Raw genomic sequence first — 72,089 nt, 5'->3', positions numbered from 1 at the left:
GGTGGCAGAGTGGGCTAAAGAACGGTGATGGATTAAACCCAGATCTTTTCACTGGGTGTGAGTGTTTGACTGATTCAGATGCCCCGTCCATCACCTCCCCCTTTTGTACCGCTTTTGGCCGCCATAAGTATGGCAGGGTATGCTCAGACGAGATTCCCTTGCTCGCTTTGCCACTGGATTCAAGCAAGCCGGGCTGAAGACGGCTGGAATGCCAGAAACCGGTCCTCGGAAGCTTGTTTCGGGTCCAGGGAAGACATGGCTTGGCAGTTCGGGCTGGACTGTTCCCATGAGGCACAGGGTCAGACTGATTTGCAAATAGCCATGTCTGAACTGTGGTGGCAGAGTGGGCTAAAGAACGGGGATGGATTAAACCCAGATCTTTTGACTGGGTGTGATGATTGAAAAAACGTTACCTAGGTAGAGAGAAGGAATCTGTTAGAGTGAGATAAAGGTACAGAGAGTGTCCAAGAAGTTTCAATTCTATTAAGGACGCGGAGTCGAGGATTATGCTATCTCTTTCTTTTACTGTACAGACCCTCCAGGATATCGCGATTTCGCGATTTGCCGCGAAATCGGCACTTTAGTAAAAATGCCGCGATTTTTACAGAAGTGCCTGCAAAATCGGCACTTTTGTAGGAATTGCGGCATTTTTACAAAAGCCGCCTATATCCTGAGGGGGTCTGACTTACGTTGCTTATTGGGGCGGGTGAGAAGGACACAGAAGCACGAAAGAATAACTTTCAGGGCTTAATGGGGCATTAGCAGCTCACTGCGACGGGCTTTGAAGTGCCCATCCCGCGTCTGGCTCCCCGCTGGAGACCCTCCCGGTGACTGGGGTGAGGCCCCGCCCTCTCCCCTGGAGTCGAGGGTCGAAAGAAAGGGCGATTTCCAATTTAATGAATGTCCCTCTGCTCAGCACATCTCTTGAGATGGGTGTTATTTATACTCTGAAAGGGGGGTAGGAGTAACTCACAGACTCGGCCTTTCACCCGTGCAATGTTAGTAAACATTCCGTAATAGGGGTGGTTATTTTCAGTGCCTGGGAACAGCAGGAGTGCGAAATGAGCATCTTGGTACAAAAAAAGAAGATTAAGTATTGTGAACTCTTATTAATCCATTCCATAAAGGCTGGCCCCACGCTCTCCGCACATCTGGTCTGGGGCGTTGCTTTGCGCGGAGCCTGGCAGCATATCCTGGGCCGTGCGCTCCGGGTGTGAGAATGGGCAGAGTGTACCCACCCTGGAGGCGAGTCTTGGCCTCTGCCCTAGAGAGGCCAGAGCCCGCGTGATGCTCGGGTGCACTGCTCACGAGAAACTGCGAGGGCAAACGTGGCTCCATGTTTTTTCCAGGCAAGCCAAAACACGGAAAACTTCGAATTTCATTGGAAACGGACAGGAAGGAAAGTTATGACACCCGAGCCCATCCGTGCGCCTGTAAAGATGTGCGACGTGTCGCGGCCATAAAGTATTTTTGCTTTGTAGCACCTCGAGTACTGTACTCCAAGGCACCCGGTTTGACGAGCGCGGGCAAGTGAGGGTGGGTACCTATATATAAATATTGATGGCATGCCCATGTAGAAGGGGGCACTCGAGCCTTATGCGGGTCTCAAGCTGTAGGAAAAGGGAATTACTTAAACCCACAATCAAGAGTGTTTCTATGGAGGAATGCTTACATTAGTATACATACATAGCTTCATGTTGTTAAATAACTAAAAAAACTAAGATATCTGTGTTTGTTGTAGGAAAAATGGCCAAATAAAATGCCGCAAAATTGCCGCAAAATTTCCATATTTGTGCCACTAAATTTCCATTTTTGTGCCGCTAAATTTGCTAATCCATGCCGCTATATCCTGGGGGGTCTGACTGTAAATCACAGCAGCCAATAAAAACATTCAATCAGTTAACACAAACTACATTGTCCATGACACTTTGCATCAGTCACTCTCTCTTAGCCCCCAATACGAGCCATGAGCACAGTCCCATCATCCTCTTTCTTTGCTCAAACTGTAATAGTCCACTAAGTCAACAAAATGATTCAATAACATCCTCAATAACATCCTCCAACATGGAAGTTAACAGGAAACCAAGATCCATCCATAGACTTCAACTTGAAGAAACTTCTAATTCAGATTTATTATCAGCTCCTAGAAAGAAAAAAAATATGAACAACCCATAATTTCTGCTTATTGCGAAAATCATCAACATTACATCATCAACGGGTGGGTAAGCATGAACAATGATATTGTAACATAGCCGGGTGGGATAATCCTCGCCTCCGTGTCCTTAATAGAATTGAAAATTCTTGGTGCGAATGCTAGCAAATTTTTGATTCTATTACAAGACCGGAGGCTTCGGATTATGCTAGTTTAATGCTTTATCAAAAACCACAGATGTTATATCCCCCACTGGCTTATAATAAAATTGTTTGAAAGTTGATTCAGATGACCAATCAGCACAATGCATAATGTCTTGAATGTTAGAACCAAACATATATGATTTTGATGCCATGGCACCCCACACGGAATGTGCACCACACATTTGAATGTCAATACCAGCCTCTTTCATAACATAACGAAGCCATCTGGATATTGTCGCAGCCGACACATGCTTAAAGTGTTTCTGCAAAGCAATCAGAAGTTGAGTAAAACCCTCTGGTCTCAAAGAACGAGTACATTCCTCATATGTTTTTAAACATTGTACAACACATAACTTATCATGGCTAGGAAAAGCATTATACTCAATGTGTCTCGAGAGAGTCTTTGTATGACCTGTGATAGTAAAGGAAAATCCTTCCGGAGTAAATACTCTACATGTAATGTCTAAGGCCACATGTCCCACACGCAGCCACACGCTGGAACTCGCTTCCCCGCAGTGTGCGGCTGGAAACCTGCTACTTGCGTTTTCGCAAGCAGCTCAAAACTCTGCTTTTCCCTAAATAAGTTTTTTCTCCCCTCTTAGCCAATTTCAAGGTTTCACAGCGCGGGGATGCCTCTGGGTCACCAGGCGCTTTACAAATCCTTAAATAAATAAAATAAATAAATAAATAAATGTCCGATGAACACCTAAAAGCTGACAGGCATAAAAGCATTGCCAATTTGGCAAACAACTGACAGAAGATTATTTGCTGGCCAGTTATTAAAGAGAGAAATGACTAAGGACACATCCTATAGGCCTGAATACTTAGGTCTAGGAGGGTTAGCCATCCTTATGGCCTTAAGAAGTTTACATATCATTGGGTGCATACCAACCGGTTTCCCGTCTACTTGGCTATGGCCCGACGAAATGGCTGATCTAAAGTTATTCACTGAACGATAAGCCAAACCCTCGACTGCTTTGTCCGAAAGAAAATTTACAATATGGGATAGGCCTGCCCCCATGGGATCCAGGTGCTGTTCCAATCACCAATCCATCCAGCCTTTCCAGGCTGAAGAGTACCGTTTCCTAGTTGAAGGAGCCCAAGCTTGTTTGATGAAAGCTGTAGCTGTCTTCGAAAATCACGGCATTTCCCACTGTTGCCGGACAGCCGCCATGCCATCAGCGACAATCGCCCCGTTAGGATCAACGGATGCTGTTCCTTGTGAGGTCCCAGGAGTAGGGACTTCGACCATGGAAGCATCCTGGGAAGATCGCAGCTAATCTCCAGCAACACCGGGAACCAGGGCTGAGATCTCCATAGGGGCGTCACTAGAATCACCTCTGCTTGTTGTTTGAAAATGTGTGACGTCACTCAGGGAATTAGAAGGAAAGGTGGGAACGCATAATTCAATGTCCCCGACCAATCCTGAAGAAAGGCATCCGTCGCCTTCGCTGCTGGATCCGGCGTTCAACTGAAGAAGTTGGGAAGCTGCCAGTTCAGCCTGGAAGCAAACAGGTCCGTCTGACAAGGACCCCAAAGGTCCTGAAACCATTGGAATATGCTCGGAGGTAGTTGCCAATCGCTGTAATCTCTGCGGTGTCTGGAATTTCAGTCCGCTATCAGGTTGGACTGGCCCGAATGTATTCCGCTATTGCCGTGATCTGACAATTCAGGCAATAGTGCCCAAACTCCTTGGCAATCTCTACTAGTAGAGATGATCTTGTTTCTCCCAACTTGTCGATGTACCTCATCGCTGAAATGTTGTCCATCCGTAGAAGGATACAACATGAGGTCTGCTTGGGAGACAGAGTCTGAATTGCAAAAAAACCCACTAGGAGTTCAAGACAATTTATGTGTAGTGATAGTTCCTGGGTAGACCACCTTCCGCCTGTGGAGATATCTCTGTAGCGCGCTCCCAAGCCCCAACGGCTGGCGTCGGGTTTGATGATTACCTCGGGTTGCGAGACGAATATTGCTCTGCTATTCCACACTTCCACATGACCCAGCCACCACTGCATCTCCTCTCTCACTTCTTGTGACATCGGGACCAGGTACGTATAAGGCAGACCCTTCTGCAAATGCTGGATTTTTAACCTCTGCAATACAGCGGTCCTGGGAAAATCGCCTGAATGGATGACGCTAATAGTCCCACTACTCTGGCAATGACTCTGAGAGAAACCACTTGTTTGTTGAGGATTGCCGTAATCCCCTTCTTGAGATCCTTTAACTTCGTTTTGGGGAGACTCAATTGGGCCATCTGGGAGTCTATCACAAAACCCAGAAAATCTGTTGTCAACGCCGGGGTTAGCGTTGACTTGGTGTGGGTGATTACAAACCCCAGACTCTGCAAAACAGACATCGTCATTTGGAGATGTTGCAAAACTACTTCTGGACTCTGCGCCATTATAAGGATGTTGTCTAGGTAAATAATCATGCGCACCCCTTGCTCTTGTAGGTGAGCTACCACCGGTTTCACCACTTTGTTGAAGCACCAAGGAGCAGAAGAAAGCCAAAAGGAAGGGCTGAATACTCGAAACACTGACCTTTCCATTGAAATTGAAAGAAACAGCGATGTGGAGGAAAAATGGGAATGGACAGGTAGGCATCCTTGAGATCTAACCTGACCATCCAAGCCCCCTGTTTTAGTAGATCCGTCAAAAGATGGATTCCCTCCATCTTGAAATGTTTGTAAATGAAGTACTGATTGAACTTCCTCAAATTTAAAACCAGTCTGTGGCCACCACTCTTTTTCTAGACTAAAAAGACATTGCTGCAAAAGCCGTGAGGCCTGTTGTTGCATTGTGTTATTGCGTGCTTTTGCAGCAATTCGGCTATTTCGTTGTCTATAAAAATGCACTCTTGTCTGGAAAAATGGAGTGGGGCGGGGGAGTGGCTTGATAGGGTGTTCCGTAAAATTCTAGATGGAACCCCTGAACAGTTTGAAGTACCCACGCATCCTGTGTCAGTATTCGCCAATTGTGAACAAAGATTTGCGCTCAACCCCCGATTAGTAATGGAGACAAATCTGCTACGCTTACCTGAGGAATTTTGCGCCTGGAAGCCTGCTCTGTTACCACCTCCGTGGAATCGGCTTTTGTTGAATCGGCGATGAGTGGGGTAGAAGGTGCTCCCTCTAGTTAAATCCCACTCTCCTCTGCCGCGACCATTGTCGCCTCTGGGGGGGACCTTGGTTATAGAAACAGCCTGACGAGCATCCCCTGCCTTGTTCGGCCCGGCTGAAAAGGCCTTGTTGGAAGACACGCTTAATGCCCGACTGCGCCTTGTCAAGGGATGTAAATGTCCCCACATATTTTGACACATCCTTAACAAAAGAGTCTCCGAACAGGTTGCCCTTGGTTCCGCAGCCACTAGATCGGTGGGATTGGAATCCATACGCATGAGCAAGGATTTTTGCCTTTCTGTGGAAATGGCGCTATTAGCATTGCCAAACAGACATATTGCCCTTTGTGTCCATCCTGTCAGGATAGCCGGATCCACCTGAGTTGCCGTCTCTTTGGCCACCAGGGCCTTCTCCGGGATCTTCGCTAGAGGTCCAACGACGTCAAGGAGCTTGTCTTGACATCTGCACCAGGCACGATCTATCCCCTTCTTAGGGTCTTTTGCAAACTTTTTAGAAAGGTGAGTAAGCTAACATTCATTTCGAGAGTTTCAGCGACCTTGTATGACAAATTAGGCCGAGGACACTCTGACCTGAGCCGATTACGGACCTCCTTATCGAACCCTTTCCGAAGGTTCTCGTGTAGGTACTTGGTAACTTCCGGCGCCGGAGCCCAATCCGAAGTTCGGGGATGTATAATATCGCTAGGGTTGAAGGTAAAGGGAGTATTAGATGGTACTTCTGGAGTGGAAGAAGCCACTTTCTTAACTTTCTTCCTGGGAGGGTCTTCCTCATCTGTTGTGGGAGTGTCAGTATCGGTGTTGGTGGTATCAGTATCCACATAGACCTTCTGCTTACTCTTGCCTCCTGCTGAGTACTCATGATCCCCACTCGGAGCTGGGGGTAGCGAATTCAACGCACTAGAATGTGGCCATTGACTCTCTTTTACTGCGTCTGTAGCTGGCGGATTAACAGTTTTTGCCTTGTCCTTAGTACACCCATGACGCTTGGCAAAACTCTCAAGCTACTTAGTAATTAGTTCAAGTGCAGCTGCCAATGCTTGTTGCACAGTGTTTGGTACTGTGCTCTCAATAGCCCTGTTCACTGAGGACTGGACTGAGGCTTCCAGAGCCTCCACAATACTATCTTCAAGGACAGTCTCTTGCTGTCCCTCATAATATGTTACATACAACAGGGTTATACCCATAAAGTCAAAGGGACCTGTGTGAATGTTCGTTATGGACAGAGGGGTCCCAGACCTGAAATGAAATGAAATGAAATGAAAATGTGACTTGTAGAGCGCTACAGTTGCCCTGAGGCGTCCAGGCGCTAAAAACAGATGGAGCCCTCTTGAGGTTACTTTATTAAGCATTAAACAGCAAGGTTTTTAGCTGTTTTCGAAAAGTAGTCAGATTAGGGTTGCTTCTCAGCTGCAGAGGGAGAGAGTTCCAAAGTTTGGAAACATTATACGAGAAGGAACGTCCTCCCGCTCTGGCTCTGCGAATTCTGGGAATCTCAGCCAGGAATGCTGTAGAAGAGCGGAGGGATTTGTTAGGCCTGTAGGGAGAAATCAGGGGCTGGTTGATGTCTGGGCCTGTTTCCCAGAAGGTCTGGTGGGCAATGCAGAGCGACTTGAATTTTACTCTGTCCCTGACAGGTAACCAGTGTAGGGTCTTTAAACTGGCTCTCACTGAGGTCCTCCGGGGAATGCCCAGCAGCGCTCTAGCAGCACAGTTCTGGGTGCGTTGAAGCTTTTGTAGGGTATAATCCGGGGCTCCGAGGTATAGGGCGTTATTAAAGTCCAAACGGGATTGGATAAGGCCCTGTATAATTATCTGTTTAGCCTCAAAGCAGAGGAGGGGAAGGACTTTCTTGATCACTCTAAGGAGGCCAAAACAAGTGGCTGATATCTTAGTGGCCTGTGTGTTGAAGCTCAGAGACTTGTCAAGCCAGACCCCTAGGCTTTTGATGTTGTCTCTGGGGGGTGGTGCCACTCCCATACTTGATGGCCAAATCGGCTCTAAGGAAACAGGGGAGGCTGTGCCTAGGATCATCAGCTCGGTTTTGTCGTCATTCAGCTTTAAGCATGAGCTCATCATCCACTTCTTTACGTCCTCCAGACACGCCGCTAGGTCTGGTGGCGCCTGGAGGCCGCTCTTCTCTGCCAGGGAGACCACCAGCTGGGTGTCGTCCGCATAGGAGATGATCTTTACACCATGCGGACGAACAACCTCAGCCAGTGGCCTCATATAAGCGTTGAAGAGCGTAGGGCTTAAGGAGGAGCCCTGGGGGACTCCACATCCCAGGGGATGAGTGGATGAGCGTGATGCGCCGTCGAAGACCTGAAAGGTTCTGTCGGACAGGAAAGAGTTGAACCATGTCAGGGCATCTCCGGTCACTCCTAAGTCGGCAAGGCGGGTTAACAAGATTTTGTGGTGTACCGTATCGAATGCGGCACTTAGATCGAGGAGGATCACTGCCACTGATCCCCCTCGATCCAGAAGCCGTCTTGCCTCCTCAGTCACAGCCAGTAAAGCCGTCTCTGTACCGTGTTTGGTACGAAAACCTGTTTGAGAGGGGTCGAGGAGGTGGTTTTCCTCAAAAAACGTTGTCAGAGTGGTGTTAATATGTTTTTCCAGAATTTTCGATGCCCAGGGGAGTAATGAAATCGGACGATAATTACTGGGGTTGGCCGGGTCTAGGGAAGGTTTTTTCAGCAGGGCCCGCACCATAGCATGCTTCCATATTGAAGGGACCGTCCTGCTAGTTATGGAGGAGTTCATGAGCTCCAGGAGTGTGGGGAAAATAGTAGTGCTGACAAGGTTTAATGAGCCTGGGGGGGCAGGGTCGCACGGGGAACCGGATTTTATTTGTTGTGCCAGTGTCTGTACAATTTCCAGTGTTAGCAGGGGAAGAGACTCCAGGCGCTTGGTCAAGTTTGGGGTCAGGTACAGGTTCTGGCCGGGGGAGTCCGAGGGAGGGTTGGGAAAAGAGAGATAAATTTTATTAATTTTTTGGAAGAAGAATTCTGCCAGGTCATTGCATTTGGCCGGCGAGTTGCTGTTATCTGTAGCCGGAGGCGGGGGTTTGATCAGGGAGTTGACTATACAGTAGATTTCTTTAGATTTGGATTTTGCCGTGGTTATTTTAAGATTGTAAAAGGCAGCTTGTGAAGATTTAATGGCCAATTTATAATTCCTGATCATTTCCCTGTAGATGGTTTTTTCTTCAGGGTTGTAGAAGGTGCGCCACTTTCTCTCCTGCTTTTTACAGAGACGTTTATGGTTCCTGAGCTCTTCTGAGAACCAGGGAGCTGTTTTGCTATGTCTCTTAGATTTTGATTCGTGTTCTGGGAGAACCTGGTTCAGAGAGGTGGTTATCCATTCTTCATATTTTTTGTTGTTAACAGTTGGGTTTTGAGAAAGGGAGGGTCTCATAGTGCAAAGAGTTTGTGCCCAGTTATCAATAGGGAGTTTGGACCAGTTACGAGTTTTCCTAATAATAAATGAGGTCGAGGATGGTTTACTTGTGGTCCAATTAAAGGCTATTAAGAAGTGGTCTGACCAGGGAAGTCTGGTTATGTTTCCTACTTTAAGCTGGTCACAATTACTAAAAATAGGGTCCAACAGGTGTCCCTTTTCGTGTGTGGCAGATGGAACTCGTTGCTCGAGTTGATATGCAGCCAAGCTTGACTGGGTCTCTTGTGCCGAAGGGTCTAATGGGTTGTCAAAATGAATGTTAAAGTCTCCAAGTAGGGAGAAATTGGAAGGGGAGACAACCGACTGAGAGGTCACAGAGAGCAGGGAAGTATTGAATTGTCCTGTAGGACCGGGGGGGCGGTAGATGAGAATGCCGGAAAAACAGGCATTAGGAGAAAATTCGATGGCGAAAGAGAGATTTTCGCAGTCCTCAATATTTTCTGGTAAGTGACGACAAGTGTAGCTATCTTTATATATAATCGCGAGGCCTCCACCTCTGCCCAGTGGACGGTCTGCTCGAGCTATCTGATACCCTGGGATGATGGCTTGTGCTAGGTCTGGCTGAGAGTCTTGGTTCAGCCAGGTCTCCGTCAGGAACATTGCATCAGGAGAGTGTTCCTCTAATAGTAGGGAGATCTCAAGGCAGTGTTTCACGAGGGACCTACAGTTTAAAAGGAGCATGGAGTAATTCATTAACTCGTCTGTTGGTTTGGTAGTTGAAATACATAAGTCTAAGTTGCAGTACTTACAGCGTCGAGGAATCTCCAAAGGGTGTAGCGGACTGCCGCATTTAGGAGAGATAGGTGGCCGTAGCTGACGTAGTAGGTCTGGACTGTATACCAGTCTGTCGTCTCTGGAGGAGCCAGGGGACGTAGCCCTTGGGCCCGGCCGGGCGCGGACGAGCGCAGACGAGCTTGCCTTAAGCGCGCCTTCGGCGCGCAATCGGCGCGCCCGCTGCGCTCGTCCGCTGCGTGTCCTATGGTTGCACATGGCTATATGGGAGAGGAGGGGTAGAAGGGGGCGTGGCCTGTTGAGTGGGCGTGTCTCCCTCCGCGACAGCTTCCAATCAGCTGTGCGGGGAGCTGTCTGAAACGCGAGGCGAAGCGAGTGGAAGGGTTTTAAAATCACACACAAGTGAGCACAATAATACAATTTTTAAAATGGGTAGAGCGTCTCCCGGCTTTCCGCCTCAGGAGGGGTAGGTCTGTCAAAACGCCGCTTCCAGTCAGCGCGCGCTTTGTAGAGGTTGCAGGGGGCGTGGCCTGTTGAGTGGGCGTGTCTCCCTCCGCGACAGCTTCCAATCAGCTGTGCGGGGAGCTGTCTGAAACGCGAGGCGAAGCGAGTGGAAGGATTTTAAAATCACACACAAGTGAGCACAATAATACAATTTTTAAAATGGGTAGAGCGTCTCCCGGCTTTCCGCCTCAGGAGGGGTAGGTCTGTCAAAGCGCCGCTTCCAGTCAGCGCGCGCTTTGTAGAGGTTGCAGGGGGCGTGGCCTGTTGAGTGGGCGTGTCTCCCTCCGCGACAGCTTCCAATCAGCTGTGCGGGGAGCTGTCTGAAACGCGAGGCGAAGCGAGTGGAAGGGTTTTAAAATCACACACAAGTGAGCACAATAATACAATTTTTAAAATGGGTAGAGCGTCTCCCGGCTTTCCGCCTCAGGGAGCAATTAGAATATATTATACAATAAAATTACTTAATTACAAATGGAAAAGAAAGGAAAAAGAAGGACAAATCGCAAGTGCAATGTTTTTATTCACAACGCACTTATATCAACCTTTTTATGGTTAAGCGGTATATATCAAAAGGAACTTTTTGGTTATATCAAATAATTTTGTGCCCACATAGGAAGAAGGGGGGAAGGGGGTGCTGGGTGGGGATTTGAGTGAAACAGTTGTGACCCAGTATTCAATAATATGTGACATAAACAACATAAGTCAAAGTTCATGTATATATTGTTGGGATGGTCCCCATAAATCCGGCCACACGGAACATGCAAAAGTCAATACATTATGTACAATCAAGCTCCTAAACAGCTGTACATATCCTGCTGATGATAGGAGTTGATAGGGTAGGCAACAGTCTACGTTTCGACCCTAAAGGTATGTAGGGTGGATTGCCCTTACAACGGGGGTCTTCATCAGGACAAGCGGGGGAAGGGAGGATGGGGCCGATGGGCTGACCTCCTAGGGTAAAAGAAAGAAACTAATTAGGCTCAAGGGTCTACAGAGAGTCCCTGTTAGGCCGTAGCGGATGCACCACTCGGTGGTTTTGTTAAAATACACTGAGGGCTGTACAGGTAAGAAGGAGCCACATGGCTAAATGTGCTCCTAACAAATGGTTACATCAACAAACAATGGTTACCTTGCCAAAGTTGCAAGCCGGATGGCGTCGGATGAGTCAAATATCGCTCCGTAAACAATCTGAGGAAGTGAGAGGACTAGGTAAGGATAAGTTTCTATTACGTTACAGACGATGCGTAACATATTAGTCTGGCAGTGATTTACCTTATTATCAGGAAAACCGGCTGAGATGAATCATTCAGCTGCCTGTATCTAGAAGGAGAATAATTGGGAGGGCTAGTGAATAGCCCTCCCAATTATTCTCCTTCTAGATACGGGCAGCTGAATGATTCATCTCAGCCATTTTTCCTGATAATAAGGTAAATCACTGCCACACTAACATGTTACGCATCGTCTGTAACGTAATAGAAACTTATCCTTACCTAGTCCTCTCACTTCCTCAGATTGTTTACGGAGCGATATTTGACGCATCCGACGACCTCCGGCTTGCAACTTTGGCAAGGTAACCATTGTTTGTTGATGTAACCATTTGTTAGGAGCACATTTAGCCATGTGGCTCCTTCTTACCTGTACAGCCCTCAGTGTATTTTAACGAAACCGCCGAGTGGTGCATCCGCTACGGCCTAACAGGGACTCTCTATAGACCCTTGAGCCTAATTAGTTTCTTTCTTTTACCCTACGAGGTCAGCCCATCGGCCCCATCCTCCCTTCCCCCGCTTGTCCTGATGAAGACCCGCGTTGTAAGGGCAATCCACCCTACATACCTTTAGGGTCGAAACGTAGACTGTTGCCTACCCTATCAACTCCTATCATCAGCAGGATATGTACAGCCGTTTAGGAGCTTGATTGTACATAATGTATTGACTTTTGCATGTTCCGTGTGGCCCCGATTTATGGGGACCATCCCAAGAATATATACATGAACTTTGACTTATGTTGTTTATGTCACATATTATTGAATACTGAGTCACAACTGATTCACTCAAATTCCCACCCAGCACCCCCTTCCCCCCTTCTTCCTAATCCTATGTGGGCACAAAATTATTTGATATAACCAAAAAGTTCCTTTTGATATATACCGCTTAACCATAAAAAGGTTGATATAAGTGCGTTGTGAATAAAAACATTGCACTTGCGATTTGTTCTTCTTTTTCCTTTCTTTTCCATTTGTAATTAAGTACTTTTATGGTATTTTATTTATTTATTTAGTAGTTTGTAGAGTGCACAGCTACCTCCAACGGAGGTGTCCCGGCGCTGAAAACCGTAACTGCAAGGGTTCAGAGGGGTGCAGGAAGGGAGGGGGATTACATTATGGAAAAGAGCTAGGTCTTGAGTCTTTTTCGAAATAGAGGTTCTGATGTCAGGAATCTCAGTTCCATGGGGAAATGATTCCACAGTCTGGAGGTGGTTACTGCAAAGGCCCTTCCTCCCGTTCGTGTAAGGCGAAAGCGGGGGCAGATCATAAGGCGGAGATGGTTTGATCTAAGATTTCTCGATGCTTGTGAGAGCTTCATTCTACGTCTCAAGTAGATGGGGCCACGATCATTAAGTGCTCTAAAAGCAAGGATTAAAGATTTAAATTGGATGCGGAGTCTCACTGGGAGCCAGTGAAGTTTGATAAGGTGGGGTGAGATAGAATGACGGTAAGGAATGTTGCAAATCAATCTGGCCGCTGAGGTCTGAACCGTCTGTAATACTATATACTAATTGCTCCCTCAGGTCTGGGACCCCTCTGTCCCTCATAATAGACATCCTCCTCATCTTTATAGCTCACCCACTCATACATATATCTTTATGAAGTGGAGCAGAATCAATCTCAATATCAAACAGTATTGGAGGGGTAATGGGGGGCCAGCCCACGTGCACACAATTGAATTACTGTTAAAAGTACCAAACCCCCTCAGCAACACTGTACTACTGCAGCCTTTAATAGGGATAGGAGCCAAAATCCGAATGTATCAATCAGTCATTTGTAGAGCGCGCTACATACCCGTGAGGGTCTCAAGGCGCTAGGGGGGTATGGGGGGGCTGCTACTGATTGAAAAGCCAGGTCTTCAGAAGTCTTCTGAAGGCCAGCAGGTCTGGGGTCTGTCGTAGGCCGGTAGGGAGAGTGTTCCAGGTCTTGACAGTGAGGTAGAAGAAGGATCTGCCGCCGGCGGTGGTTATCCTGATGTGTGGAACTGTGGCGAGGGCGAGGTTGGCTGAGCGGAGGCTGCGGGTGGGGGTGTAGAAGCTGAGTCGACCGTTGAGGTATGCTGGTCCGACATTGTGTAGGGCTTTGTGTGCGTGGATGAGGAGTTTGAAGTTGATCCTCTTGTTTACAGGGAGCCAATGCAGGTCTCTCAGGTGGGGTGTGATGTGGCTGCGCTGGGGTACGTCGAGGACCAGTGGTGCCGAGGCGTTCTGGATGCGTTGCAGCCGTCTCAGGAGCTTGGTTTATGTTCCTGCGTAGAGGGCGTTCCCGTAGTCCAGTCTGCTGGTGACGAGGGCCTGAGTGACAGTTTTTCTTGTGTCGGAGGGGATCCACTTGAAGATTCTGCGGAGCATTCGGAGGGTGTTGAAGCAGGAAGCGGAGACGGCGTTGACCTGTTTGGTCATGGAGAGGGCGGAGTCGAGGATGACCCCCCCCCCGCTGTGTGCGTGGTCAGTGGATTCTGGGGCTGTTCCTAGTGATGTTGGCCACCAGGAGTCGTCCCAGGCTGAGGGGATGGGGCCGAGGATGAGGACCTCCGTCTTGTCTGAATTTAGCTTCAACCTGCTGTCCTTCATCCATTCGGCGAAGGTCTTCATTCCTCTGTGGAGTTTGGCTTTGGCGGTGCGAGGGTCTTTGGTGAGGAAGATGATCAGCTGGGTGTCATCGGCGTAGGAGATGATGTTGAGGCTATGCTGTCGGGCGACGTGGGCGAGTGGTGCCATGTAGATATTGAACAGCGTTGGGCTGAGGGATGATCCCTATTGAACGCCACAGTTGATCTTGGTGGTCTTGGAGTGGAAGGGTGGGAGGCTGACGCTCTGGGTTCTGCCGGAGAGGAAGGATGTGGTCCAGGCCAGGGCCTTCTCTTGGATTCCGGCGTCGTGAAGGCGTGCTGTTAGGGTGCGGTGGCAGACCGTGTCGAAAGCGGCTGATTGGTCCAGAAGGATGAGGGCGGCTGTTTCTCCTTTGTCCATAAGGATCCTGATGTCGTCGGTGGCGGTAATGAGGGCGGTCTCGGTGCTGTGGTTGCTGCGGAAGCGGACTTGGATGGGTACAGGATGTTGTTGTCTTCGGGGTAGTGGTTCAGCTGTCTGTTGACAATCTTCTCCGTGACTTTCGCCGGGAAAGGGAGCAGGGAGATGAGCCAGAAGTTCTTGAGGTCCTTGGGGTCCGCCTTGGGTTTCTTCAGAAGGGCGTTGATCTCTGCGTGCTTCCAGCTTTCCGGGAAGGTTGCTGTCTCGAAGGAGATGTTGATTGTTTTCCAGAGATAGGGAGCAATGGCTGTTCTGGCTTTGTTGAAAATGTGGTATGGGCATGGGTCAAATGGGGATCCAGAGTGGATGGAGTTCATGGTCTTGATGGTGTCTTTGTCGCTGATGTTGGCCTAGGCGGTCAGGCGACTGGTGCGGGTGGTGGTCTCGGATGTGGATGTGGGGGTGGCAGTGTTGAAGCTGTCGTGGATGTCGGTGATCTTGCGGTGGAAGAAGGTGGCCAGTGAGTCGCACAGGTCTTGCGATGGGGGAATGTCGTTAGTGTTGGAGCTGGGGTTGGAGAGTTCTTTCACGATGTTGAAGAGCTCTTTGCTGTTGTGTGCGTTGCTATCTAGGCGGTCCACGAAGGCAGTCCTCTTGGCGGTCCTGATGAGTTGGTGATGTCTGCGGGAGGCGTTCTTGTGGGCTGTGTAGCTGTCTGGTGTTCGATCGCGGAGCCAGCTCTTCTCCAGCTTCCGACAGATGCGCTTGGAGGTCCGGAGGTCTTCGGTGAACCATGTGGCTTTCTTCTTGGTGTGATTGGTGGCGGGAGTTCTGAGTGGGGCGGGGGTGTCGGCGCAGTCGTTGATCCACTGTTTGAGGTTAATGGCGGCGGAGTCGGTGGGGTCGGCGGGTGGTCCCAAGGTGAGGGTGGTAGTCAGTTGGTCCACGGTGACCTTGCCCCAGCAGCGGCGTGGCATCTGCTGGGTGCGGTGGTGTGTGGTGGGTTTCCTGAAGGTGAAGTGGACGCATCTGTGGTCGGTCCAGTGGGGTTCGGTGATGTTGTTGAAGGAGACGTGAGGACTTGCGGAGAAGATGGGGTCCAGTGTGTGTCCAGCGGCGTGGGTGGGTGTCGTCATGAGCTGTTTGAGTCCGAGGTTGGGGAGGTTGTCGATCAGGGTGGTGGAGTTGGCGTCGTTGTTCTCGAGGTGGAAGTTCAGGTCCCCGAGGAGGATGTAGTCCGTGGAGGCGAGGGCGTGGGTGCTGATGAGGTCGGCGATGGTGTCGCTGGACTGTGGTCGGGGTCCAGGTGGTCTGTAGATGAGTATACCTTTGAGGGTGGTATTGGGGGTCGGTGTGGATCTGGAAGTGCATGTGCTCGGCGGTGTTGAGGGTGTCGTTGGTGGAGCGTGTGCTCACTCATGTAGGGGACGTCTATTACAGCCAGTCAGGCATTCTGCTCCAGCAAACTTCCCTCCTAACGCGGCGAAAAAGAACAAGCGCGGACCGATCTCGGTGTGCACAGCCCAACGCGAGCCCAAAAAAAACCCAATGGGATCGCTTGCGCTGCCCACGTCGGTCGCAAGCCACCCAGCTCCTGTGGTGTGTACAGGCGATCAGGGAAGCCCAGGACACCAGCGTGTGAAGCGTGCGACCGTAAAATCAGTCAAAGTCAATCGCCAAGCAGTTTGGTACACTCACGCCAAGAAGGGGGTCATTAAAATGCCGTTGAACTCTGGGACCTACTCGACTCAACCTCCCCAGACATCGCCTTCCTGACAGAGACCTGGCTGAACCCCACCTCAGCACCCAACAAAGCCATAGCCATCCCGGAAGGCTACAAGATCACCCGCAGGGACCGCACCAACAGAGCGGGAGGAGGTATCGCCATCGTCCACAGGAACACTCTCAGAGTTTCGACCAACACCGACGACACCCTCAGCACCGCCGAACATCTGCACTTCCAGATCCACACCGACCCCAACACCGCCCTCAGAGGAACCCTCATCTGCAGACCGCCCAGACTCCAACCACAGTTCAGCGACTCCATCGCGGACTTCGTCAGCACACATGCCCTCTCCTCCACGGACTACATCCTCCTCAGGGACCTGAACTTTCACCTCGAGAACAATGACGACACCAACTCCACCACCCCGATCAACAACCTAGCCAACCTCGGACTCAGACAACTTGTCACAACACCCACCCACTCCGCCGGCCACACACTTGACCCCATCTTCTCCGCAAGCCCCCACGTCTCCTTCAACCATACCACCGAACTCCACTGGACTGACCACCGCTGCATCCACTTCACCTTCAAGAAACCCACCACGCCCCCAACAGATGCCTCACCGCTGCTGGAGCAAAGTCACGGAAGACCAGCTAACCACCACCCTCGCCCAGAGCCCACCCGCCGACCATACCGACCCCGACACTGCCGCCCGCAACCTCAGACAGTAGATCAATGACTGCGCCAACACCCTCGCCCCGATCAAGAAACCCTCCAACAATCATACCAACAAGAAAGCCAGCTGGTTCACTGAAGACCTCCGGGCCTCCAAGCAAACCTGCCGAAAGCTGGAGAAGATCTGGCTCCGTGAACGAACAACGGACAGCCACGCCGCCCACAAGAATGCCACCCGCAGACACCATCACCTCATCAGATCCGCTAAAAGGGCCTCCTTCAAAGACCGCCTACACAACAACACGCACAACAGCAAAGAGCTCTTCAACATCGTGAAGGTCTCTCCAACTCCAGCTCCCACACCAACGACGTCGCACCCTCGCGAGACATGTGCGACTCGCTGGCCACCTTCTTCCACCGCAAGATCACAGACATCCACAACAGTTTCAACGCCACGACCGCCCGGACAACCACTGAGACCTCCGCCCCCACAACCACCATCTGCACCAACCGCCTGCTCTACTGAACCAACATCAATGACGATGACACCATCAAAATCATGGTATGTTGAAGCGTATGATAGATATCAGGTGATGTTTTTCAAATAAATGTTGTGTGTATATTGATTTTGTATATATTTCTAAAATATTTTGTTATAAATGTTTATATGTATTTAGAAAAATATTCTCTCTTCTAAAAAAATGCACTTTTTACGAAATAATTTTTCAAGTAAATAACTATACGAAATGAAAAAAGAAAAATAAAGTATTTATATTTTTGAATAACAAGTGTTTAGAATCTCTTTGTCACCAAACTGTAATAGTAGGATGTATACCGACTGTGAGAAGTTGGCCTGGTATATAATGCTCACTAATTCTAGTGATCACTTTGTACCATGCCAAGCAACCCTTATGATGATGGTTGTAATTCAACCTTGTAGACCAGTTATCCTAGTAGTAACGTGGACAAAGCAGTCTTAGGCTAAACTCTGAAAGGCATGTGAAGCCAGCTGTTATACCATACACAACCCCCTTGAATACCAAATGAAAGGGACACCACACAGATATATATTGAAAATATATATTGATTTATTAACTATTAAAATCCCCTGGACTCTTTATGAGCACAGAAGCACAAGCGTTAAATCACAAGACAGTTTAAAATACACAAAAGTTGCACAATATGGATGAGCCCTAGGGGCCACCTAAACCATATACTAAGAAAGTGGTATAAGAGATACCAATAGGAAAGGGAAGAGGCCTAGGGCCTTGGGAATCGCTGGAGCTATTCGAGACTGGCAATGACTAAGTCGGGAAAGGCCCACGGGACTCGGGTGCAGTGTTCAAAGTGCACGCACTTCTCAATGCAAAGTCTATGGTGCTTAAAAAGTACAAAGTTAGTTTAAGGGCACTTCCGCTGAACCTAGAGGAACAAAACTTAAGACACAGACCCTAGAGGTGTGTACCAGTGTAGGGACACCGGCTTTGCAATGTTACCTCACCCACAGGAAGTGGGTGCACAGGGTCGAAGTGGCGTTGGGTTTTGACACGCAGGTTCTTGGCGCTTGAAGCTGAAGATGCTGCAGGCGATGTGAAGGAGAAGTGTCCGGTGGATCCAAGGGTGGATCTGAAGTGGTGAAGACCTGAAAGCAGAGGGGACAATGTTCAAAGTCACTGACCAGTGACCACCGTGGAACCAGATTGGAACCAGGCAAAGTCGGGTGCAAACAGGTGATGAGGTGTTGCTTCTCTCTGCAGCCATGTGGACACAAAGAGGTCAAGGACGTCCAGGAGTCGATCACGAGCTGTCCCTCGAAGGCTCTAGCTGATGGCGGTGTCGGCAACTCGATTGAAGCAAACAAGCCTTGGCTAATGCAAGCCACGGGGAAAGTGAAAAAGGCTTATTACTCGGACCAGCAAGGTCAGAGCGGGTACTCCTTTCTACAGGAGCGAGGGCAGGTCTGGAGCAACCAGACCTACAGTGTAAATCGTAGGTTTCGTCGCCAAGATGGCCGCTGATCACGTGACAAGCGGCCGGGATGGCGAGTCGAGTGGCACAAAGCAAAAGGGCCCCACGCAGATCGTGGAGATGCTGGAGGGCTGATCTTTGGTGCAAATGCTGCTCGGTTGTGGGGCTTCTAAAACCCCAAAGCACAGAGTCGAGGGTGCCTCGGGTGCTGCGCAATCAGCGTCTCGGGGGTCTTTCAAGAGGTCCGCTCCCACGTCTCTCGGTGCCTCCACGGGTCCCTTCTTTGCAGGGACTGTGGATCGGGCTGGGAGAAGTCTGGGAAGCTGGGTCTTGTCAGGCTCTGCACTCGGGCTCCGGCGGGAGGCGGCGGCAAAGCAGACGTCGAGGTGCTGGGTGATGCCTGTGTTCACAGGGTGGCCCCTCCTAGGCCACAAGGGAGATTCTCTTCAGTCTTCTGTGCAGCAGAATGTCGAAGTCCAGTCTTCTTCTTGTTTAAAGTTGATTTCAGGATGATCTGCTGTGCAATGGCACTGCTCCCTCTCTTATTCCCATCTGAGGGGTGGATCTCCTGCTAGGTCCCTCCCCTATGGGTGGGACCAGGAAGGGGGGTGGTTACACCCCCTCTCCTTTGTCCAGCTCCTCGCCAGGACTGGGGCTGGAAAGCCCCAGAACCGGTTTGGGCTGGCTTATGCACAGGGACACCTTGTGTGCCCCAGGCATGTCTCAATCTATTCAGCCCTGTCCTACCCAATACACAAAACCCTGTCTGGGGTGGTGCTCGCACCTCCCCAGGCAGGAAACCCTTTGTCCAGGCCCTCCTCGCTGGAAGGACTCCCAGCAGCAGGAGGTCAGACATGTGTCTGTGGTGGCAGCATCCATTTTGTGATGCTGAGGCTCTGTTTAACTTTAACCAGGGTTAAGGCTACACACATGTCGTGTCCCTCTAGAAGGGTGGAATGCTATCCCCGTCGCCAGAACTGGCGAGGGGATAGTATTCCAATTCGTATGACACCTTACTCGACATGTTTTGATAAAGCCAAACCAAAGATAGCATTTAACCGCGAGGATTATAATGCACTTAAGAGTATATGGTATGGCAATATCCCGGAACAGCTTAGGGAGTGGTTCCCGACAGCTGCAGACAGGCTCAGCTCATGCTAGAGCACCATCTCACATATTTCCAAGCACTCTGCCTCCAGGATTGATGAGGCCTTCCATAGGAGTGGCTGATAGGAACATATGTGTCCAGTTTAGGGTTAGGCACAGGCATACTGTACCTAAGTAAGAGGTGATTACACCAACTTACCCCAGCTGAGTGATCAGCCAGTTGTGTCAAATATGGAGGCCAGGCCAGGGGTGGCACAATACATGCTGCAGCCCCTGGTAGGCCTTGGCTACACCTATGCCCTGGGTACCTATGGTACACTGTTACAGGGGCCTATAAGGTGAACCAATTCCAATTGTGTTATGCACCTAAGGTACATGGAGTCCATTTTAAGGAGAGAGCAATCAGCCTGGGGCCCTGAATAGCAGGATCCCAGGCCAACTAAGTCAAAAACCAGCTAAACACCAGGCAAAATGTTTGGGGGTAACCATAGTCAGATATCCACCTTCCTACATACCCCCCCCCCCCCCCAAACGAAAGGAGATAAGGCTATCCTTGTCCAGGTAAGCCTATATTGCCTAAGTGGCCATATAAGGAAGTACCAGCTCTGGCTTGGTAACCCCCTGTCTCATGGTCCACTAAGCAATCCCTCACCCTAAGGGCGTCTGAGGGTCTCCACCATAGGGAATCTCTACCTGAGGTGTGTCTTTGCAAAGTCAAGGGCTGGTGTTGGGATGGAGTACTGAAGTGAGTTTCCTCTGTAGGGCTCAGCTTCCTCCAATCACTCTCCACCATGTGTGCCTTTCTTTCTCTGACTGAGTTGCACTGTGCTCTCAGGGTCAACCTCTGGCTACCTAGAGCTGGAGGCTGAGTCCCTCTGTTTGGCTTACTGGAGGGACAGGTCAGGTTTGGGCCCTTAGGGTCCCAGGTTTGGCTGTGCCCAACAATATCCATCTGGGGGAGGTCCCTAACTACTTTTAAGGGGGATCCCTCAGGAGTTTTTAAAGCTTGCACCTCACTAGGGCTACTAGTTTCGGTGCCCCTAATCTGCTGATGGGGGTGCTTTATTTGACAGGGGGCCCTTTGGGTCTCACTGTCCTTCTTGTCCTCTGCAGCCCTGGGCTGAGTAAGGCAAGGTAGAGAGGGGCAGGTTACCTGCTCCAGACTGGGTCCCTCCTGAGAAGGGTCCACTGCCATCAGAGGCTCTGTCAGGCCAGGCCTAACAACCTCTGGGACAGTTCCTTCATCAGGGGTAAGATCAGTTCCCTGAGGAGGCTGATCCTTTCCTAAAGTCTGGTGGGAGGGAGATTTCTCTTCCTCCTCAATGCTCTCTGTTTGGGTGGAGTGATCCATCATTTCAGGCTTCACTACCCAGGTATCGGTTTGAGTTTGGGCTGTGGCCATCACAGCCCCACCAACCTTTTCAGGAGGAGACTCAGTTTGGGTATGGGCTGTTACTAGTACAGCCCTGCTACTCTTTCCAGGAGGGAAGTTATCTAAAGATGGGGCTGAGGTTTGCTCAGCCCTCCCAACCTTTTCAGGAAGGACATCTTGAATTGGGGCTGTAGCCATTACAGCCCCACTAACCTTTCCATGGAGATTTACCATTCTAGAATGGGTTTGCTGTTCAACCTCAGCCCAGGCTGAGATTTCCAAATCATTACCCAGTGGGCAATCTACAGGCAAGTTTGCTGACACTGCCACTCTCTTTGGGCCAGTGACACCTCCCCAGCTAAGATTGACTACTGCCATGGGATGATTGGTTTCTATGCCATCAATGTTTGTCACCTGATATCTGGCATCAGGTAAAAGTTGCCTTGAGGGGACTAGACATTCAGCCACCATGGTGATGCTAGCCCCTGTGTCTCTGAAGGCCTCAACTTTCAAGCCATTGATGAGGGGCTCCTGTCTATACTTGCTCAAAGTGTTTGGGCAAGCAGTGAAATTGGCAAACCCCATGCCAGTCTCATAGACAAGAGTATCTGAGTTAGGGGACCTGGATAGGCCAGAGTCCACCTGTCCTCCAAAAGTAAACCCACCCACATTCTTGGGGGTGCTCCCACCACCTGGGGGACCACTGCTAACAGTGACAGGAGGTGTTGGAGCCTTACCTGGAGGTATATTCTCCTTATTGCCATTCTTGGGAGAACAGCTATCTGTTTTGTAATGCCCCACCTGTTTACAGGTATGACAATAAGGCTTTTTCTGGGTTGTAGAAGTGTCTTGGGACCCACCCCCATTCTTGGAGTTTTGGGGCCCTGGGGAAGTCTTTTCCTTACTTTTATCCCCACCCTTCTCTTGAGGCTTGGTAGTCTCTTTCTTTTGGTCACCACCCTGGTTCTTAGGCCTGATCCTGGTTCTGACCCATTTGTCTGCCCTCCTACCCAATTCTTGTGGGGAGGTCAGATCAGAGTCAACCAGGTGCTGATGTAGAAGCTGATTTTGACAATTACTTAAGATTTGCTCTCTCATAATTAAATTATACAATCCTGTATAGTCAGTAACCTTACTTCCCAGCAACCAGCCCTCCAGAGCCTTAGTGGCACACTCAACAAATTCAGACCAGTCCTGAGTCTGTGTCTTCTGGGTATCTCTGAACATTAACCTGTACTGTTCAGTGGTTAAGCCTAACCCATCAATCAGAGCACTCTTCAGGACCATGTAGTTTCTAGAATCCTCATCACTAACTGTGAGGAGTCTGTCTCTGCCTCTACCTTCAAAGGAGAGCCACAAGATTGCTGCCCACTGCTCCTGAGGGATCTGCTGTACTCTGCAGGCTCTCTCCATTGCAGTAATCCATTTATGGATATCATCCCCAGCTTTGTAGGGGGGCACAATCTTACTCAGGTTTCTATTATCAAAAGACCTGTCTTTATCCTTGTGGATATTGCTGCCACCAGTGGGTTCTATTACCCCACTCTCTCTAGGCTGTCTTGCTCTAGCAAGTTTCTCTTGGGCCAGGGCAATCTCTAACTCTTGTCTCTGGACTCTCAATTCAGCCTCTCTAATTTGAGATTCTCTCAATTTGGTCTCATGTTCCCTTCTCTGAGGGCTAGTCATCCTCCTTCTGGAGTGACCATGAGAACCTCTAGAAGCATGGGAGTTGTCAGAGTCACCTGAGTGAGTCCTTCTCCTCCTAGGCTCCTGGTTAAGTCCACCTGGGGGTCTGAATGGGTTGTTACCTGATTCATTCCCAAGTAAGCTTAAGTTAGCCTGGTTCAGTCTACTGACCAGCACCTGACTATCTCTGTCATCATCTGACTCACTGCTTTCCACCTCCTCCTCTTCCTCCTCTTCCTCTACATCTACCTGAGGAGCTCCAGTGGTGGAGGCTTCCTCATCTACCAGGATGATAGGGGCAGGGGTGTCTACAGTGTCATCCTCTGAAGGATGGCCTCCTTCAGCATCCCCTGTGGGGTTTGCCTTAGAGGGCTTTAGAGTCTCAGACTGGTCTAAGAGCTCTCTTGGGTGGTCTGTAGTAGGGGAAGGCCCTGTCTTCAGACCCCTTAAGACACAAAGCTGTCTTAATTCCTTAAAGGAAAAAATAGCAAATTTGGATGGTGCCCTTGGAGGGTCACTCTCAACAGGAGTAAGTCCACTGGACCCCTCTGTTCCAGACATTGCTCTAGTGTGGTGGATGTGTTGCAATCTACCTACACTGGTGTTTACCTACTAAACCTATCTAGTAGTTGTAGCTAGGGTGTGCTACTCCCTTTGCTCTACAACAACTAAGTTCAGTAGAACTTATGTATACTAGTCTTGTTTTATATGTACCTAGCAGGTACCTGTATGATCTTTCAAATGATAATCTCAAAGATTGTAATGGTAAAACAACAGCAAGCTCAGATCCCACCGCTGCCACCAATGTGAGAAGTTGGCCTGGTATATAATGCTCACTAATTCTAGTGATCACTTTGTACCATGCCAAGCAACCCTTATGATGATGGTTGTAATTCAACCTTGTAGACCAGTTATCCTAGTGGTAATGTGGACAAAGCAGTCTTAGGCTAAACTCTGAAAGGCATGTGAAGCCAGCTGTTATACCATACACAACCCCCTTGAATACCAAATGAAAGGGACACCACACAGATATATATTGAAAATATATATTGATTTATTAACTATTAAAATCCCCTGGACTCTTTATGAGCACAGAAGCACAAGCGTTAAATCACAAGACAGTTTAAAATACACAAAAGTTGCACAATATGGATGAGCCCTAGGGGCCACCTAAACCATATACTAAGAAAGTGGTATAAGAGATACCAATAGGAAAGGGAAGAGGCCTAGGGCCTTGGGAATCGCTGGAGCTATTCGAGACTGGCAATGACTAAGTCGGGAAAGGCCCACGGGACTCGGGTGCAGTGTTCAAAGTGCACGCACTTCTCAATGCAAAGTCTATGGTGCTTAAAAAGTACAAAGTTAGTTTAAGGGCACTTCCGCTGAACCTAGAGGAACAAAACTTAAGACACAGACCCTAGAGGTGTGTACCAGTGTAGGGACACCGGCTTTGCAATGTTACCTCACCCACAGGAAGTGGGTGCACAGGGTCGAAGTGGCGTTGGGTTTTGACACGCAGGTTCTTGGCGCTTGAAGCTGAAGATGCTGCAGGCGATGTGAAGGAGAAGTGTCCGGTGGATCCAAGGGTGGATCTGAAGTGGTGAAGACCTGAAAGCAGAGGGGACAATGTTCAAAGTCACTGACCAGTGACCACCGTGGAACCAGATTGGAACCAGGCAAAGTCGGGTGCAAACAGGTGATGAGGTGTTGCTTCTCTCTGCAGCCACGTGGACACAAAGAGGTCAAGGACGTCCAGGAGTCGATCACGAGCTGTCCCTCGAAGGCTCTAGCTGATGGCGGTGTCGGCAACTCGATTGAAGCAAACAAGCCTTGGCTAATGCAAGCCACGGGGAAAGTGAAAAAGGCTTATTACTCGGACCAGCAAGGTCAGAGCGGGTACTCCTTTCTACAGGAGCGAGGGCAGGTCTGGAGCAACCAGACCTACAGTGTAAATCGTAGGTTTCGTCGCCAAGATGGCCGCTGATCACGTGACAAGCGGCCGGGATGGCGAGTCGAGTGGCACAAAGCAAAAGGGCCCCACGCAGATCGTGGAGATGCTGGAGGGCTGATCTTTGGTGCAAATTCTGCTCGGTTGTGGGGCTTCTAAAACCCCAAAGCACAGAGTCGAGGGTGCCTCGGGTGCTGCGCAATCAGCGTCTCGGGGGTCTTTCAAGATGTCCGCTCCCACGTCTCTCGGTGCCTCCACGGGTCCCTTCTTTGCAGGGACTGTGGATCGGGCTGGGAGAAGTCTGGGAAGCTGGGTCTTGTCAGGCTCTGCACTCGGGCTCCGGCGGGAGGCGGCGGCAAAGCAGACGTCGAGGTGCTGGGTGATGCCTGTGTTCACAGGGTGGCCCCTCCTAGGCCACAAGGGAGATTCTCTTCAGTCTTCTGTGCAGCAGAATGTCGAAGTCCAGTCTTCTTCTTGTTTAAAGTTGATTTCAGGATGATCTGCTGTGCAATGGCACTGCTTCCTCTCTTATTCCCATCTGAGGGGTGGATCTCCTGCTAGGTCCCTCCCCTATGGGTGGGACCAGGAAGGGGGGTGGTTACACCCCCTCTCCTTTGTCCAGCTCCTCGCCAGGACTGGGGCTGGAAAGCCCCAGAACCGGTTTGGGCTGGCTTATGCACAGGGACACCTTGTGTGCCCCAGGCATGTCTCAATCTATTCAGCCCTGTCCTACCCAATACACAAAACCCTGTCTGGGGTGGTGCTCGCACCTCCCCAGGCAGGAAACCCTTTGTCCAGGCCCTCCTCGCTGGAAGGACTCCCAGCAGCAGGAGGTCAGACATGTGTCTGTGGTGGCAGCATCCATTTTGTGATGCTGAGGCTCTGTTTAACTTTAACCAGGGTTAAGGCTACACACATGTCGTGTCCCTCTAGAAGGGTGGAATGCTATCCCCGTCGCCAGAACTGGCGAGGGGATAGTATTCCAATTCGTATGACACCTTACTCGACATGTTTTGATAAAGCCAAACCAAAGATAGCATTTAACCGCGAGGATTATAATGCACTTAAGAGTATATGGTATGGCAATATCCCGGAACAGCTTAGGGAGTGGTTCCCGACAGCTGCAGACAGGCTCAGCTCATGCTAGAGCACCATCTCACATATTTCCAAGCACTCTGCCTCCAGGATTGATGAGGCCTTCCATAGGAGTGGCTGATAGGAACATATGTGTCCAGTTTAGGGTTAGGCAAAGGCATACTGTACCTAAGTAAGAGGTGATTACACCAACTTACCCCAGCTGAGTGATCAGCCAGTTGTGTCAAATATGGAGGCCAGGCCAGGGGTGGCACAATACATGCTGCAGCCCCTGGTAGGCCTTGGCTACACCTATGCCCTGGGTACCTATGGTACACTGTTACAGGGGCCTATAAGGTGAACCAATTCCAATTGTGTTATGCACCTAAGGTACATGGAGTCCATTTTAAGGAGAGAGCAATCAGCCTGGGGCCCTGAAAAGCAGGATCCCAGGCCAACTAAGTCAAAAACCAGCTAAACACCAGGCAAAATGTTTGGGGGTAACCATAGTCAGATATCCACCTTCCTACACCGACTGTGTAATGCAGGGCCATTGAAGGAACAACCCGTTTACAGTGATGTGTTTTCGTTCCCCTCTGTTCCTTGGCCACAACTTATTTCTCTGAGGGGGTCCCATCTTACATGCTACCATCAAAATCATGAACACCATCCACTCCGGATCTCCGTCACATCCATGCCCACACCACATCTTCAACAAAGCCAGCACTTCCATCGCACCCCATCTCCGGAAAGTCATCAACACCTCCTTCAAGACAGCAACCTTCCCGGAGAGCTGGAAGCACGCCAGGATCAACGCCTTACTCAAGAAACCCAAGGCGGACCCCAAGGACCTCAAGAACTTCCGGCCCATCTCCCTGTTGCCGTTCCCGGCAAAGGTCATCGAGAAGACCGTCAACGAACAACTGACCTGCTACCTCGAGGAGAACAACATCCTGGACCCTTCCCAGTCCGGGTTCCGCAGCAACCACAGCACCGAGACTGCCCTCATTGCAGCCACCGATGACATCAAGTCCCAGCTGGACAACGGTGAAACGGCGACCCTCATCCTCCCGGACCTGTTAGCCACCTTCGACACGGTCTATCACCACACACTACGAACACGCCTCCACAACGCTGGGATCCAAGAGAAGGCCCTGGAATGGACCACCTCCTTCCTCTCCGGCAGAACACAGAGCGTCCGCCTTCCCCTCTTCTGCTCAGAGGCCACCAAGATCATCTGCGGCGTACCCCAGGGCTCATCCCTCAGCCCAACTCTGTTTAACATCTACATGGCCCCACTCGCCCACGTTGCCCATCAGCACGACCTCAACATCCTCTCCTATGCCGATGACACCCAGCTGATACTCTCCCTCACCAAGGACCCCCACAGCTCCAAAACCAACCTTCACGAAGGAATGAAGGCCATTGCTGAATACATGAGGAGCAGCCGACTGAAGCAGAACTCGGACAAGACGGAGGTCCTTATCCTCGGATCCAACCCTTCGGCCTGGGACGACTCCTGGTGGCCGACCGCACTGGGAACCGCTCCAACACCCACCGACCATGCACGCAACCTAGGGGTCATCCTCGACTTCACCCTCCCCATGACTAAACAGGTCAACACTGTCTCCTCCTCCTGCTTCAACACCCTCCGCATGCTCCGTAGGATCTGCAAGTGGATCCCCACTGAAACAAGAACAGTCACCCAGGCCCTTGTCAGCAGTAGGTTGGACTATGGAAACGCCCTCTACGCAGGAGCCTCGGCCAAACTCATGGGACGGCTCCAACGCATCCAGAACGCCTCTGCACGCCTGATCCTCGACATCCCTCACCGCAGCCACATCACACCCCATCTGAGAGACCTGCACTGGCTCCCGGTCAACAAGAGGATAACCTTCAAGCTCCTCACCCACGCACACAAGGCACTCCACAACACCGGATCAACGTACCTCAACAGACGACTCACCTTCTACATCCCCACCCGCCAGCTACGCTCCTCTGACCTCGCCCTCGCTACAGTCCGCCTCTGCCGAAGAGCGACCTCAGGCGGCAGATCATTCTCCCACCTTCCCGCAAAGACCTGGAACCCCCTCCGCATCCACGTACGGCAGACCCAAGACCTGCTGACCTTCAGAAAACTCCTCAAGACCTGGCTTTTCGAGCAGTAGCAGCATTCCCCACCCCAGTGCCTTGAGACCCTCATGGGTGAGTAGAGTGCTTTGCAAATGATATGATTGATTGATTAAAATGAATGACCCCAGCAGCACTGGCAACCGGGGCGAAGCCCCGTCACAATGCACGGAGCACGCCTTAAAAAATGCACATAGTAACACACAATAAACACCTAATACGTTAAAATTCGATAAACTGTATAAATCGATAAGCAAACCATACACTTTCAATACATTGTAGCGCTACGCGCTATGTAAATTTGTCATACACCATAAATACAGTATACTACTCAGTATTAATATTGTAAGGAAGTACTTAGCTCTGCTGTAAGCAGCAAAGAATGAGGATGATGGGACTGTGCTCATAGCTTTTATTGGGGGCTAAGAGGGTGTGACTGATACAAAGCATCATGGACAATGTAGTTTGTGTTCACTAATTGAATGTTTTTATTGGCTGCTGTGATTTACACTAAAAGAAAGAGCTAGCATAATCCGAAGCCTCCGGTTCTGTAACAGAATTAAAGATGCATGAGGTGGATTCAAGACTAGAAGCCTTGGTATTCAGCGTGCACTCACATCTAAATGCACAGTTTGTGGGCTTCTAAGCAGTGCTTTGGGCACCAGCACTCATTATTTTACAAATTGAGCACGGAAAACAAGGATATTTATAAAATTATGAAGTGAAACTGTTGTCTCCCAGACGAACCTGCCCTACAACATCCGTTTTCCAAAAATCACGTTGTCCTTCCTGCCTCTCTCTACTGAAAAAGAAAAAAAACAGAAACACTAGACCGCCGTTAATCAAAATGCCTGGACAACGATACAAAAAAAACACAGCAGACATATTGGGTGTATTTCTACCAAAGTCGAATCTGCTAGCAGATTGAAAGGGTTCACCACACCTAACATGGCTGCTACCGGAAGTACCAACGTGCGTATGAAAACGGTTCTTTCGTCGAACGGATTTCTTTAGTCACCTTCCGTGACGTGTCGATCCACCAATCATAAACAAGAGGTTCCGGCCATCCATGGCAACTCCTTTGTGGGTCTAACAAATGGGCGGAGGTTATAAAGCTGTCAGTCAATGATAGGTCCCGCCCCCCCAGCTCAATGCCTTCTAGCTCTTTACGAGAGAAGGAGGCGGAGGAGGAAGCCCGACTAATCGATCTGCAGCAGTGGGTAGAGTTGGCGGTTGAAGGCCGAAGCGGCGAGCGTGAACCGGGCCGACGAACCGTGCCGAATCATACGCAGGCCTCTTGCATGCCTCTCTCTTTAGAGCCCGACTGATACCCACGATGTGAGTATTGATCATCGAAGAACAAAGTAGTCCCTCGGATGGTAGACAAAAATCTGGACTTCTCTTCTGCCAGATCGTGGCACTGATTTATATTTTGACAATAAGGCTTGGGTAGTGCCTCGGTTGGGCTGGCGAGCTTTGACTTCCCTGCCGGTGGGAGGCCCGCTCTTTCCCTAGTTGAGGGCCTCACCTCCACCTCCCGCTCTCTCCCCGCCTACCGACGCTTTTTGAAAAAGCCGCTGAGTTCCTATGAGAGAGACGTTCAAAATGGCGGCGCTGCGTGCCTTTAATGGGGGGGAGGGGTGGCCTGGCAGTGGCAGCTGAGCAAGGCGGTCTATTCCGCTGTGTTAACGGCAGAACCTTTTTAGGATGATTTTCATTCTTCCCTCCAAAAGACCGCATGGACTTCAGCCCACAGATGAGAGCGAACGTTATTGTCCTTTTTTTCCTCATCTAATTTTTGTGTGTGTGTTTTAACTCTTAGACGAGCGCGTCTTTTCGGCCTAAAATAAATCGTTATTTTTCTAAGTTTTTGAACATTGAGGAAGTCATTGTTTTGGTGCCAGGCATTAAGGACGGACCATTTCCTCTCAGTTGTTTTCCTGATTCAGTACTATGCATTTTTGACGTCACGTTTGCGATGTATGTATACTACGCGCGATGGGGTCTTTTCTATAAAACTGATCCTTTTGGTTGTTTTATTTCGTACCCATAAAATGCCTTCTATCAGCGATCCTAGTTATTCACCCTTTTCATTCAAGACTAAAGTCATTCTTTTGTGCTGGGAAGAATGTAGTAAGCAATTGACCGAAGCATAGGCACACGCTGGAAACGTGAAAATGCTGTATGTACACTTACTGGTGTGCAGTTTATTTAGTCTCCTCTTCCAACAGGATCTGTAATACTTGTGTCCACCTCTCAATAGTGTAAGGGCATCTTGCTCCCATTCCCCGAATTTATTTTACAATGCATCAGTTAAACAAAATATTGTGCATTTCCGGGGGTAAGTTACAAAAGAAGCCATTGGATAAAGACGTGTTTTATTTATTCCCTCAAAAACGTCTTTGAGCAAATACAGATGTGTAAACAGATGTTTTAAAAAATGTCTCGGGGGGGGGGGTGTATTTATACGAATATTTACTAATTTCAGAAATTTCTAGTCCTTTTCTGTATTACGGATCATGGTGGTATCAGACCCCAGGATATTACGGCACGGATTAGCATATTATGCACGGATAAGCACTTATGGGAAAATTGAGGCACTTTATTTTGCAAACATTTAAAAACACAATGCCTCCTGTGTCCGGCGAACACGAGTTAAACACAAATAAATGTGGTGCCCTTGCTGATGGTCTTGAGTTAAATGAGGCAGCTGGGGGTACTCTTCTGTGTTCACTGGTCAGTACCTGGATGAGTAGGGACTGGCCCCAGAGCACACACCCCTCCGGGCTCACCTAAAGCACTGATAGCTGAGCTGCCTCAAGCAAATTATTGTTTTGTTGTTTGCAACCAATTTAAGCTAGTAGAAGGGTGCTGCTATTGGCATAACCTTAATACACACAGCTCCATGTGCTCCTCGGAAAACTGGCGCTCTGGGCCCAGCACACCCATGCTAAAGGCCATCAAAAATGTAATGCCACCCAGGGCCCGCTGCATACCCTGTGTGCTGCAGGTTCAAATTACAAAACAATGAAATGCTCTCCTGAGCCCACCGCACAGGGGACAGACCAAAAACAAAAAAAAATTACTGCCACTATGGGCATGCCACTTGTGCAGCAGGCCCCAGAAAAAGCCCCACTGGGTCTGCTGCACACATGGTGCATATCAGGCCCTAAACATAAAAGTCAAATCTGGGCCACGACATTTAAAAAATGAAATGTACCCCTAGGCCCACCTCATACAGGGCACGCAGCGAGCTCAAAACATTTATGAATGTACCCCTGGGCCAGCCCTGTGTGGCGAGCCCGGAACAAACAAAAATGTCCACGGATGCACTATTAGCCGGGACCGAGATAACCACATACCTGGTGGTCTCAAAGTGGGTGAGGTCAGGTACAGCATGGTTATTTAGACTAACCGGAATGAACAGCAGGGCATGTGAAGAGTTAATAAACATCCAGTCACCTGTCTGCTGTGAGGACCCTGTTTCTATTAGCCCAGTGGAAAGCCACTGGACCGTGCAGGGGGGGGGGGGGGGGTCTGCATTCCTTTAAATTTTACAAAAGTTCAGATTTCACAGATTTATTGCAAATCTTGAAATCCTGGAGAGTGTCTAATTGGGACATAGTCCTGACCCGACAAGTGTCTCCTGTATTTGTGACGCTTTACTGCCCACAGGTCTCCACATGCTTTCCCAACCTGTACTCTGCATCATGAGAACAAAGGGCATCTGCTTCTAGCTGGTCTTAGACTGGTAGAACCTGTAACCTTTCCTCACGCTATTGTTTTGCCTTGCCGAGATGTCAAAAGCCATCTTTTTTCTCTCTGAGGTAGACGTTAACATGCTCCCCCATATCTTTTACGCAGGGCCATTGTGTGGTGTAAAGCAACACATTTTATGATTGTATTACTACCCTAATTTGTACCTTTTTTTATACCTATTCACACTACATTGACATAAGCACCAGTTTAATAATATCAAGATGAAGCACATACAGCAGTAAGCAACAGAAAAGTGACATATGTCAACATATACGCCCCTTTGAGTGAACGTGAGGCAAAAGCTTATCTATTTCTGTAGATTTGAGCAGGAGTCACAACAGCAGCACTACACTTGCAACATTGCAATTACATTTTGAGTATTACTCTGATAAACCCAAAAATGACCTGCCCATGTCTTTGTCTTGTGGAGCAAGTGTCCGAGATATAGCTTCAGCCAGCTCTAATTTGGGGCTGATGCCATCCCCGAAAATGTTGTCCTAAATAGGTAACTGTGCCACCCCATAACAGGCCCTTTTCGCTTTGAAATTAAATGAAATACCAGCATTTGTAAAGCGCACAGCTACTTCCGGAGAGGTTTCTGGGGGCCGTCGAAGATTAAGCGAGCTATTGCTCAGTTACATGGTTCTGGGCTAACTTGCCGCCGGCACCAGGTATCGAACCGTCAACACAATGGTCCCGAGTCAGGCACACATCTTCCACTTTGCAGGGTAAGTCCTCTATACTTCAGCCAGGTAAGCACTTTTTGAGAACTACATCACTATTAGGTCTATCCTTGGTGTACACTGAAATGTTGTCTTGAAAGACAAGACTCACTAGAAGCCCAACAAAACCTGTTTCATCATCCTCTGGAAGCATACACCTGCCGAAGCCAAACCAAAAGGCATTATAAGGATTCACTAGTTTTAAGCAGATAGATGCTATTCTCCTTATAGGTAATGCTCTTTATTGCATCCACCAATGAGTAACACAGCCACAATCCACCTGACTCAGTGGTTGCCTGGCATACCACCAACTTCTACTTGGTGCCTCAAAGACTCCATACAGTTAAAGGGGCAGTGGTAGATTGCAACCAACTGTCACAAGGGCAATAACGTTGGGGCATGCCAGATATCTGGATGCTGGTACTAAGGCGGGAGGGGCTACAAAACCAGTAATCAACAAGCATTGGAAATGCAATAGGTCTCGGATTTATTTGAGTTAGAGCTTATGGCATTGCAATAGGTCTCGGATTTATTTGAGTTAGAGCTTATGGCATTGCAAATGGCAATGTCTTTTAGCCATGTGTTATGGAGTGTATGCATGTGGTGTGTAGTGGAATTATGTGGGTTGGATTGAAATTGTAGCAATGGTGGCATGCTGCGCTTTAGATGAATATGTTTAAAAGTAAAGTGCACCATACTGCGATTGCTACAATAGTTAATTGTGAATGCGTTAACAATTGATGTGTGCACTGATGGCTGGTGGTGTGTGTGCCTGTAGAAATTGTTCACTGATGGCTGGTGGTGTGTGTGCTTGGTGGAAGCGGGCTGGAGGTGTGTGTGCCTGGTGAAAGCGTGCACTGACGGCTGGTGAAAGCATTCACTTTCGCTGGTGTTGTGTGTGTTTGGTGAAAGCGTGCACTGACGTTTGGTGTTGTGTGCCTGGTGGAAGCCTGCACTGACTGCTGGTGGTGTTTATGCCCAGTGAAAGCGTGCACTGAGGGATGGTGGTTTTTTGTGCCTGGTGAAAGCGTGCACTGATGGCTGGTGGGGTGTGGTTGTGGGTGGTGAGTGTGTGGTCTTATGTGTGTGTGGTGGACTTAGTTCGAGTGTTCTTACCCTGCACTCACACACTGCCCCTACGCCCTCACACACTGCTCACCCTGCACACTCACACACTGTTCACTCTGCACTCACTGTCACTCTGCACTCGCTGTCACTCTGCACTCGCTGTCGCTCTGCACTCGCTGTCGCTCTGCACTCGCTGTCGCTCTGCACTCGCTGTCGCTCTGCACTCGCTGTCGCTCTGCACTCGCTGTCGCTCTGCACTCGCTGTCGCTCTGCACTCGCTGTCGCTCTGCACTCGCTGTCGCTCTGCACTCGCTGTCGCTCTGCACTCGCTGTCGCTCTGCACTCGCTGTCGCTCTGCACTCGCTGTCGCTCTGCACTCGCTGTCGCTCTGCACTCGCTGTCGCTCTGCACTCGCTGTCGCTCTGCACTCGCTTAATGGCTTGAGTCCTATTTCAAAGCTAAGCGCAGTTAAACCTTGTACGGTCTGTGTATGCCGGTCTTTTGGGCATTATCCTTATTGCCTGACAACTTGAAACTCCATTGTGTGGACCGCTGCACAAACGTTTTATTAGCGTTTGCTTTCACACAATAGCACCGGTAACCGATGGCAGTATGAACAGATTAGTACACCCTGCAGATGTTGCACGTAGACCGCACAACACAAGCCTCAAGTAACTTCTAGCCCACAACCGGAAGCATCGAATTCTCAAACTCCTCGGGTGCCCCCGAATAAAGACACCGACTCCATGTGTTTTTCTTTGCGTTCCGGGACCGTAAATCCTACAATTGTATTACTGAGTCTGAACATTTTTGATAAATAAGAGAACACAACTAAGACCTTCCAGAGTCAACCGCTTTATGTTACAGATACTGAATCTCGAACATTAATTCGACAATGCAGACCATGAAAGGGTTCATGTACCACAATATCTCACTTCCCGTCGGTGTGGGAGTCTGTGTTTTGAAGAAGAGCTGTGACTTAGCTCTCGCACACATTCAAAGGATGCCTGGAAAATGCCTCATCTTTAAGTACGAAACAACAAAACTGGGTCCTGGCTCTTAACCAGCAAGGCAAAGCCAAATACAACTAATCTAACACAACTGCCAGTACTGGGCTCACTCAATTTTTAATGGCCAGAGATCTGTTCTGAACAAAACATATCAGTCTGATGTAACTTTTGTTACTGGTTTATTTTAATCATTTTTTTCTGATTATTTTTCATTTTTTCAAAAAACCTTTCTTGTGCATATACAAAATATATACAAAATATGTACAAATAGATACAGATTTTACAAAACAGATCATACAACACTAAGCGACACATCCACACTGAATCATTCTCACTACAGACAGACCATTCACATTCACTAGAACAAAACAACATATACCTCTGAGGTACAGGCCCGTGTCAATATGAATATTTCATTAAGCCAAAAAGATGAAATACAGTCTACATTGTCATTTATGATTTTGAAAACATCAAATTCAATCAGAACAGATCGTATTTTGTCTTGGGTAAGTTTTTTTGATTTTTATGGCTGACACTGGACCTACGGGGTCAACGCTTTTCGAACCCCCTATTGCGGAGTTCTCCTCAGGACCTAAACAAGAAAATAGGAATGTGAGATCTTTTGTTGGATTCACATTAAACTAAGTTTAACTTGTAGAGGCAATCTAGCTCTTAAATGCTTACCCAGTCTTAGTGTGATATTAGCTTAGCCAGGCTTTCTATGTGTGGTGAAGGACGAGTCCTTTCTCCAGCTGTCACATTAATCAAAGGTGCCCTCGGTTGAGCTGCAGGAAGAATGTAAAATTACTCGTACTGCATTTGCCCTGTTCGTGTGCAATTGCACAGGAATATTTAGTTCTTGGAAAGCACACTTCATCTTCCGAACGTTTTCTTGCAAAGGCAGGGCAGCGCGTTGCCGGTCTTTCCAAATGAGCTTACTAAGTGAATCTAACAAAAGTCATGTGATCACGCAAATTTTAAAGTTACATACACCTTTAGAATATCTCAAAAACGTTTTAGAATCGTTCCATTCACATAAAGCCAAATAGACTTTGATCTGGCAGTAGACAAGGGTTTCATATTAATTTAGACTGCCAGAAAAACTGAAATGGGTAATTGCTTCCAAAATGGTCATAGAGTTAGCTACTGCTTGTGCAAAGCATTGTGGTTGTGGCAGTCCCCACTTCTTATGCCTGGCTTGATGTAATTAAGGTCCAGGTATACCAAATGATGGACCCTGCGGGGGGAGACCAGATATTTAGTGAAGAGGGAGGATTTTTCAACACTTTAACCAAGAGTCCCTTTGTAAATTTCTGAGATTTCATTCAGCCTTGATATTGCAGTGTTATATTTCATTATGAGAAATGCTTCCCGCTGTGCTAGTTTTAATTCCATATCTCCTCCTCCTGGGTCGCGTTCAATTTTGGAAATGATCGTCCAGCGTAGGTCATTTTCTTTGTGTTCATGTGAACTCCGATGTTGGACCAGAGGTGCATTCGGTACTTGTTTTCTGATTCTTGACTTATGCTGGGTAATTCTCTGCCTTGCATCCTGTGTAGTTTTTCCAATATATAATTTTGGACATGGGCACCAAATCCCATAGACTACGTTTTTTGTTAGGCGATTGGTGAAAGTCAAATGTTTCCAGTATATTCTGTCAAAGCTGAAGACTGTGCCTTCCTCCGTTGATTCACAACAGGAACAGTTCCCGCATCTGTGGTGTCCAACCACTGGGGGTAATCCCATCATTCCTCTTAGTGTCAACTTGGGTTCACGTGGTAAAGCTGCTTTCACAATAAGATTCGCCACGCTTTTCTCTTTTTTTGTATGCAAAAAGAGGGGGGTCCAGTAACTCGCAGTGTAGGTGTTTTACCAAATGCCAATTTTGCAAGACCAACCTATGTAGTTGGTGTGTTGGAACCGAAAGTTGTCACACAAACAATCCTTTTCAATTCCTGTCGTGTTTTCTTTTCCAACAAAGTCTCTCTCGGGACCCACCATGCCCTTCTTAAGGAGTGTTTTAAGAGTTTTTTGGGGTACCCTCTTTCGAGTAGCCATTCCATTAACCCATTAGCATGTGTGAAATATTCCTCCTTACTGGAACAATTTCTCCGAATTCTTAAAAACTGTCCGAAGGGTAAGTTTTGTTTGAGGCTCCTAGGGTGGTGGCTGGTAAAATGTAATGCTTTATTTCGGTCAGTGGGTTTCCGAAATAAAGTTGTCCCGAGTGTGCCCTCTGTTGCATACACTTGGACATCCAAAAACGTGATGTTCTTATTAGATGCAATGTGGCTAAATTTAATGTCCTCTGTTCTCATGTTGAGCCATGTCATGAATTCAGTTAATTTATCCTGTGTTCGCGACCAGATGAAAAAAACGTCGTCAATATACCGCATATATTTTGTAATATGTGCAGCAAATGGATTATTGTTATATATGAATCTATCTTCATATAGACCCATGAACAGGACCGCTAACTCCGGTGCGAAGGGGCAGCCCATTGCTACCCCCTTAATTTGATAGAAGAAATCGGTATCAAATTGAAAGTAATTTTTTTGCAACGCAAATTTAGCCAATCTCAAGATGAAATTAGTTGGTACTCTAGTGGGTTGCTCCCTTTGTTCCAAAAAGAGCTCCAGGGGTGGGGAATTCCTATCTCCCGACGCCTGAGACATCTAGATTTCTTAGGAGGGCAAGAGGTTTTAATTAGCATTTTGTCCAATGGACAAGTAGACAGTTTTATGGCAATCCGATACACAGCTGTTCAACCCTGTAGGTCACAGCCGGTTAATAAGTTGCTCTGAGTAGTTTATTGGCAGTGAAAGAGTGAATGCAAAAGTTGGGGCCTGCACTTTAATTTCCCCAGAACAGAACAACAAAATGATAAAGCAGAGCTCAAAGTTGGAGCCAGCTCGATAAGCTCGTGTGGCTTCCAGGCCCTCCCCTGTTCCTTTTATTTTCTTCAAGCATGAGACAAACAGCAATGGCATGTAAGAGGCTGCCTTATCTGCCACTTGGCCCCTTGCTCTGACTTGAACTGTATGACCCCTTCCTTGTATTCTCTGCTCCACTCCTGGGCCTCATGGCTCCAATATCCCTGCTCATCTTCAACTCACTTTGCTTTCCCTTCTCATGCACCCAACCCCCCCCCCCCCATTGCACTTTGCCTTTCCTGTACACCTTGTTACACCTGGTGCCTAACCCCACCCCACCACCCTCCCCGCCCTCTGACATCCTGACCCGCTCCCCTTGGCCTCTCATATCTTACGTCATCAAGGGCTTACATTAAAGCTCATTAGTTTCCCCATGGGCTTTCATGCAGGCCTAAGCCCCCCCCCCCCCCCCCCAATTCTGTCCTTGCACTAGGCCTCTCATCTCCCTTTGTGCCTGCACCAGGGGCATTGTGAACACACCGCTGTAGGAACTACAGCAGTTGTGGAGTTTTTGATGGGCCTCTTCAGTCTGCAGGTCCGCAGACAAAGGCCCATAATGGGAGTGAAAGGGTGAATGGATAGATGCATGTATGAATAAGTGAAAGGGTGGATGTATAAATGCATGGATGAATATGTGCAAGAGTGGATGATAGATGCATAAATTAAGGAGTAAAATGGTGAATGGATAGATGCATGGATGAATGAGTGAAAGGCTGGATGGATGGATGAATGAGTGGAGTGTAAGGGTGGATGTTTAGATCCATAAATGAATGAATAAATGAGTGAAAGGGTGGATGGAAAGGTGCATGTATGAATAAGTGAAAGGGTGGATGTATAGATGCATGAATTAATACGTGCAAGAGTGGATGATAGATGCATACATTAATTAGTGAAAAGGTGAATCAATGGGTGAAAGGCTGATGGATAGATGAATGAGTGGAGTGAAATGGTGACTGGATAGATGCATGAATGAATGAGTGGATGGATGTAAGGATGGATGTGTGAAAGAATGGTAGGATAAGTGTAAGGGTGAGTGGATGGGTGGGTTGAAAGTGAATTGATGAGTGAAAGGATGGACAGCTTATTGAAAGGGTGAGAGAGTAGATGAATAGATTGCTGACGGTGGGGGGTGGATGGACAGTTGAGTGTAAAGGTGGATGGAGGGATTAGTGAAAGGGTGGATGGATATATGAGCGAAACAGAAGATGTATGGGTGAACGGGTGGATAGATGAGCGAAAGCATAAGTGGAGGAAGTGAAAGGGTAGGTGGATAGATGAGTGAAAAGGATGGATTGGATGAGTGGATGGATGGATGAGTTAAAGGGTGGATGAATAGGAGTGAAAAGGATGTATGGGGTGAAAGGATGGGTGAGCAAAAGGATGGATGAGTGAAAGGAAGGCGGGATGGATCCGTTGAATCAATAGGTTTGGGAATGGCAGGATAGGCTTTAGCAGCTACAGTAGAGGTGGAGCTCTTGATGGGCCTCTTCTGTCTGAAGCTCGGCTGACCAAGACTCGTAAATAATTTGAAAGGATGAATGGATGTGTGGGTGAAAGGATGAGTAAGTAGAAGTGTGGCTAGCTAGATGGATGGATGAATGAGTGACCGCAATGGTTGAATGATGGGGATGTTGGATGGACAAAGGATGTTATAATGAAGGAAAGGGTGAATGAGTGGATGCGTTACAGGGCGTAAGGATTAGAGAGCGAAAGGATGGATGAGTGAAAGGATAAATAGATGGATGAGTGGAAGGATGGATTCGTCGAAGGGTGGAAGGATGAGTGAAAGGGAGGGTGGATAGATGGAGTGAAAAGATGGATGGATGGTTGAAATGGATAGGTTTGGAGATGGATGGGTAGGTTTGGATATGGATGTGTGGATGGACTGACAGATGAACAGATGGACGAACAGATTGGTGAAAGGCTAATGGATAAAAGAATGAATAGGTGCCAATGTAAAGGTGAAATGCTAGATATCAGTGGGTGAAAGGATGAATTGATAGATGCTTAGATGGAAGAGACAAGAGAGCTGTTCTGGAGAGGATTCCAATGACTTTGTTTTCACTTGCTTGGTGTCATAAGAACTTTGGCTCAATGGGGGGGTGGTATTACATTTTCGGGTTACTCACTTGGCCTACTCTATGCCCCTTTCTCTAACTTGGGATTATCAGGTTAGCGTGGTGCTGTTTGCCAGCGCGTTCTTACTAGACAGCTGATATTTGGCCTCATAAAGGCCACATTGCCATAGAAATTCCTGGCACTGAACAAAACTACTTTCTTAAAGAGCACAATGCCGTCACACACAATGAAGCCAGCTCCCAGATAGGAAGAGATAGCATTTTAATAAAAACAAAAGGTCTTGGTTAACTAAAATTTTATTAGGGGCTAAAATGTTAGTCACGAAAGTGCACCCATGATATGTCCTTGTATTAATGCATATTTACGTTTTTCATGAATGCACATGAATTTCCTTAAGTATGCCAGGAAACCTTAGTCCTAGAAAATATTTGTGAATTGCATCTTAGCATGAGCAAATATGAAAATGCCCCAGCGGAAATCTGTTGAGTGTGTACAAGTTCACTTTTTCTCCAACCACATTTTTCCCAGCCCTGGAAGAAACTTTATTTCTGCCGTTGTCAGGGGTAAGTTTCCGACCTTTTGAGTATGGGAAAAGATAAGAGGAAAGAGCTGGTGAAAACCTCAAATTCAAATCCTTCTATAGTATTAGCCTGACATAACCAGAGGGTATTATCAGAGCTCTTCTATAAAGAGATTGCAGCCATTATTTGACGGCGCACTACATGGTACCAAAGGGACAAGTGGATTTTGTTACAGGACAAGTAGATTTATGAAGCTACTTGTCCCATGAACAAGTACATATTTCATTAAATTCCACACCCCTGGAGCTCCAAAGTTTCTAAAGCCTGTTCCTGCGGAATTTGTGTGTATGACACGACATCCATTGTCACCATTAGTTGGTATGTCTCATCAAATTTGATAGATGTTATTCGATTGATGATTGCCGTCGTGTCTTTTAGATGTGCTGGGACCGTTTCGACAAATTGTTTAAAAAAATGGTCGATGTATTTTGATACTGGCTCCGTCAGAGATTCACATCCTGAAATGATTGGACGGCCAGGGGGATCATTTGGATCTTTATGCATCTTTGGCAAGACATAAAATATGGGAGTCCTAGGGTTCTTATTTTGAAGGAAAGCAAATTCTTTCGGTCCAAGTATACCAAGGTCAAAGCCTGCTTGCAGGATAATGAAAAGCTAGTTTTGTAACTTTGACCTGGTTATAGATCGTCAAGCTGCCGTTTGACCTCCTTCTTATACCTGTTAATATCCCACAGGACAACTGCGCCCCCTTTGTCCGCTTGTTTTATTATTAGCGATTTATAATTTTTTAAGGAAAAAATGGCGTCCTTTTCACTCTTAGGTAGATTGAATTTCACAAATTGTTTTTTCTTTTCGAGGGCATTTATCCCAGATAATATCGCTCGCTCAAAGGTAATAACCTCTTTGGGGGTTTTGTTGATTGGTGGACAGAAAGTAGATTTTAGGCGGAGTCCTGTGGTTTCGGTGTTTAACTCTGGTGTATCTCTGAAAAAAGTTTTCAGGCGTATTTTCCTGCAAAATTCACTTGCTTCCAATTTCATTTTGACAAAATCCGTTGGTCGGACGGACACGTAGGAGAGACCCTTTTCAAGCACAGCTATTTCAGAACTAGATAGGACTCGGTCAGATAGATTGAACAAAGATGATGGTGTTAGCTCCTGTAATATTGGCGTCTGGTCCTCATCTCCCATGGTTGGCATCCTGGACGCGAACGGCCTCTTCCCCGCTGTTGGCCTCTGCCTAAAAAATGGTTGGGGATTTTGTTGTTGATTTTGTTGGTTAATCCTGGTTGCTGTATTATTCCGTGAGTCAGAATTATCCGTCTCCCCTCCCGAAGAGGAGGTGTCCTAAAATGTTAGGAACTTATTTCTTGAGCGTCCCTGATTATCCTGAAAAAACCTTCTTTGTGTTGGTCGAGTATAGAAGTCCTGCTGTAAGTATGGGTATACTACCTCTAACGAAAAATTATTTTTATCAAGTTCGTACTTGTTCCCTTTCTGGGTTACAGTATAATCCTTGAATTCTTGGATTTCCTTTTCAATTTTCTCCAGGAGATTTTTTGAGTCAGCGATTAGTTGGTTATTTTGTATTTCCATCTCTAAAGCTGCAATTTCTTGAAGTTGTTTGAGAGAGATCCTGTGTGCCGTTTCTACTGTAAGGACCATCAGGTCCCTACTACATTTAGTCTCAATACCACTGAATCCTTTTTTATATTCAGGGTAGTCGATAAACACCATGGGGGTATTACGGATTTGTAAACCTGATGGAATTGTCCCTGCTTGCAAATGTAGCACAAGAAAATGACCAGGTAAATCGGTCCTTATCTGTTTTTTTCGCAGCCTAATTAATTTATCCGATTCGTTTTGAGTTTTTGCATTGGAACTTAAGGTGGCAGAAGCAAACACCGGTGGTGCCCTAATAAGATTTTGAATGTGTTCTTCGCTATACGCAAAGGTGTCTTTCTCAGACATGCTATACAAAAAGTGCACTGGACAGATAGCTTTAAGACGAAGACAATTAACAAAAACACAACTTAAATCATATGCACTTGGACAAAAGACCACACTTAATGACAATGAACCTCTAGGTGTGAAAGGTGTATACCTACCTCGAGTGACTTCGCGAGCAGCTGCCCGCCCTGAATCGAAACAACAAAACTGGGTCCTGGCTCTTAACCAGCAAGGCTAAGCCAAATGCAACTAAACTAACACAACTGCCAGTACTGGGCTCATTTAATTTTTAATGGCCAGAGATCTGTGATGAACAAAACATATCAGTCTGATGTAACATTTGTTACTGGTTTATTTAAATCATTTTTTCTGATTATTTTTCATTTTTTCAAAAAACCTTTCTTGTGCATATACAAAATATATACAAAATATGTACAAATAGATTCAGTTCATACAACACTAAGCGACACATCCACACTGAATCATTCTCACTACAGACAGACCATTCCCACTACAGACAGACCATTCCCATTCACTAGAACAAAACAACATAATACCTGCTCTCTCATTATTGGAATTGCAAGACTCCTTCAAACAGGACGGGGAGTCCCAGATAGGGGCAAACTCTGAGTAATACCCAATCCCCCATCTACATCTGACCGTAAACCAAATATCCAAGGCAAACCTAAGAACCTTCAGACGCACCCGTTTAAAGAACCGTGGTGCCCCAAACTTGTATAGAAAATCTTCTCCACTGCCTCCATTGTAACCATTTCGCCCAATAGCCTCCCCCATGATGACTCGTCGGGTTTTACCAGCAACATCCGGATATTTTTATGCTGGAAGGCGATAGCAAGCCCTCCCCGTATGAGCCTGAGTCTCAACTTTTTTTAACAGTTGAGCTCCCTTTTTAGCCTAAATAAAGCTACCAATTTTACTTTGGATATTACTGATGTCCTTACTGGGGAACGCTAAAGGGATCGTATTAAATAGGTATGTCAACTTGGGGAGGATGACCAGCTTCACCAGGTTAACCCTACCAAAGATTGTCAATGAGAGGTTCTTCCATCTGGAAAATAAACTCATCTCTTTACTGTCTTTGACACATTTTGTGTTCTGCAGACCCCACTTGGTGAGAGCGCAGTAACATAGCCGTCATTTAATGCTTGAGTACAAACAGAACATTTGTCGTCGGGATAGATCCCAGGATAGAAAAAACAGTATTTATCAGGCCTTAAAAAATAATGTACATGTGATCGTATCTGCAATACTCTACTCGACCTAATTTTAATGCACTTGATCCATAAACTGGTCTCTCATGGTGTGATCCTGGGCAAATATTTTGTTCACCAAGTCTGCGTTTTTCTGTATGTGAAAGAGCACCTAAATATTCGTGTTCAGAATGTTTGCTGCACAAAAACCCATGTTTGATTTAATAGATAAAACTTTCCCCCTGCATATGACTAATCTAGCCTGAATTTAGGGTACACATGACACCGACTTGCCTCTTTAGCATTGTCATCAGGGCGTCGCAGGAATGTTTCTCAGTTCTTGTTTAAAAACTCTTTTGGTAAATATATTTCTAAAGCATTGTGGTAGCATACTGTAATTTAAAGGCAACACATTTTCCATTGAAAAGGAAACAAACATTTCCACTGACGTATTAATAAAACTATGTAGTGACAAATATTTGCTAAGAACAGATTTCCACACATTCTTTTGCACATCAGCAAGTGTTTTGATCCTGTTAAAATCTTGTTCCCATTTCACTTCAGTGACACAAAAAACCGTTTCTGACTGCTGATGCATTAATTATCGAGACAGTTCACTTAAAAAAAATCTACCTGCAATCAGAGAAAGAAGTAAACACCAATAACCAGCAGCAGTTTGTAAGAAGACCGAAGCTAACGTTTGACCAGTGTTAGAACAAACGACAAATGTGACCATATAAAAACAAGATTTAAAGACTTCTTTAGTGCACATCCACTTTCAGAATGACCAGAAAACCGGTTATTTGTCTGTTCAAGCTCTCTCCTGAATTGGACAGTAGGCGATAAAATAAATCCCCCTTATATAGTGAGTGGGCGAGTAGATTTTGCTACACCTTAGTCATTGGTACGGTTTTATTTTTGGAATTTTGCACAATGTAGTCCTATTTCTACATTTATTTATTGCGTTGCCATTCTCATAACGGAGTATCTTCATATGGCCGTGTGCTCCTCTGGAGAGCAACCAAAGGAAATGCTCTCGGAAAATTAACTGTTTAATGCCTGTGCGCTGACTTTGTGCTTGGGTGACTACAATAGCATACTTGAGGCAGACATTGGATTTGCCAGTTAGTGTTTTTAATGTCTTTGTTGTCAATGTCTCTTTTACCTACTAGAAGGCCTTGTCCAACCAAAGGCAATGCAGCCCTTCCCATTCATCCATAAGGAGTGATGCTGTTAAGGTGTTAAATCAAAAGCATGTTGTCCGCATATAATACACCAGATTTTCTGAACCATCACCCCTTTGAAAACCCTTTTATGCCAATCAGTTATTCTGCTGGCAGCTCCATCACTAAAGCAAAGTGCATATGGGAGAGTGGACATCCCTTTCATGCACTATTTTCCGTTAGGAACGGGGCTGAAAGGGATCAATTAACTCGTACTAGATTGTGCAGTATCCAGTTAGTCTCATAGGAGTATGATTGTCATGTAAAAAAAAGGTTTGAAGACGATGACCAGTTCTTTTAAGAAATTAATTTGAGAGCCAGACAGACTGTTCTCCGCGGAATCCAGGTTTGACAACTTGGCTAGGTCCGTGTGGAAAGGAGTGGCTGTCATTAGAGCCTATCAATGTCTGAAGGCAGGAAGTGTGTGAAGGCTTGTTTAGTCCTTGCTAAAGTTTTACTGCAGACTTTCCAGAAACAAAGTGAGAAAGTGCTTTGATAAAAGCTGGTTGTTTGGCGTTTTGCTGTGGTCAGTAGCCTTTAAGGTTATATTGTATGTGCATAGATTATTGGAGGTGGAGGGACTCCTTATCTACCCCCTAGTGTTGCGTTGATAACGGTGTTGGGCTGCTTTCTACTTTGCTTTTGCTTACTGGAAGGAGGTGCCCTCCAACGTGCTATTGTATGAAAACTGAACTTTTTACATCAGTTGCAGGTGGCTGGTTGTAAAACCTTTTGGAATGCCCCTGACTTTCAAAGTAGGAAGTGTACTTCTTTGCTCTTTTTTTCCGTGTTAAGCAATGTTCATACATTAAGTAGTCTATTTATTCAGAGTAAGAAAGGGCTATTAAAATAATTTTCGCTTGCTTGTTGGGCATTAAAAAATTTAATTGTATTTGCTTTTTTAAGAAACCTTAATTTTCTGTAGAATTGGCATCCAATTTGTAGCAGTAACTGGTAATATGAAAATGATTGGCTAACGTAAGTAGATATGTGTAAAACGTGCCTGTAATCGCCTATGCTGCTTGAGTTGCCTTCCATTTCTGTACAATGTTGTCACCCGATTTCAGTGGTCCTGGGTATACGGAAGATACTAGGGCATACAATCAGGACCGCTTTGGATCCCAGAGCGAAGCCTAAAATGCCCTGAACTATCTTTTCCTGAAAATAGCACAAAGGTATACATTGGTAGGTTTTATAAAAGACTTAAATTTTAGATCAGATCTCGTTGATTTTCTATGGATGACAAATCAATTCGGCTTTTCAAATTTGCAAACTATTTTCCTGCATTTTCAGTCTAACTTTTATTTTTGAGGTAAAGAGTACAGACTCAAAATGAATCATAGTGTTACAATAAGAAAAGGAAAATCATAAGTTCAAATGCAGATTGCAAACAGTGGTAAAATACAATTATAATCAAAGGATATCGGGTACTTAATGATCGGTAATATCGTGATAGAAAATGTAAAATGCAGATAAAATGATTTTTAACAGGGAAGGAATAAATAAAACCAAACTAAAGCTCAAGTCAGCTGACTAGAAAAGTGGATTGTCTAGAGAAAGCAGTGGCAATTGATTGTGGGGGCGGGGTTGTAAAAGCAGTTTGTCGGAAGACACAGGTTGAAAAATATGGAATTGAATGTGGGAGCTAAATCTGTTGAAAGAAGTGAGTCCCCATTTGAAATCGGAAAAAAGTGCAGTCAGTAGACTGAATAGAATTGCAAAATTTGGAGGAAGAACAATCAGATGTGGGATATTTTCCTTTTTTAGGTCTCACACTGCGATGCAGGGCGAAGCCCTGCTGTCGCAGAAGAGGCCTATTGGCGGTGGTTCTGCTTACAAGGACTAAAAGAGGAGACAGGAGACTGGCACGGGCAGCCTGACTCTGATCCGGTCACGCGCGCGTTCACCATCTCCTGTCTCCCTTTTAGCTCCTTCTAAGCAGACACTCACACGAGCGCACATACACACACGCACGTACACATAGAGACATACACGCCCCTCGCCGCTGCGCGCACGCACAGGAGTGCACAGACACCCCCCTACAACTAAGCCCCACTCTGCACACAGACACGCGCACACACCTTCCTCCCCTACTCACCGGGCTCTTTCCGCGTGTCCCTCTCCCTCAGCAGCAGGTCAGTCTCGGCATCTGGCTCCATGTCTTGGGAAATCCTCCTCAGCTTGCGTGCACGCTCGCGACGACGTCTCGTGCGCTCGCACCGCGCTTTGTTTCGCGCCCGGCGTTGCCCTCACTTCGCTCCCACCACTTTACTCCCTTTCAGTTTGCCGACCCCCTTACTGCCGTCCCTATCTCTTCAGGGGCTCTTCTGACAATGCAGACGACCCGCGAGCTTGGATACAGTTACCAGAGCCTGGCACAGGTCTCTGAGCAGTGGAGACAGACACTGTACAGGCTCAGCCACGGTGCCAGGGGGAAGGCAGGATAACACGCAGAGGGAACTCACAGGTAAAGAAGGTATGGTCACAATGGTGCAGCAACACCGTCTCCAATATAGATTGTTTGGATGTTGTCTTTTCTCCAAGTATAATGCGCTGTGCCTCGCAGGCTGCATGCTTTGTTTCGAAGGGTAAACTAAACAAAGATACTACCCATCAGCGGCCGCACAGGATGTGACTACATCCAATATATAGAGGAATGCTGCTAAGGTTTGCAACCAGTTCAAGGACATTTGCCAAAATATAGGCCCAATATCCAGCAAGTACAGAAAAATGTGGTTTATCTGAAAAAATACTTTCGGTTATGATGGATTTCAGTGTTTATTTACAGTTTAGTTTTTCACTAAAACTATTTGTCAGATAAAACATCTATTTTTGTTTTCATTGTGAGTTATCTCAATTCCGAAAGCATCACGGTAATTTTACACATTGCACATAAACACATTTGCTTGTGACGCAGTTAAGTACAAGACAATGGATTTCAAGATGTATAACAATTGACAATTGAACGACACCCACTACTTTGCTAAAGCCATGATCTCAGGTTAAGAATGGTGCAGACTGTTGCGCTGCGGCGTTTCTGCCCCCTGGTTCCTCACTGACTTTTTCCTGCGAAATAGATTCTTAAATAAAATGTGGATGCGTATTTTTCGCGGTGTGCATATTTCGAGGCATGTCTTTTCTCACAAGGCGGTGTTCCCGAACCATCCTGCATTGCCATAGGAAAGTATTGCCTTTTGATTTTTTTACGAGGCAATTGCATAAGTGAGTAATTAGACACTTCATAGAAGTGCTTCAGTAATCACCAGCTCTAATTCCCATGGCCATTTCTTATTTGTAAAAAAGAGTTGGGAAATGACTAGTATTATAACGTGAAAGCAGCCATTAATCACGCGTTTACACCTTCTTAAACTCCCCCGTGATGGCGGGATTATCATAAATCTACTCTGATGCTAACACAAGAATAATGGCTTCAGTAATGATAGCAATGATGATCATAATGCTTTTAACCAACAAAGAATGGCGGAGATTTATTGCTAATAAGGTGGCGCAGTAACCCCTTCATTAACATTATTAATAGATGCTCGGCGTCAATAGCTCAAACTTAATTAATGCGAGACTTATTGCATTGCAAATGCTTGTTTAGCATGGATTAAGGGTGGGAGCATGTCTGTTTCAGAGAGTGAAGACAAATGATTTTAGTTTTTGAGAAATGGATGTCTGAAGAGTCATAGTAAAGGATGGTATGCACCAACCACTCTTTAGCACAGTGTTTTATAACCAGAAACACAATTTCAGGTAGTGTAGAAAAGTGAGAATGAATTATTTGTTTGATTCACTTGATCCTTAAATGTGATTTCATTGTGCTCTAGCAAATCGTTAAACTTGTCAGAATCCTATTAAGGATACTTAAGTTAGGCAGGTCCCTCTAGAAAGTCGTACCTTGCATCTATACTTTCAGTAGCCGGTCACTCTGAGCAGCTTCTATATAGAGCACATTGGAATGACAAATGTTGGAAAGAGTGACCCTGGAAACTAGTTCCGTAGGCTATTATAAAGTCTGAATTACAAAGGTATCAGAGAATCAGGAAAAGCTGTCAGAGAAAAGATGTCAAAGGAATGGGGGACCATGCTAAATGCTTTGTGTAGGGTTATTACACATTCATTTTTATGTCATTACCTAAAAGTTCCAGAGTGCTTTACAACGGAAATGGATCATTACATAAATTACATGTTATGATAATCTGATGTAGGTACATTTAAAAGCCATTGACATGGGTTTGAGTCTTGCAAAGATCATAAAATGTGCGGAACAATGGCGACTGGTGTCACATCGAAGGTGGAGGCTAATAAAATGGAGGCAGTAAATCTCAGGGCACAGATCAGTGAGGAGACTAAATCGAAGTGGTCAAACCTGGAGAGGAGAGGTTAGCTATAATGTCTTTGAGGGAAAAGGGATTTCAGCTCTGATTGAAGGATAACCTTCCAAATGTTTGTGTATAGGTTTGCTGGTAAGGTTATATTGTGGTTGTGCTTCCTGAGGAGAATTACACCAAAAGCCGTTTATTTTTTTAAAGATAGGGTGTCAGCAGCAGTGCTTAAGCATTTCGCAATGGTCTAGTGCTAAAAAAATACCTACCATTTGTCAGATACATCGGGTGGGCATGTGTAGCCCCATACAGTAATGCCTTCCTCTTTATATGGCCCTGGATTAAATAAATATCCAGCGGAGTTAATCAATCACCATCAGTGAAATGTGGTTGTTCCCTTTTGGCCCCTCATGGAGCCTTCTTAAACTAGGAAGCAAATGGTTTAGGTCTTTGGTTTTTTATCTGGAGTAGAGCGATGCAGTCTAGCAGATCTGTAGGGCAGTCGAGTCATTGATATCAGTGACTGGACTGATGGGCTGCAGTACCTTCTGTGCAGTATTGGTAGGCATTTTGACATCCATCTTCTTGCGAACTCTTGATATCACTCTTTTCTGGTTGACTCAGGGTCACGGAATTAGACTGCTGCATCGAGAGAGAATTTAAAAAAAGATTGGACACGTGTACTGGTATGGGTTCATCTTTTGAGCAGGTCTTCTCAGGATATTAAATCCGGCATGGATCCTATTGTTGGTTTTAGGTTATGTTGGATCAAATAATTTACACAAAGTAAAAAGCCAAAGGTTTGACTTCATTCTGTGATGGCCCAATGAAGATTAAAATCTTTCAGAAAGATCGCTTTGTATCTATTGGTTGTTTGTGAGATCCATGCATTCCTCAATTCAAAGCTGTATTATCACCCGGTGTGTGATTAATGGCTTTTAATCTTGAAAGTGCTCTGTTGTATGTGTAGATCCAGCATTGGAAAATAGTCAATTGGGTATCTAAATGCATTGTAAGGGGTCTCCGAAGATGTCTGATAACCCCCCCCTCCTCCTCCCTGCACAGTTGTATCATCCAGGTCTCTGAAAGGACTTCAGCATGCATCTTAAAACATTGCCTGTGAGGGATGTTAATGTTTAGCCCTAATAGGAATAATGTTCCTGTATGGAGATTATTGTGCGAGCACAGAGGGATTGAAGTAGGGATCATTGTAAGGGCTAAAAAGCATTGGGTGAGCCGGTTGATTCATGGATGTAGGTACCAGAGGGTGGTAGAGATTGTCTAATTTGGTTTTAGGTAAGGTTTGAGAATTCCCCTTGAGAGAGATTGAGGCAGGAAAGGGTGAGCAGTGGCGTGGGAAGGTATCTTATAGTGAAATGGTGTGAACTGTGACATCAGAGGGATTGCATTGAGTGATTGTGGGGAATATGTGGGAGTTGGATCAGTAGCATTTGGTGAGGTTGGCAGTTAATGTGTGTAGGTACTGGTAAGGGGTACGGAAAGGAAGGTTTTCCAGGTGGGCTTTTGGTATGTGGGGATAATACTCCAGAAGTGGTGAATCAAATCAGGGAGGGGTGTTGTATGGGGGGAGCTATATATATAAAGCATCTTTGGGAGGATTGATCTTTGTGTTATGAGTGGAAGTGTTCCAGTGAGGTCTGATTAGGAGGATGGCAAGCTATGGGAAACAGTAGGTTAGGATATACGGGTCACTTGCTAGTCGGGATGGTCTGTTGAATCGGAGCACCCTGTTATGAACCGGACTCTTAATCCCGGGGGTGTGGGTTAGTAGGGTTTGAGCAATGTCTGTTAAGTAGAGCAGTGAGTCGGGAGAAGCAACGGGGGAGACTAGGACGACAGTGGGTAGATGGTCAAATCATCATAGACCTAAATCAGTGGACTGACTCATTATTTTTCCATTGTTGTATAATGAAATGGTGAATGGTCTATTGAGTAGAGGAGGAAGCAATTCTAAGCTTTCAGCCATGAGTAATGTTAGATGATGTAATTTCAGCGGGGAACATGTCCGTCCAGGGCATACTGTTATGGTTGAGGAGGTCTGTTTGAAGCTTCTCATAGTGCCCACTGTGGTACTTCTTGCAAAAAGCGTAGAAACTTTTCCAGGGTTTTGCGTTTTTAGGTTTTGACTAGCGAGCTGCGCACTGCGCAGCTGCAGGGAAAATCTTATGAGAAGAGTAGAGTGGCTTTGGTCCCCGCCTCTGTTTCCATTGGCTAGCTCCATAAATGGAGGCTAGCCATTGGAACAGACATCTGCTCATCATCCTGAGAGCAGATTCGGGGGCGTTCCTGCAAATTTTAGGCTTTCCGCCCCTTTCGAAATAGTCATCGCGGCGGTGGGCGTGTGCAATTTTTTATTTGGGTCTTGCCATGTTTTCTTCATTTCCACCGTGTCTTTTGCAGAGGTGGGCTGTGCACTGAGGCCGCTGATCAGGTAAGCAGCATTTTTTCCCGTTCCCCCCCTCCGCTTCCGGCGTTTCCCCCCCCCCCCCCCCCCCCCCCCCCCGCTCTCCCTGTGCCCGTTTCCGCACCACTTGTAAATGCTTGTTTTATTAACCAAGCATTCTGTGCACCTTTCTATATACAGGCCTGCCATATTTACTCTAAGAAACAGTCTTTGTTTTTTTTTCTAAATTGCACCATGCAGCGCTTTCGATTTAGAGGTGGGCGCGCCCCTTTCTTTAGATGCGACTCGCCGTATTCAATTTAACAAACTTTTTGTAATACCTCCCCCATGCCATGCTTTCACTTTTATGGCGGCCGCGCTTGCATGCACGGTTCTTCTTGCTGGCCCTGATGCACCAAGGGCTGAGGCTCGGACGTCAGCGTGACATGGCGTGCTGCATCTGGACAGCAACAGTGTGTCCATTTCTCAAGAGAAAACTAAGTAGGAAGTTAAGTTACCAGTGAGGTGAGCGGCGATGCGAGCAGGTGGAAGTTATGGATTTATTTCTTTAGTTTCAGTTTGATCAGCAGCCACTGCTCGCACCGCTGCCTGTGCCGAATTGGTGCCTCATCATGCCGCTGCAGGATAACTGAATGCTACCGGCCTGAATTTTTTTCTTCTTCTAAATAAATGTTTGTTTGGTTTAGAGGTCGCTTAGCTTCAATGCCCACTCCAGATTCTGTCATGTGTATTGATTGTATTGTGAATTTGTTTTCTTTAAACAAAGAGCTGTGTTCCTTCAATAACAGTGAGTAATCAGCTGGTGAGCAGGCAGATTAAAGGAATATTTGCTAGTCTCCACATTTATTAGAATCTGTCGTTTAAAACCAATATATATTTGCTTATGATAAATTATGGAAAATACTGCACAGGTGTGACATCGTTTCCCTCATTTATTGGCTTTGGAACTGTGTGTTCAGCAACACTAGCATTGCATACAATCTATAGGGCTGGCTGTCACGTACTTGCCGTTTAGAACCACTGCCCTTAACTTTATTATCCTAACTTTGTGGTTTTCATTTCATCAACCTCGGAAGGTTGATAAATTGATTGACCCACTTGCTTTCAAAACAGTGCCTACACTTCCTGAACACCGACTTCCTGTTATTTTGCTTTCCTGGCATCTGTTTGTTTTTAGATCCGCCCGAGTCCCTCTCGTTTACATCGTTATAATTGCCACTGATTCAACGCCCCACTGTTGCTGCTCATGAGGTTAAGGTCCTACCTGTCTGTCTCTGTGTAGTGTCAGCACAGTTTGCAGGATGAATGTCTGGCTGTCAAGAGCTTAGGGCTTGGAGATTTCCCGTTTCAGCTGTCAGAAAGTTGAGCAAACCAACATGTTCTAGTAAGTGGTCTCACTTGGAAGCAGCGTACAGTGGCATGCCCGTGGTTTACTGAACACTACCTTTAGGTACGAGTTTTGGGCGCTGGTGGCGTAGTCTCTGTCCCTTTTGGGGGAAGATGGTGGATAATGGTGGCACTCATCTTTCCACTGCCGCGTAAGATTGTCAGTGATGACTCTGTTCCCCAAGCCCTTCTTTTTATTGCCACAGTCCCTTTGAAGGATACAATTGGATTATGGCGGAGTGGTCCTCGGACATTGTCAATGCTCTAATCTTTCTTTTAAGATAAATTGCATTGCATGGTCTTTCCATCTGTACAGCAATTTCTTTCCTCTTGCAAGGCCCTAGTCACGTTTTCATCGTAGAATAATAGACTACTCTTTGTTGTGCATGTTTGAAAGTGTGTCTGTATGGAAAGAGTCTATTGTTGGCGTGTTTGAAGTTAAGGGATTTTGTTCCACTTACGTTGCAGTAAACTTCTAGCTGTTTTTAAGCGTGGCCTGTAAAAAGACATGTAGGAAGTTATATGCATTTTACTATGTATAGCTTTGAAGGTGGTGTATCCGGTCCACTAGACCTTAGAGGACATAGCAATCTAAGTATAACCACAGACACAACTGTGTAGGGCCTGTCAAGGACCACCAACAAACTGTGTTGATGCAACACACACACACTCCCTCACACATATACACACACTCACTCACACACACTTTTTTCCGTGAAAGGTCTGCGTGCCCACACAACGCAGTGAGATTCAAGTAATTATAATCACAGCCTTCCTCAGTTGAGAATCCACAATGTACCACCCAGTACTGATGGAGGACATTCCACATGCGTCAGTAGAGCATTCATTGGGTCGACCCAGAAGCAATGGAGACTCGGGTTCCGCATCACCTTGATAAAGAGGTTGGCTTGTAATCAGGAAAACGGAGAGGAGATGTCATTCTAACCCTACTTTCTGTTGGAGGGTTTTTGGATATGCTCATGTGTGTAGTGTGCCCTACTTGCTGAATACTGCAGCCCTGTGATACAAAAGGAAGATTGCATTATTGTGTATTCATGTTATTAGCCCATCTTTCATTTAACATAAATCTAGGATAATTTCTGTTACTTGAAGACGAAGTGTCTCGTAAAAATGCTTTGGTCACTGCATCGGATTTCTTCTAAGGGGAGTTCTCCTTTTTCTTAACTGTATTAGTTGCCCCTGAGCTTAAACAAGCACTTTGTACTTCTAGCCCTCACTTACGAGAAGCAAGGCTGATAGTAACTACGCCTCTTTTACTTTACTGGATTGCAAGAATAGAGTAATGAGTACAGGTTATTTTCGAAATCTCTAGATGAGTTACAGTGTAACTGTGTATGTCTGTATAACTATGTATGTCTCGTGCTGTGTGTAGTCTATACAAAGCCAGTCAATATGTGTAGGAGAGCTCTGTGTGTGTATGTCTCTGTAGACATATACCTAGGTGTGTGTATAAGTGTAAATGAAATAAGTCTAACATTTGCTACACATAAAGCTATTTACTAGTAAACAACAACTCCATTTGTCTGTTTACTCAAAAAAAAGATTAACATTTACAATGCCAATAACTCTAACATTGTCAAAGGCAAAACCGTTGCATTGTAAATGCTTGTTATTCCTTCACCTATGTCTTGCAGTTCAGGGAGTGCATTAAAACAACCTGCATAACCGATATTTGCTGTTTGTCCTGAAGTTTACCCAACCTCCTCTTGTGCTGCAGGTTGTGATATATGCCTTTGTGCAGCAGCGTTCTATTCCGAAGGCACTTTCTCCTTCAGAAAGAAATGCAAGATTTGCTCCCAAATCCGAATCAGCTCCTAATCTAGTTAGCACAGAACAAGAGTTCGCATAGACAGTCCGTTTTCTTTTTAATTAAACATGCACTTCTAAGTAGCCAACCCAAAAAATATTTCCGTGTGGAATCGCTGGATTCTGCCTTGAATACTGTGGACCAGAAATGGGGAAGGCGTATGAGAACTTTTTTCAGAAATTTGGCTGCGTGACGTTGTTTGCAGCTTGCAGATTTGAAGCCCAGGTCTGTGGAACTAGTGCACATTTTTTCTGATCAACAGTGTACATTCACATTTCCAAAATGTTACTGTTATTACACTTTTTAATTCCCTTTTTATAAGCACAACACGATGGACCCATGCTAGAAACCCACCAAAAAAAGTTTCATCCCCACTCATGCATGGGTCCCACAGGCACAAAATAATCAGCTCGAGATTTTCCCCGGTATGTTTTCTTTCACCCTAAAATAAACTTTCGCAAAGTTTGAATCGTTGGAAAGTAATAAATGTTTCAGTTCTTTCACTTAGGGTTGGGCCAGAGAACCTTTGAAGCTCCCACTGAGGATCTTTAGCTGCAGAGAACATGGCTTCGTTGGGCGAGACCACCACCACCAATGTCATTCAAGTTCCTGACACTGAGATGCATGCAAGTTTTGCCGATAGCAGATGAGTCGTTGTAACCGTAAAATCATCCTCCAAATCCATTGTATAAAAAGTTTGTTTAGATAGTGAATGGGAAAAATGTATGCCCAACATGTCTCCTGTTGAATTTGAGACAAACCCATCACCTGATGTAAAACAGATAGTTTGGCACGTGAGCTATAATCCAACATCTGAGAAAAGGTGTCCTCCGCATTCCATCGGCTTGTTCCTGTGTGTGGACCCAAGTGCAGACAGGAACATGTCTATGAAATAGCACATTATATGGCATGACCTGGCTGCCAGCAATATCATGACCCTTGCACACGCGTCCTCACTCCCTGCCTTTTTTCAGGGCTTTCTTGCATCAGAAAGACGTTTGTAGTTGAAGCACGCCACTAGCGATATGCATTGACAAAGCCAATGGTGGCGCATATAGTGTGTTTGTAAAAAAAAAATGTTGGGTAAATGTCAGTGCATAACCTAGCCTTTAGGTTAATTTGTTCCTATTGGGCCTTGCGATTTAAAGTTTTGGTCCAAATCTGCAAATTTTGATAAACCGGTTGTCCAACGTTTAACCCACAAAAGAATGATGCAGGAAAAATATTTCCTCATTTCTTAGATTTGCCGTTCATCAAATTGATTTGGTTTACTTGAAAGGCCTCGATGCCTGCTGCCAGCTAAATGTTTTCATGCCTTTTTGGGGGGTTTACACTTAGTTTTAGAGCTTAATCCAACCCGGTTGCAGGCAATTCCCTTGAAAATCATTCATGCATAAGTACTGTAGATCAGGCTGACTTTGATGGTGACACAAAATGAGGCTTGATAGGATTTGCTAAGCAGTCATTTAGGTCTCCTCAGCCTTAAATATCACTTAAGATTTCCTTTTTTTATTTAATTAAGCCACACTAAGATACCCTGTCGACTAGCACCCTGCCTGCTCCAGTAACCTCTCTGAAAAGGCTAATTAAAACAATCTTTGAAGAAGGGCGATCTCCATGGCAGGTTCAGCTGGCAGAAGCCATAGAATCGCTAGAAATAGATTCTCAAAATTTGCACAATTTAAATATTACAGTAACCGCATGGAAAAGAACAGTGAACACACAGGTTAAGAAAATATCCTACGAAAGAGATCTGGAAAATTTACACCATCATCCCAATCTCTCAGCACTGGATACTTCCTACCCAGTGGGCAAACCACAGCAATACTTTGAGCAAGCACTGACAGTCCCGGCCCGGAAATAAATTGCCTATTTGAAACTGCTCGCACTGCCTTTCGTGGATTTTAACCAAGCCTGGGCCCAGAAGGACAATTCAGCTGCATGTAGTCTCTGTAGCTATCGTCGTGAATCCTGGCTCCATCTGCTGTGCTGCTGTCCTAAGCTGGTTAGCGAGCAGCACCGGCTGGTTCTTCCCATCTGCAGGCCCTACGACCAAGTATGATGCAGAGAAGTCTCAGACCTGTGTTTTTCTGCCAAAACATCCCAAATAGTTGCGCAGCTAGGGAAATTTACAGAACCAATCCGGGCAGCCCTGTCATAGAAAACGGAGTCACTAAAGAGAAACCAGCTGGTCCTCAAGCAAGAGAGTCTGACAATACCCCCCACAAAGTTTTATGCACTTGCACTTTATTGCCAGTTTGGATAAACTATTTTTAATGTTTTAAACTCTCCTAAAGTTCTTAGCAAGTTTTGTGGGATCATAACTTTTTTTCTTTTTCCGTTAGATTATTGTAATAATGGTATATTGTAACGATTTTAAGTAATTGATCAATAAAGCTTAACTCACTCACTTTGGTGTCTTTTATTGTCTTGCCTTACTTCAGTCTGAACTTCCAATATACTTTAAAAGCATTTGGCAAAAGAAGAGTTTATATGTAAGATTAAGATGCTTCTTTCCAAGGTAGCGTTTGTATGCCTATTTGTTTGCTATTGTAGATTGATGCCCTGTTTGTCAGAAAAAGGAAAGGTGCAGGCGGAGTGCCATGTTTTGAGATTAGTCACTGAAATGACATGCAAAATGTCATCACTGTTTCATGTCAGTTTTGAGTGTGTGCGTTACATTAAAATGTGTTCTTTTTATCATTATTTTGTAGACATAATGTTCGCAAGAGGCATGAAGAGGAAATGTTTTGAAGGCGAAGAGGATATCGAAGGAACAGTAGCTGGCTTTAGAACCATACCTTCATACAATCTCCAAAGGCAGTCTTTGTTAGACATGTCCTTGGTCAAACTTCAGTTGTGCCACATGCTTGTGGAGCCAAACCTTTGTCGCTCTGTACTCATAGCTAATACTGTACGGCAAATTCAAGAGGAAATGACTCAAGATGGCACTTGGCAAATGATCAGTGCTCAAAGTACAGGACAGCCACCTTTGGACAGATTGGTTTCAACAGACATCCTTTGTCGTTCTTCAAAGGAACATGAAGGAAAACAGACTTCTGGTTATAGTGAATATGAGGAAATTCAGACACAAGAAATAATTTCTGATACGTCAGCTGTCGGTGAAGTTCAAGCACCACGAATCCTACAGAACAATCTTTGGGAAATGGAAAACCAGCAAGAAAATAGGGGAAATTTTCAGAAGTCAATAGATCAGATATTTGAGACATTGGAGAATAAAACTCCAAATTCTGTTGAAGATTTATTTTCTGATGTTGACACTTCTTACTATGATCTTGATACAGTGTTGACCGGAATGATGGGGAATTCCAAAGTAGGCCACTGTGATGTCCTGGATAACTTCACAACTCAACCTACGACAAATAGTAACTGTAAATCAGAACTTAATGAGATTGACCATATTGTAGAAATTCTTGTTGAATCTTGAAACTTGTGTACACACTAGTTAAAATGTGCTTTATTAAGAGACTTGTACTTCATTGATAAAGGAATCGGTAAATGCAATTTGCATTAAATGCAAAGCACTTCTGACGTTTTCAATGAAAAGTTAACATACACGGTGTTTTGTTATGATGTATTAGAATGCAAGTTTTTCCTGCATTTTCAGTTTACATTTTTTATGACCTGAAGCCCTACAAATAACCAACAGTTTCAACTCTTTAGAGATTTTTCTGTCCAGAGAATCCAAGCCTCTAAATAAAGTATGGCTTAAAACGGAAAATAGACAAATGTGGTCATCTATTCAAGTGATTCATTGGATATTCCCTGCTGTACTACACTCCTTAGTAGCTGCCTGGCCTGTCTAAAATCCATCACAAGATCACCATTTCTGCTAAAGCAGATTGAACATGGTGCCTTTGACTTTTGCCCTTTTTAAAGGCATATTCCTGGAAATCATGGCCTCTTGTATTGCAGTTATTTTTTTTTAATGAACTTTCTGTATACTTCGTTTACAGAGATTTGCCACACTTTTAAACTACATTATGCTACTTGTATGCAGTATTTTAGATTTTTCATCTATTTTCCTAAAAATATATATTTTACTATTCATCTGGTCAACTGCTATTTTTATTATAAATGTGTGTTGACTATTTTTGAAAACTTTTCAAGAAGGGATTTTAATTTTTTACATTTTTTTTTACTTGAGCTACATCGTAGCCCACTTAAAAGGATGGACACTGTAAATACGCAATTTTATAAATTGTATTTGCTGGTGTAAGCGTTTTAAGAATTCTGTACTTTAAATAGTATCATACTAACTTAGAAAGTTTATTTGTGTATGTAGCACACCTACACATTTATGAACAGTCTTCTTGTAATAAATGTGTTCTGTGGAGACGGACATTTCATTTTTGAAATTCTGTTCAAGCCATGCTTAATTTCAAAATATAAATTATGCTTACTTATTTATGTGAATGTCAAGCGAGTGTGTATCTACCAGCCAGAAAACAGTTACAAAGTATCTTGCACTAATTACTACATAAAGTGTTGTCGGGGCCTTCAAACATGTCTGGTATGATATCACTGTTATCTTGTCCTTTCTCCCCACTGTGTTTGACTTTTCACTTAACCTCACATAATTCAAAGCAGTTCAAGGGCTATGTATTTGCTTTGTATACAATTCATACATTCGTTATAGGGTGTATTTTGCATATCTGGCTCCTAAGGACCATTTTACAAATAGATTGGTTATGTTGCATCTCTGAGCTCTAAAGTTAGGTTTACATTTGTACTTGACTTTGAGGCTGATGTCCAATTCTAGTAATTAAGTTCTGTTTACTGTCTACATAACCCGACTGTTCTCCATTTGTCCAGCCTAATTTCTTGTTCCCTAGTCAATTTTTGATCTTTCTAATACTTAACTTAATTTTCACAGTGGTTACCCATAACCTTTTCAAACAAAAGCCATATGAACTAGATGTTATACCAGTGTTCTAACACCTGTAAATTTCTATGGACCCATAATGAAACTTGGCATACCCTGTTTTTGTCAGTGAAAGTAACTTTCTTTATTTGTATTTAACTTTGCCATGGGGGAGAGGTGGTTACCGTTCTTAAAAAACAATTTAATTGACGTAGTCTAGTATTTTATATCTTGAAAAGTGTAACGCCCATAGTTTATATTAAACTTTATGCATTATTTGGCTTTTATTTTCATGTGGTCTTTAAAAAAAAAAAAACTGGATGTGCCAAATAAGTGTTTTTGGCAAATTCAAAGTGTATTCCTGTGTACTGTACATTTTGGGGCTAATTTCGGTGAGACTGTTTTGGAGCTGCAGCACCAGTCTGTCCTGTTCACTGTCACTTGGACCAATCACATGGCACTTTTTTCACTTTGCCACCTGCAAGACCTGAACACCACATCATTGCTACTCAACTTCTTTAATTCCTGAAGCTGCCCATCTCTGTACCCCAGGGACTCATACTGGGTAAACTCTCAACCATAGAAGTATGCTGCATTTCTAGCTCAATGGCATACCCTCCGATTATTCATCACACTATTAACTGCGAAACTGTGGTGTACCGAGAGCATATCGCTCTCATCTGCTAAATACATGGTCTCTGATCCAGAATTACCATGCTTCTTGTCAGTTTGTTTTGCAAACAATGCACATCATTTTGATGTACTGCCCAGGAGTATTGATCTGATTTTGTTACAAAATTAGGCTGGCTGACATCACATACACAGTACTCCTCCTTGCACATACACAGTACTCCTTGCACGTAGTTTCCCAGAATGGAGCTAATCAGCTTTACACAGGAACAGCATGTCTACCAGAAATTTGCCAAACCCTGCAAATCAATGCTCCTACACTGCTGTATCTTCCCGGAACCCTACCCTTTTGTCCATTGTAATCCTTATATCTCCTCTTTGCAAGCTAATATTTGTGAATATTTTGAACATAATTCTGTCACCACCTAACATTACAATTCTTGGAGACTTAAGGCTGGTTTGATGTCCAGACTGGTGGTTTCAGAGTGCACCAGTCTTAAGATGTTCTTTTTAAGACTGCTCGTGAAGCAACCATCGCCCAATTGCAGTAATTAATGTAATATTGTTCTCCTTGGACAATCCCTCTTGTATTCTCTTTTCAATTCAGTCAACAAATCCATATGAGTTAAAAAGTAAATGGAAAATTTCCCCACTCTCCCAGCAATTCTAATCCTCAACCTTTCTACCCAAAGTTGCATATCAAATCCCTAAGCATCATCCTCAGAGCTGGTTCATTGGTGGTGTTCTAGGACAATTGGGGGTTATTGTGCCTCAATTTGTAACAATAGATTACCACAGGTATCATGGGGCATCTCTTGAGAGCCCAAACCGGGAAAAGAGTACCCCTTTTAGCACTTAACTCAGGAGGGGTGAGGCAAAGAGGTCCAAGGACGACCAGGAGGTGCAGTTTACTACAAACGTGAAACTCAGCAAAACACAGAAATAATGGGCAATATATCAATGTCCAGCCAGTGTTTTTTTTTTATTTTAAGATATTATAATACGCATACAGTTAAGTGTTATGCATGAAATTTAAATGGTATAATTTGAAATCATTTTAACGGGATTTTTATAATCTAAAACTTCCATATTGTATTGGAGTGTCTCTTTAGAAGAAAAAATTTTTGCACAACATACCAGTTCAGGCATGCTCTGTCACAAAATTTGTACAATTTTTAAAAACTGGCACACAGTAGATCTCCTTTTCACCATGCCATATCTATGCCTTCTACAATTGTTTAGCAGGTTATCTTTCATTGTTTAAAAAGCTGTTCCAGTGTTCATATATTGGGCTAAAGCTAACATCACAGCTTAAGTTCCATCCCAGCATGTTACTTGTGGGTTGGAGATACTATGCACAAATCCCTTTTAGCAGCTGACCTGGTGCTGAAGTCTCAGATGGTGCCCTTTAACACATGAACCTCTGCCCAGTTGTGAATGCTGAGATTTGGTGCTGATGGAAGAAGCCTGGTCATGCAATGTTGTCCCTTCCTCCACTTGGGTACCGAACAATACCCCTCTCCTTGGATGCCAGGAGCTTAGGGTGGTTGCATCTCTCCAAATAACCACCCAAATGTATGGTGCAGGAGTAAGATAATGGATCGGGGTCCTTTGGGTTCATATCCAAAACGCAAGGCTGCTTATAGAGCAACAAATTGGACAGTGCTTCACACACACTGATCAAAATGGGGACCACGGCTATGTCCTTTCTGTGAAACTGCCAAACATGTTGCAGTTCTCTTCATAGAGGGGTATAGAGGTGCACTCAGTGTGAGTATTGTAATCCGTCTATTCACTTGTACCTAATATAACCAAAGGGTGCTCCACTACAAATTGTGTTGGCTACACAATGTGTGAAAACTAGGCAAAGGATGTAGACAGAGGTTTACTTGCAGTGTGCACTGTTCCATGAAAAATTATTATTTTCAATTAGTCTTCAAAAATGAATACGCAAACTCATATTTTTACATTCATATTGTTTTTTAGTAGTTTCCAAAAGAAAAAACCTTGTTCAATTTGCATGTTCTTTTTCTACATTCACCATCATGAGATACTATTAGCAATAATCCTATTCCTATGGACTTCAATCATAACACACGTCACTTGTTGTGGTTCAATCTAATCCTTGGATCAACAAACTGGTGAAGCGCCACCCAATGCATTTCGGGAATTATAATTCCCTTAGTCAGGGGCAAAATCCTAAAACAATACAAAAACATCAGTAAATGTCTGCCATAAAAAATTCTCACAATTGGTAGATAAACTCAGGGGGGATACAGTCAATATGTTTTTAGGTCTCGCCTGTCGATGCGCATGCGCATCGAGCTTGCGAGACTATGGGGGCTTAAACAGTCTTTAACCAACTTGCAAGGAATCGTGGTGATTCCTTGCAGTGCCCGTGAAATTCAAGCTCAATGCGCATGCGCATTGACATTAAAAGCGCGTGCACATGAAAGCAACAAGGCTCCCTCCCACGGCAATCCCCAACCGCCAGCACCGCCCCTCTCTCTCACACCCACCCCCAGCCGCCAGCACCTCCCCTCTCTCTCCCCGCACACAGACAGGGTCGCATTCCCATCGCCAGCACCTCCCCTCTCTCTCGCACCCACCCCCAGCACCTCCCCTCTCTCTCCCCGCACACAGACAGGGTCGCATTCCTCCACAGACAGGCTGCCATTTCTCATCCCCCTCCCCAGCTCCTCTGTCTCGTCTCCCTTAACCATGCACAACTCACACACAACCACACTATTTTTAAAACAAAATTCGCCAGCCTTCGACATCTGTTCCCCAGCCGCCAGAACCTCCCCTCTCTCTCCCCGGACACAGCCAGGTTCGCAATTCTCCTCCCCCTCCCCCTCTCTCTACCCGGACACAGCCAGGCTCGCAATTCTCCTCCCCCCTCAAGGCTCCCTCCCACGGCAATCCCCAACCCCATCCGCCAGCACCTCCCCTCTCTCTCGCCCCCAGCCGACAGCACCTCCCCTCTCTCTCCCCGCACACAGACGGGGTCGCATTCCTCCACAGACAGGCTGCCATTTCTCATCCCCCTCCCCAGCCACCAGCTCCTCTGTCTCGTCTCCCTTAACCATGCACAACTCACACACTGAAACACACTATTTTTAAAACACAATTCGCCAGCCTTCGACATCTGTTCCCCAGCCGCCAGAACCTCCCCTCTCTCTCCCTGGACACAGCCAGGCTCGCAATTCTCCTCCCCCTCCCCCTCTCTCTCCCCAGACACAGCCATGCTCGCAATTCTCCTCCTCACCAGACGCCAGCACCTCCCCTCTCTCTCCCTAGACACAGCCAGCCTCCCATTTCTCCTCCCCCTCCCCATCCGCCAGCACCTCCCCTCTCTCCCTGCAGTATCACGAACGTGTCTCGTTTTAAACACGCATTTCACAGCTTCGCATTGAGTACTAAAACATGTACATGTGTGGGAGTGAACGGCAGCGTTCAAATGCTGGTTGCAAGTTGCAGCCCGTTCCTTTCTGCTGATACCAGCCTTCATACTTAAAACCAGGGTTTCAAACTGAGCCAGCAAAGGGAAGCCGCATTGAAAGCCCCCTCAGCCACCCACCCCATCAACCCACACGAAACAGATAGAGGGCTGCCATGGTTTTTGATTTGGGTGGGCTCAACAGCATTTGAACGCTGGCTATTGGCATTGTAATTTATTGTTCATTATCAGACTCGCAAGAAATGGTGCTCGTTTAGCAACGGATCCTTTCGTACAACACACACTCCGTTCACACCACTTCGCCACACCACAACAAAATTTTCATACACACATACCCGGATCAAGGGGACTTTCACACACACCCTCTATTACGTCTCCTTGGGTTACATTTATACGCACACACAACACATACTACATTACACGCACAACTTATGGATTGCTAACACAGCTTATGCTTACTTAACACTACCAACCTGCTAGACAGTGGCCACAGCTTCTAATTACAATTGGGACACAAATCTGGCACACAATCTCTGATTCATATGCATAGTAACAGACATCCCTATATACCAGGCGTACCTCCTCACCCACTCGGCATCTATCACCCACTCTGCATCTATCACCTCTGCAGACCCACTCTGCACCTTGCACCCACTTTGCACCTTGCACCCACTTTGCACCTTGCACCCACTTTGCACCTTGCACCCACTCTGCACCTTGCACCCACTCTGCACCTTGCACCCACTCTGCACCTTGCACCCACTCTGCACCTTGCACCCACTCTGCACCTTGCACCCACTCTGCAGCTTGCACCCACTCGGCAGCTTGCACCCACTCGGCAGCTTGCACCCACTCGGCAGCTTGCACCCACTCGGCAGCTTGCACCCACTCTGCAGCTTGCACACATACACACAGGAAAACACAACTCACAGGCAATACTTTACTGCTGATCAGTATACATCCAGACTCGCTACAAATGTTGCTCGTTTAACAACGGATCCTTTCTTACAACACACACTCCGTTCACACCACTTCGCCACACCACAACAAAGTTTTCATACACACATTCACGGATCAAGGGGACTTTCACACACACACTCTATTACGTCTCCTTGGGTTGCATTTTGACGCACACACAACACATACTAAATTACACGCACACCCAAAAAAGAAAAAATGACAGCAAGTTCGAGGCACAGGAGGGATGGCTAGCTTTACTTTCAAAAGACTTGTGTCAAAACGAATAAAAAAATAAAAAAACGCCCCATTCAGCTGGCCTACTATTTCCCCACATCCCTCTACAGCGTGATACGATCACACTCCCACAACCTCCATCACGCACCATCACTCAGCAACACACCCTCACAAACAACCTCAACAGCCTCACCCTCACACACACTCGATCACCCTCACCCACTCACACTCAATCACCCTCACCCACTCACCATCACACACCATCACTCAACACCCCCAAACCCTCCCACACCCTCACAAACACTCACCCACAGTCACACACTCAACCTTCAAACTCGCACACCCTCACTCACCTTGACACCCTCACAACACTCAGCCTCACTCACGCTCAAACTATCACCTTCACTCACCCACACCTATCATCACACACTATCACATCCCATTACCCTCACCTTCACACACCCTCACACCATCACCCTCACACCCACACTCGTACTCACACCGTCACCCTCACTCACCCTCACACAACATCACACCCCCTAAAAATCACATCCAATCACCCTCACGCCGTCCAAGTCCACGCTCACAACCCTCAAACCCTCACTCATACTCGCATCGTCACCCTCACTCACCCTCACACACCATCACACACACTCACACCCCCTGACCCTCACATCCACTCACCCTCACACCGTCAAAGACAACACTCCAACTACACCATAAAAGTACAATACCACACTACAACTCCACCCTCAAACTCCACACAAAAATAACATTAGTCAACATTTACACTCACCCCCTCATCCTCACACACACACTCACAACACTCACACCCTCACTCATACTAAAACAGTCACCCTCAATCACTCTCACACACCATCACGCACCCTCGAACACCCAAAGACTCATATCCACTCACCCTCACACAGTCCAAGTCCACCCTCCAACTACACCCTATACCTACAATACCACCCTACAACTCTACACTACAACTCTACTCTCCAAATCCACACATAAATAACGTAAGGCAACATTTATTTTAATACGTAAAATTCGGATTACACACTTGTAGCTATTAAAACATTAAAACTTAATGCAACGCAAGGACAGTGCAGCAATTAATACACAAAAATAAAGAAAGGGATTGTAAAATAAAACAGTTCTTTCACAAAGATCATAAATGCACACAAAATAGACAAACCTATGAATACACAGCAAAAAATACAATTTTTAAGTGGACAAAGTGAGCTAAAGGAAAAAAATTCACAACAGAAAGCACTTACTAAAGTAAGGGGAAATAAACAAGTAAACAATGCCAGAAATAATCAAAAACACAAACAAAATGCGTCATCACAAAAGCACAAGACTCCGGTGTTGCTCTGACTGATGCTGCTGTTGCACGAAGTGTTTTGGTGGTGCTAAGTGCACAACCACAGGAACACCGTACACCAAAACAGCATCAAACAACATCAAAAGAGCACTACTCAACACAACAGCCAACGCCCCTTGCCCACGCAGCTGTTCACAAAAAATTAGGGAAGTACAGAAAATACAAAAACATCCTAAGACGTCTACCCTTATGCCCATAAATTAAAAGCAACACCCTTATTCTCACTGTTGCATACATCAAAGATAGTTCACATACACATTCTGATGTAACACATACTAAGCTAAAAAACACAAAACCCGTTTGGGGAAGAAAATAGACTGCATACAGTACTACAAATTTACACATACTGTGGCAAACTCCAAAAGGCTCACATGCACTCACCCTCACACTCACACCGTCAAAGTCCAACCTCCAACTACACCCTATAACTACAATACAACTCTACACTCCAAATACAACTCCAGCCTCCAACTGTACACATAAATATCGTTAAGCAACTATTTGAATTATACGTAAAAAGAGGATTACACACTTGCAGCTAGTCCAAAATGCAAACTTAAAGCAACGCAAGGAGGGTGCAGCTATTAATACACAAATATGCAAACGTGGATTGGAAAATAAAACAATTCTTTCACAAAACGCATAAAATACACACATTACATCACTGTACATCTTCTTAATACATTGCTAGGGAAAATAAATTCAGCAAATACACAAAGTTTCCTTTAATACATAGAGTACCTCAATAACATATAATCCGGCTACTTCCGCATCACAGGAAAAAAACAATGCAAACACAACATACATAAATATATTATAAACTAAATAGCACTTTAAGTTCAAATAACAGCTCTTGTACGTCAAAAAACAAACACCAGCAAAAAATACGTTACATTACAGTTTTAGAAAACATATGCATTACATATCGACAATTGAAAACAATACTTTAATTTACATTACATTACAAACATTTACAAATATTACGATCGAAAAAAAAATTGCCAACAGTTATAAAAACACCCTCCTATTCAGTCGTTAACTTAAAGATAGTATAGATACTACATTACATTACATGGAATACATTCTTACCTCTCAAACGATGCAGCAACAGCACAGGAACAAGAACACGCCTTGCGCGCACCAACATTCTCGATCTCTGGGGAGTTCCACCGTTGACGTAAGCAAATCGGAACGCAACGTCAAAAACGTCGCGCTCCGATTGGCTAGAAATAAACGTCAAGGAAACGTAAACACTCACAACACAAAAATAAACTAGAACGCTAACGTAGGGAACGTCAAGGTGACGCATTGCGTCGGCCATTTTTAAAATATTCAAATGAATACGGGACTCCACAGACACCTAAAACACACTTAACACCACACAGTAATTAAAAAACATACACAGTTCTATTACATACAAAAATACACATAAGGCAGGACAATTACAAAGGGAAGACCTATCACGTTTTTTTTACACGACACATATTAAATAATTAATATTAACATACACACACTCATAACATCACCCTCACACACCAAAACTCTCACACTCCTTCACACACCCTCAATCACCCTGACACATCTCCCTCACACACCTTCAGCCTCACACACTCACCCTCACACACACTCACACTCCCTTGCTCACCCTCACACACACTCACACCCCCTCACCCTCACACCCCATTACCCTCACACACCCTCACTCCCATCACAACATCACACCCCTCACAACACTCTCACACTCACTACACCTCACACACTCACCCTCAAAAACCCTCACACCCCCTCACTCACACTCACTCACAATCACTCACACTCAGCCTCACACACCGTCACACACCCTCTGCCTAACACCTCTCACCCTCAATCACCCTCACACACACTCACACACCGTCACACACCCAAAACCTCACACCCCCTCACTCACCCTCACACACACACCCTCACCCTCAAACAACTTACCCTCACACACACACGCTCCCCTAAAACCCATCACAACACTCTCACACTCCCTACACCTCACACACACTCAGCCGCAAACAACCTCACTCCCCTCACCCTCACAACAACACCCTCACACCCCCTCACTCACACTCACTCACAATGACTCACACTCACCCTCACACACCGTCGCACACCCTCTGCGTAACAACACCTCTCACACCCTCACTCACCCTCACACACACTCACACACCGTCACACACCCGAAGCCTCACACCCCCTCACTCACCCTCACACACACACCCTCACCCTCAAACACATGACATTCACACACACACCCTCCCCTGACACCCGTCACAACACTCTCACACTCACTACACCTCGCACACTCACCATCAAACACCCTCCCACACACTCACCCACGCTCAGCCTTGCAACTTGTCACAATAAGCACGCCTCACACTCACACACACTTACCATCATCCCCTCAGCCTCATTCACATTCAATCAACATCACAACACCTAACTCTCAGACTCACCCACTCACACACAATCACACTCCCTAACTCACCCTCACACACTCTCAGCCTCACACCGTCACACACCCTCACTAAACATCAAAAACACTTACTCACCCTCACACACCCTCACCAACACACACCGTCACATACACTCAGCCTCACAAACACTCACTCAACTTCACCATCACACACCATCACACACACTCACACCCCCTCACCCTCACACTCCCTCACACTCATAACACTCATGCTCACACCCCTCACACTCACATTCCTCACTCTCACACCCCTCACCCTCACACAACTCAAGCCACAGATGGGTGTGCAATGGGAGGACGCTCAGCTTGCAGGGCTGTGCTTCTATCCCCTGCTGCACTCTCCTGCTCTCTAGAAATGTGGCATAACATAAGCTGCCATCAAAGTCACGTCAATACAAATCATGTGGCATTCCAAATGCTATAGGTGTCACATTCAAAAAAATAAAAACTATTGGCATTGTAAATGACTAATCTATCAATGTAGCTATTTGGAAAAACTACACACAAAAAAAAAAAATTTACAATACCAATAGCTCCCACTTTTCTAATGCGAGACCTATTGCATTTCCAATGCTTGTTTATACTTGCAGATCGTAACCTGTACTCAAAATTATGCTAATACATTTGCAATTAAATGATGTATCAACTTAGCATCAATTTTTGAAATTCTGGGGTGTGACATAGTACCTAATAAATGGAGTATCACATTGTATAGTACTGTCCAAATGTGAACTGGCATTCTCAATACGCCATGAATGAGTAGTGAGTACCTGTGTTCAAGAGATCCAAAAATGTTGGCTGTAAGGGGTTCCTGCCCCAGTTGACTGATGACAGGTTAGTGGCAGTTTAGCTTTTTGCTGCCGTTTCCTTATTCTTCTTTATTGTTATCTGTTATAATTATTAGCTATTCAGGCATTTAAGAACTTTTTTAAGGTCGAGCAGCCATATCTCTACCATGCCAGTTCACAATTAGTGTTTTCCTCCTGATGGAATAAGACTATGACGTGATGATTATATTCAACATGCATTGATGAGCCTGTGATACATTATCTGAAAGAGACACGTTAGTGATAGATTCCTTACCTTAGATATCCCCAGGCGTCAGACTGGATCCGGATTTTTTTTGTGTAGCAGTACCCTTGCGCGTCGGTAGGTGTCGTCGGCGTCCGTCGTGGGTGCCGTGATGACTTTGGAGTACTTAGACGCCGCATGCTGACATCAGTTCTTTTTCCCTGCCCGAGCTAAAGCAGATCTGGAAAAAGTTGTACCCAAGTCACGTTTTGAGATCCTTTTTGATCCATTTTTCGAAGTCTATCGACTCCGACGGTGCCGGTACGGATGCCTGGGTTCAAGCCCTGTGCCGACTGCAACAGACTGATGTCGGTTACCGACCCCCATCGCCGTTGCCTGCACTGTTTAGGCCTGGACCACGACGACAAGGCCTGCTCCGACTGCCGGGCCCTGATGACTAAGGCTAGATGAGAGCGGTCCTGCAAGCAACTCGAGCTTCGGCAGTCGGCCCGCGCCACTCGAGGTCCCGTTCCGAAAGGAGGTCGAGGGACCGGTCACGGATCCGGAGACCCCACAGTTCCGGGAGTCGTCTTCGGGCTCGAAGTCCTCGGGTAAGAGGCACAAGAAGTCAAAGAGGCACCATCGCTCTTCTGACCCCAGCCCCCCCCCCGACGCTCGAGCGACGCGGCCGTGGGTTCAGGCGACTCCGCCCATGCGGCTCCGCTGGTGTCGCTGCCTGCCCCACACCTGTCGGTCCCTGGGCAGGACGCGATGCCGGGGAGATTGCTGACTTCCTCCTGGCCATGAGGAAGCTCGCTCCTCCGTCGGGTTCCGCGGCGCCTTCGGGCCAAGCGGTTCCGAGTGTGTCACCACTTCGGCACCAGCGCCGTCCGGGGCTTCGGCCTCGGCGACTTCGGTCCCGACGCTGCAGGGTCCCATTGGGTCCGGATCCGGGTCGTCGCCGGTCGACCTCACAACCTCGCCGGCCCCTCGGGTGTCACCCCCTGACACAGTCCATCGACGACGTCATCCCTGGTCCTGCCCTCGATTCGGGTCTGGCGCCGCTCTAGACGCCGCTGGGAGATTTTTATTTCAATGACCCGGCCCCATCTTTTGAGCCTGAGTACCAGGCTGTGGGTGATGAGGAGGATTGGGAGGGGTCTGAGGACCCTCTGGCACGGGAGTGTCAGTCTTCTGTGGACTGGACAGGAGAGCTTGGGGAGGCCAGTGGGCTGGACACTTCGCCCGACACTGGCTTTGTCTCCCCTCCTAGCGTGGCTACGGAGGAGGGGGCTGCTTATAGCGTGGTGCTGATGAGGGCGGCCAAGGCCCTGAGCCTAGAGCTCCCAGTCGCGGCCGTGAGGACTAACATCACTGAGGTCCTTAAACCGCATTCAAGCTCGGACGAGCCTCTGCTGCAGTTTAATGAGGCCTTGTCAGACGTTCTTTTGGGCACTTGGTCCAGGCCCGCCACAGGACAGCCTGTGGATAGGCACGTGGCCAGACGCCACCGCCCGGCTCCGGGTGACCCTTGCATTCGGTCTACCCATCCCACCCCTGAGAGCCTGGTTATCGAGGCCTCCAATCCCAGACCGCATTTCCCTCGGCTCTCCCAACCGGGAATCTAAGAGGTACGAGAATTACGGGAAAAAGATATTCTCCCTAAGTATGGGATTGCGGTCCGTTAATACTGAGTGCCTCCTAGGCCGCCTCACCCACTCTTGCGGACGTGCTGTCACACTGCCCGTTGGAGGTACGGGCTAGACTCGGCCAAGCCCTGGTGGAGGGCCGGGATGCAGCACGGTATTCCATCCGGTGTGGGCTGGACACTACCGACCCTGGGCAGAGCGATGTCAACGACGATGGCGATTCGTCGTCCTGCCTGGTTGAGGTCCGCCAATTTCTCAGCCGATGTCCAAAACACACTTAGACATGGCGTTCGATGGCCGTCGCCTCTTTGTCGACAAGGCAGACCATGCGCTTGAGCGCTTTAAGGAATCCAGGGCTACGGCCAAGTCCTTGGGCCTCTCAGCCCCGCGCCAGCAAATGGGTGCCTTTCGCTCCTTTCGTGGCCAAGGAAGGGGCTCCCCCACACGTGCTGCCAGCCACGCGCCGCAGTCTAATATCCAACGCGGTGGTGGGCGTGGAAACCGCCGTGGCGGAGGTCGGGGTCCACGGCGAGGCCAGTCCACACCTACCCCTGCAGCATCTGCCTCAAAACCTTCCTAGTCCGTGCTTTCAAGCCCATGTGACGCCAGTGGGGGGGCAGGGTTCGCCATCACCACTCCCACTGGCGCACCGTCACATCGGACAGGTGGGTGCTGCAAATTGTCTGAAGGGGCTACTCCCTCCCCTTCGAGATGACACCTCCAGCCATGACACCGCAACACCACCGCGTATCGGGGGACCATTTGCGGCTTCTGCTGGAGGAAGTTTCGGCCCTCTT

General features: G+C 46.4%; 1 protein-coding gene across 1 annotated transcript; it reads left to right on the top strand.

Moving 5' to 3' along the window:
- The first annotated feature begins 29,249 nt into the window (after positions 1-29,249).
- On the top strand, positions 29,250-59,739 carry CDCA4 (cell division cycle associated 4). The gene is made up of 2 exons (XM_086937913.1): positions 29,250-29,448; positions 57,288-59,739. The coding sequence occupies exon 2, from the start codon at positions 57,293-57,295 to the stop codon at positions 58,019-58,021; it is 729 nt and encodes a 242-aa protein (XP_086794039.1). The 5' UTR covers positions 29,250-29,448; positions 57,288-57,292; the 3' UTR covers positions 58,022-59,739.
- The last annotated feature ends 12,350 nt before the right edge of the window (positions 59,740-72,089 follow it).

This window comes from Lissotriton vulgaris, chromosome 9 (genome assembly GCF_964263255.1).
Source record: "Lissotriton vulgaris chromosome 9, aLisVul1.2, whole genome shotgun sequence".
Lineage (NCBI taxonomy): Eukaryota > Metazoa > Chordata > Amphibia > Caudata > Salamandridae > Lissotriton > Lissotriton vulgaris.
This window is presented reverse-complemented; position numbering and strand designations above follow the sequence as displayed.

Excerpts from the sequence above, each read along its gene's own strand:
- CDCA4 (XM_086937913.1), top strand. The coding sequence starts at position 57,293 with ATGTTCGCAAGAGGCATGAAGAGGAAATGTTTTGAAGGCGAAGAGGAT.